Below are 72,089 nucleotides of genomic sequence, written 5' to 3' on the forward strand. Positions count from 1 at the left end.
TTTCTAAATAAATAAATAAATAAATAAATAAATATTAGTCAAGTTTATGAAAATCTCGTATGCCCTTCTTCTGCTACAACACTTCTACATTGAAAAATTGCAAGCTTAATGGTAACATCTAAATTAAATTACTTATTCAAGTAAAAAAATATTAATTACACTGAATCAATCTAAATGTATCAATTCATACAAGCAAAAGTTTTATGCATTAAATCAGGTGCAATGAGCTTAAGGTAACACTACTTTTTACTGTATGTGTCATTTACATTTAATTATATATATATATATATATTTTAGGGTTAGCATTAGCGTAAAAAGCTAATCAAAATAATAATTGAAATAATATAAGTATGTTAGTATGTTGCTAAGCTAATATCACAACACATTAATAAAAATAAAAGTGCATAGTGTAACCCCTCAGATCCTACTTGCCCCGCTCCAAACGGGACTCGAAACGGCGTCTCCGGCATGGGAGACGGGCGTACAAACAAGGACCCTAAAGATTGCAGTCTCTATAGCGTCAGTCGCTAAAGTGCCTCTTGAGGCCAGGGGAGTGAGGTTTACTCGCATGGCTAATAATGTGAAACTATTTTATAAATATTTTTTCAGTTTTCAATGTTATATTTATAGTCAACACTCCTCTTACAGCATCCACCATCTTGTTTTCATTTTGCCCACTGAGCTGGATGCAATGGATATGTGAACATGGGAAGTTGCTTTGGAATCCAACCAAAATCAGGTATGTAATGTCAAGGCAGCATAATTATGCTTTATAATTATGCTGCCCACATTTTTGGAACAGTCTCCACATCAGGTGTGTGCCTGTGAGGAGGCAGCTCACTAGATTTTCGAACAGTGCGACAATGCCAAAGCAGTTTTCAAGGAATCGTGCCAGCGAGCAAGCCTAGGGTGATAAAGGCAAAAAGAAACTAACTATGAGGGTTACATTGGATAATCATGTCATTAAATCATATGACTGTAATATTAGACATATAAACTAATTTTTAAAAATATACACAACTCAGACATGTAAGACTTTTGGCTAGTCTTACAATATGCCTACTAATTAGGAAAAGAAATCACTGGAAAAATAGCTGTGCTGGGAGACTGGCAAAATGGCTCACTGCTGTCTCTCAAGACAAATTTGTCTCAATTTCTCCATCAAAGCCTCAAAGCGTCCTGACAGTCCTATTAGGGGACCGCCCTCAATATCAATGACTGTGCATGTGGAGCGAGAAAGAGCACCAGAAGAAGACTTGCGAACACCTGAATTAAGAGTAATGAGGACAGAACCAGATGGAGACATTTTTTTCGTCTCAAAACTCCATCAGTGTAGGCAAACTCCACTTTAGATAAAAGACCATATTACACACATTAACCTATATGGCTACCTTAGGTCTATTCTTCAACATGTAACCCTGTGTCTCACATCAAGATTTCAGTTAAACGAGGTGTCATACTGATTTTGTCTGAGATGGTATTGGGGGAGATTTATCCTTTGGCAGACACCATGGTTCATTCAACCAAATTTCTAAGTGAATTAACAGTGACAGACTGGCAGCAGACATGATCGATTTTGTCGTTCATTTGATCCAGAGCTTGGTGAGGGCATTCTCGCTTTCATCTGAAGACTGCGAGGCTTTGAGCCCAGGCAACATTTGAGAGCGACTCTGCCCTTTTCAACAACCAAATCTGTAATTCATTCAAAATGTCTTTGCTACCCTTGTGAAAACAAAGTGCACTTAACTGTATTTAAAGGGATAGTTCACCCAAAAATGAAAATTCTGTCAGTAATTACTCACCCTAGTGTTCCAACCCCGTAAGACTTTTGTTCATCTTCGGAACACAATTTAAGATATTTTTGATGAAATCTGTTAAAATAGTCCAAGTGACTAAAGTGGCTCAACCTTAAGTTTATCAAGCGACGAGAATACTTTTTGGGCTATTGGACACTTGGGCTTTTCTGGGCTGGCAGATATCGATTACCAAGCAGCCTATGAAGGAGTGAGACAGCTCTCAGATTTCATCAAAAATATCTTAATTTGTGTTCCGAAGATGAACGAAAGTCTTACGGGGTTGGAACAACATGAGGGTGAGTGATTACTGACAGAATTTTTGGGTGAACTAACCCTTGTGGTGGATTTTTAATAGATAAAATAGTAAACTGAATATTAAACTAACCATGTTTCTAACATCTAACCATACTTCTCTTTTTAGGCCTAACATGATAACACTTTGAAACACAATGTACTAAAACGTTCTGTCCTGTGTTTTTGGATGTTGTATGTTGTGTTGCCATACGCCTTTTACTTTGGTTGTGTGAGTGTAAAAATAACAAATATGGGAATTGAAACTAGACAGATGACTAAGTTTGAACCTAAGTTTGATTAACAATGAAGTAATCATTAAAACAAAGTTTGCTTTAGCTAGTAACAGAAGGGTTTGTCTTTGAAGAACCAATCAAATTCATATCATTTTGCCATACCTCCGTATTCTATAAAAACTGTTGTATTTGTGTTAGCTGGTGGGATTCTCAATGGAATTTGTCTGAGATCCTCCGGCCTTGCTTCTTGCTTCTAGCATTTAGAGGATATTTGCAGAAGTCAGTTTGTCGATTATTCCTGCGCAGGAAGTAAGCTAGTTAGGGGAACAGGTATTAGCACCCAACCGATGTCGATGTGTAGACGCGCTAGAGTATAGGATTAGCACCCAGCCGACGTCGATGTGTAGATGCGCTAGGGTATAGGGTTATACTCAGCCGACGTCGATGTGTAGACGTACTAGAGTATAAATATTATAGGCCCAGGTAGACTTAGGTCAGATGAGATAGGACTTAGTTAGGTTTAGGGAAAAATCTACGACACCCTTTAATACTGAATCATTTAGAAGACATCACTTAGATGATGGAGTTTAAGTATGCAAAGCGACTTAAAGGCCCACTGAAATCAAAATTGAAGTTTTTTAGCTTTTAGTATGAATATGTTAGCCTTAAGGTTATGAATAAGTTATTATGAATATGTTAGCCTATATTAGCCTTAAGGTTATATATAAATAAGTTAGTATGAATATGTTAGCCTTAAGGTTATGAATAAGCTGGTGTGTTCCAAAACAATGCAAAATTCGCATTTAGGAGATATTAGCATTAAGAACTTACAGTCTCTCAGTTCCGCTAAAATGGATCACAGATTTCTATGACGTCACCGCAGACGTCACCTTCTTATCACATCTTCTGTCCAATCAAATGCTTTCTAGAATCTAAAGCATCCAGCCCCCTATGCTATAAATACTACCTGGCTAAAGCAACCGTTGAAACGTCACAGAGCAATATGGGTTGGAGATGTGAGTTCGGTTGCTCAAACCCTCAAGTTTTATTCCGTTTTCCAACTGTATGTTGGTTAAGAATGAAATGGCTAGAATTTATTCACACCTCTACTATTGAATCCAACGTATCATCTGTTCTCGGATTCGCTTCCAATGGCGCTGTCAAGTACGACTTGCAGTCTGTGAGGTAAACTAAACACTATTGGCTATTTGAAAAGGGGGCGGAGCCATTCAATATGTCCCGCCTTAGCTTCCTGTTTCAGTGGAAATTACGCATACAAAGCTGCGTGTTCCAAGGCACTTCACTGCGCCTTTAAAAATGAGGAGAACAATAGAAGCATCAAACCAACTATATAGGACAACAATATGAAAGTGCTGTGACTAGTCTAGGGTTGGGTATTGGTTAGGTTTTATCCGATACCAGTACCTACTCGGTATTTTTCAAACGGTTCCGGTGCTTAAACGGTTCTTGAAACGGTACTTAAGAAAACTAAACCGCACACACTTTATCAAAAAAATAATACCTCTGTGTGTGTGTGTGTGTGTGTGTGATTTTCTGAAAAAGATTTTCTGATTTCTGATTAAATGAAAAATTGTGCCCTTTAAAAGGCTACTGATGTAGCACAAAACACTTGAGTTAAGATCAAAATTTTGTCTTCTCATATTATGACTTTTACAAAACAGAGAAATATCTGACACTGAGCAGAAATATTTAACACACAGTATAGCCATATAAATATACTTGATATTGATATACTTCATACTTGATATTCAAGATTTGCAGTTGGCATTAAAATACTAGACTTACCCGAAGAGGAACACTGGCAGCTGAACTTGAACTTTAGTCAAGCGTGTCAGATTTTGGGTTCTAATCTGCATTCGTAGTTTTTTATTTATTTATTTATTTATTTATTTTAAACCGATTATGCTCATCAGTGGTTGTATATCAAGCAGGGACACTTTGTGTCCATTATATTTTGAGATTTCACCAGAACGAATAGGAGATATGAGGCGCCGTCTAGGGCTTAAATCAAACTTCATTCATGCACATATGAAACCCTTGCATACACGTGTACTAGGTAGTCACACATACTGTACATGTATACTACTGAATGCTCAAACTAATGAAATGCACAACTTCTAAAGTCGCTCACGCACACACACGCAAACTCTACACACACGAGACGCGCAGAACTCTCCGCGCACATACTCATCTGAGACGCGAGCACACACACACACACACACACACACAAACTCTCCGCGCACATACTCATCTGAGACGCGAGCACGCACACACAAACTCTCCGCGCACATAATCATATAGACGGCGCCTCATAAATAGATCGATCTCCGCAACGTATTGAAGCGCGCGTCCAAGTGAAGACAGTGCGGGAGCCAAGAGAAAACACTGTATCCGCGCCACTGATCGCAGCGGCAACGAGCACTTTGATCACTTGATTTAAAAAACACATTTCAGCGCTAGATCTCTTATTTAATAAACGAACTAAATGAATGCTGGATCATTCGTGCCGCGAGATGTTTTATAGGGGGCGGTAAAAAACGTCAGGCACCGAAATCAGGCACCGAAAGTTTCGTTCTTATTCGGTCTGGTTACTACCGTTTACGTCGGAACCGGTTCCCTATGAACCGAGTTTCGGTACCCAACCCTAGACTAGTCCCAGTTAGTCTAGCACAGTTTTTTTTTAAATGAATAAAAAGTAAATAAATAGATAGAAAAGAATAGTAAGTGTTATTATTAAATAATCCTATGAATGCACTTAAAAAATGCAGAACTGAATAGTTAATCGAACCGCATTGAATTTTAATGTGAATCGTCTCCAATCGAATCAGTCAGAATTTGCAAAAAACGTTCTTGAATCGAATCGAAATCTTATTAATTGTGAAACGAATCAATTCGCTGTCAACCAAAAGATTCTCAGCCTTAAAATATATCCAATGCACCATTAAATTATCATAAATAATCAAATATTAAAAAAAGATTAGTAAAATTGAGTACACAAATACTGTTTTAGATGCTGTAAATACGTCCATATTGTATTTGCATTTGAACGTTTTCCCCAGAAGAGTGCAAAAATGTCTGTGTAAATGCTATGTACACATTTTTTGGAGATCAGGCTTCCAAGTTTGAAAGCAATTTGTGAGCTTCATTGGCTGGGAAGATTATAATAAGAACTGATAAAAAAAATTCGGTTTCACACAAAACTACTTTATGGTTTCAATAGCGAATATATTGCACCAGTGATTTTGACCACTTTTACAATACTTTTGAAGAAAGTATCTATTGGCTGTTCAGACTTTAAAACCCTGAGGATTCTTTCGTTGAGAGTTGATTTGATGGAAAGCTCAGTGTTTTTTTCTCATCTGCTAGAGCCCAGCACACCTCATGCCCCATGCCCAAGCTGCTCTTGACCTGTCTGACCCCTCCGGCCTTTCAATCAGACATGTAGCTTTCAAGCAGCAATGGAGCAAAACAAGAGTTTTCAGCCACTTTTATGATGGATTCATGTTTGAATCAGATTGCAAACTGTTTTGTTTGTGTACCAGTGTAAATAGAACAGAACAAAAACTAGTATAATCTGAAGCAGCAGGTTCTCTATTATTCAACAGATAAGTATTATACAAACAATCTACGGCAGACTACACATATCATGGCTGACCAGATAGGGAAAGTTGTAACGTACAATAAAACATGGTATATGTTTTATTATTATTATTATTATTTTTATTATAATTTTGTAATAATAATACAAAATTAAAATTAAATTGTATTTATTTCATATTATTTCAATTAAAATATAAATAATTTAAGAATAATTTATCTAATAATAATTGTAATTTTTTTTGTGATTATGATTTTTTTATTTTCAATCAATAAACAACACATATCATACAGAGAGAGCATTCAGATGAGAATAGAAATAAAATTAAAATAAAGTCAAATAAAAAAACACACATACGCACAGAACAAAACACACTTAAACACTGGCAGCAAACTCATATTGACTGTAGAATATTCAAAGAAGCTCTTTAAGGGCAGAGGCTATATTCATCCAGGTGTTTACAGCGGTTGTCTTTGCCTTATTGATCTTTGCAGTTGTACACTCAAGGCAAACTATGTAATGAAATGAGACTATCCAAAATTGCTTCAAGTTTGTATCTGGGGTTATCCACTGCTGTAAAATAGCTTTTTTTTGCAGCTGTGAACCCTGCCATCAACACTTTTTTGTCACGTAAAGAAAATTGGTACTTTGAATCATCATTCAATAATAGTAAACAGGGGTCCAAATCCAAATATAGACCTGTAAGATCATGAACTATAACAATCACATACTTCCAGAATAGCTGAATCATTGGACAGTCCCAAAACATATGTAGAAATGTACCAGTGGCGTCAGTGTTACAGAAACTGCAGTATGGATTGGGTATAAGTTTCATGCGATATCGCTTGTAAGGTGTGTAGTAGAAACGATGGATAGTCTTAAAATGAATAAGTACATGACTAAGGTTTTTAGAAGTAAGGCCAAGGTTTGACCACACTGTTTCCCAGTCTGGGTGGAATCCTAACCAAGAAAGTTCCAAATCCCATGTTCATAGTATCTTTAAAGGCTTATGAACACTACTGAGTAAAGAATTATAGATTACTGTGACCGCCCCTCTAGGATCTTTGACAGGATCAATCCAGCTAAACATTGGGTGGTCAGTCAAAACAGAATTCCATGGCACGCAATAAGCTTTCATAGCAGATCGCAACCTCAGGTACAAGAAAAAAGAAAAGCCAGGTAGGCTGCATTCTGCTTGGATATCCTGGAATGTGAGCAAACCAGTCCCGTCAAAAATATTGGAAAAAGTAAAAACTCCTTTAGACGACCACAAAGGGTAAACAAAAGGTTGTTGATCAGATAAGAAGTGAGCATTGTTCCATAGAGGAGATTGCTGAGAGAATTTCTTTGAATGGCCTATTTCCTTTTCAGCACTGTACCATGCAGCTAAAGTGGATGAAATAACATTACCAAATGTATGGTGCGAGTTGCGACGTCCTATACCTGTGAAGGGCAGATCTTGAAGTCTATGGGGATGTACAATAGCTGATTCTATGCTTCTCCATGGCACTTTACTGTCTTTGTCCGTCCATGTTCGCATGTTCGCTCTAATCTGGAATGCCCAGTAATAAATCAGAAAATTAGGGAGGGCAAGGCCACCGTCTAATTTTGTGCACTGCAAAACAGAAAAACTTATTCTGGGTTGTCTGCCATTCCAGACAAATCTAGATACTGCAGAGTTTAACTCTTTAAAATATTTGGGAGGTGGTGTGAATGGGATCATAAAGAACAAGAAGTTCAGGCGTGGTAGAATATTCATCTTGACTGTACTTATTCTGGCTTGCATTGAGATCTGAAGGTTAGTCCATCTTTGAAGATCAAGTTTTATTTTCTGGCTGAATTCACTGAAATTTAATTGGATGATTCTTGACAGAGAATCCGTTATTTTGATTCCTAGGTGTGTGAATGATTTAGTGAACACAATATTGTTAGGAAGGGAAATGTGAGAAATATTGTTAAAGGCCATTAAGGAGGATTTATCCCAATTTATCATGTATCCAGACATGCTGCTGAAGTGGTGGAATAACTTTAAGACATTAGGTATAGAGTTTTTTAAAGGTGGTATCAGCGATTTCAGGCCCAATCACCGACAGGGGTGGGTGTTGTGAGGTTTTGCGCTCGTGCACGGCTGCCTATGACGGCTGCCTATGACGGCTGCGCGCGAAAACTTCACAACACCCACCCCTGTCGGTGATTGGTTGGAACACTATTTATTTTGGTTTTGAGTTGTTGTGAAACCATTTGTTTTTGTGTGCAGATCTCAGAGCCTAGGCTGCCTACAGAGACGCGTTTTTTTTGACGGCATGCTTATGGGGCGGGCAGCTAGCGGATCGTTAGGTAAGATTAGATGAATGTGAACATTTATGTTTGGGCCTGAAATCGCTGAGACCACCTTTAAGTCTGAAAGGTACAAAATGTCATCCGCATACAACGATATATAACGCTGAGAACCAAGTAAAGTAATTGGTGCAATAACTTGGCTTTGTCTGAGAGCTTGGGCTAAGGGTTCCAGTGAAAGTGCAAAAAGAAGTGGTGATAGGGGACAGCCTTGACGACAACCCCTCTGTAATGGAAAGGGTAGAGACTGATAAGTGCCTATTGAGATAGAAGCTGTTGGGTAGGGCTGGACCCGAATATTCGAATATTCGAATAATCGTTTGGTGGGTTGGTATTCGATTTGAAAATTTGACATTCGAATATTCTTTTTTTTTTTCTTTTTTTGCACACCTGGGATCCCCCGCGAAACGGTTCTCATTCGCGCTTGAATAAGGCTGGCGACACACTGGCTGCATGGCGTGTCCGTTTTTATTTCGGCTCCATGTTAACAGGTTGGAGTTTGCACACTGCCTGCAAGACACGTGTCTCAAGCGCGGCTCGAGCCAGGCGGAAAACGCGTGCATGCTAGAAATAGAACCGACGCCTTAGTTCCAGCAACGGGAGTGTTCTCTGGCTAGAGCGAAGAACAGCGGAGTTTGTATGGACCGAAGTGCATGCCTGAGCTTGTGTTTTGGGTTAAGCTGCGTTGCTTTGACATTGTGGAAAATAGAATAATAGAAACAAAATGTATTAGCCTTTTACCTGTTATTATCCATCTAAATTAATCTCGTTTTTAATTTAACTTAATTTCGTTTTTCTTTATTTAAATTTCGTTTTTCTTTATTTAAATTTCGTTTTTTTTTTTTTTTTAAATCTACCCTTTACTGTATCAGTAATTTGTTAGTCAGAAAAATATTAGACTACATTAAAAGTATTGCTTAATTTAACAGACCTGTGTGTGTGCGTTTTATATCACTAGTGCAGTGTCCGTTTTCAAAGAATATAAGCCCTGCCCGCGTGAGGCGCGCCGCTTCCCGCTCACACTAGCCGCGTTTCCATTACCCTTCAAATTGCGCAAATTGAAATTGCGAATTGAAAATACGCTTAATGGAAACACGTCAATTTCGCAAAAACTCCCATTTATCGCAAAAAAGTTTTTACGCTCTCATGAGGTGGTTTTTCAGGCAATTCGAAAAAGGAATATTTCGCAAAACTGCAATGGAAACAGTTTTTGCGCATTTACAGTCACCTGACTTAGAAGACGCAGTGTGTTTGAAGTCCATGTATAGCTACGCAAATAATAATAATTTTATATTATTTTATTATAACATTTAATAGGCTATATTTAGAAGACGCTTTTATGCAAAAAAGGAACAAAGCTGAGCGTGGAGCGCGCACTGCATGACACGGAGGCGCGGCCGCGAACACTTGCATTTTCCTATCAACAGCTAGTGGAAACAACTTAAAATAGGCTACTCTATCATTTCTGGTCAGACAGAAAATAATAATACATTATTCTCAACCACTTTTATTTGTGTCAACTCACAATAACAAGAAAACGCTGTGCTTTTGTAAAATAAAAGAAACAATCAGAGGCACTTTCATGATCTCCGTAAACTGGAGCGCGAGAACTGAAACAAAATATAGCCTATGTAGGCTAAAGCTTGAAATGTCCACTTTAAAACGAACAAATTCGAATCGAAAGCTAATACCTTCTGATTATGTAGGCTAATCCGTATGAAAGCATTTCTCTCTAAAAGCGCATCTGCTTAACAGCGGAGATGGAGATGTGATTTTAGCCGACACTTAGAAAACAATAGTTTATTAATTATATTAATGGCTCTTCTCATTCAGCACTGCGGGAAAGACATCAATTCCAGTTTCTAATTTGGCCTTAGAAAACCAGTAAAATCGACATGTTTTCCATATTAATTTGTGAATATTTTAAATGTTTAATAAAGGGGCAAAAAGTCATAAAGCACAGCAGTTGTGTGTAGCCAGTTCAAATTAAAATTTTGGTGTTCAACTTTACGTTTTAAAAAGACAACAACCGTTCATTTTTCGTTTTTCAATTAGGGGTTAAAAAAGGAAAAAACAAATAGACACAAAAGTAGCCTACATGGATCGTTTGGACAGAATACGAGACAGAATTCTTTATTAAATTCATAAAAGAAACAATAATTAGCCTATAGGAATACTGGATTCTAAATCTCAAAGAAATGCCACAATCGGAGCAGAAATGAGGGCGAAACACCCAGAAACTCCGTATATGTGTCGTTCGGGGGTCTTTCCCTGCCATTAATGCTTGGATAACACGCCACGTCTCCTTCCATTAATAATAATAATAATAATAATGTCTAATGCGGTGGCTGTGATATTATAACCAACGTCCGTTGCGTGATTTTTGGAATGACTTATCGCGAGAGAAAAAAATACGTTTTAGTCGCATAACATCGGTTAATGGAAACGCCGTCATTTCGCAATAGTTTTTTATCGATATTAGATAATAGCGCAAAACATTTGCGCAAATCTGTAATGGAAACGCGGCTACTGTTCTGTAGTTTACTAAAAGTTTAAATTCTGAATGTGTCGCGTCTCGCGTGTCCATTTATATTGCACCAAATGCAACACTGCACTCCCGTGTTAAGTCGATTGGATGAACGGTTCTCGAAATAATAATAATGCAAACGGGCAGACAGACACATAGAGATTCCTGCGGCTGCCTTTATTAGAGAGAAGAATATGTTCAGCCCCCTCTCTCCGAAGCTTCGAATATTCGATGTTCATTACTACCGAAGCTTCGAAGCTCAAAAAATGGTATTCGGACCAGCCCTACTGTTGGGTTACTACAGGGGTGCCCAACCCTGCTCCTGCCGATCGACTGTCCTGCACAGTTCATCTCCAACCCTAATCAAACACACCTGCCTTTAATTTTCAAGTGATCCTGAAGACCTTAATTGGTTGCTTCAGGTGTGTTTGATTAGGGTTGGAGATGAACTGTGCAAGACAGTCGATCGGCAGGAGCAGGATTGGGCACCCCAGGGTTACTATATAAAGAGTTTGAATGGCATATATGAATTTAGGACCGAAACCAAAATGTTCCAGAACTGTTCATAGAAAGTCCCACCCAAGTCTGTCAAAAGCTTTGAGCGCGTCAAGGGAAAAAACTGCGCAAGTGTCAGTATATGTGTGAGAATGTTCATTGATGTGCAATAAACGTCGCATATTGTCTGCGGCCAGCCGCCCTCTAAGAAATCCAGTTTGATCAAAATGAATCAAAGTATACATGATGGGCTCAATCCGGGAAACCAAGGCTTTTGCCAGAATTTTGACATCACTATTAATTAAAGATATTGGACGGTAACTAGAACAATTCAATGGATCTTTATTTTTCTTATGTAACAAAATGATAAGCGCTGTGTACTGGTCCCTATGAAGCATACCATGTTTAATAGCATAATTCATAGAATTCAAGATTAAGGGCCCAACAACATCCCAAACAGCCAGGTAGAGCTCCGGGGGAATTCCATCGGGACCGGGGGATTTCCCTTTTTTAAGAGATTTGGCCGCATTATGAAATTCCTCCAACATTAGAGGTTCTTCTAGAAGGTCTCTGTCCTCTTCTGGTAAGATAGGCAGGTTCAAGTTCTCTAAAAATGTTTTGCATGTATGTCTGTCAAGAACCAACTCTGAAGAATACAGTGTGGAATAAAATGATTTAAAGGTGTTATTAATAGCCCTAGGATCTGTAACTATTTTGCCACCACTGTTTCGTAACATATCAATATTTGCTTTGGACTCGGTTTCCTTTACAATTGTAATAATTTTGAAGTGAATTTGATTACTTAAATTATTGTATAAAAATGGTTTCTAGTGTTACAAACTGTTACCGCCCACCTGGGGTAGGTTGTAAGAATGGAATGCCAAAATTTGAGACAAAGCGTTACAGACGTTGAAAGAAAATGTGTTCCTGTCTCGGCTCGACTGACTCCCGATCCCTCACCTTGTTGCATTGTTTGTTTCCACAGTGCGATCGGCCATGGTGCAGTAAATTGCGTGATTATTTATCACCAGGTTTTGAAAGCTATGACTTCCAATGTCTCGGTGGACTGCACAGATGCTGACGTGAACATTTTTTTACATGTTCCTTAATTGCAAATCTGTCCCCTCTTGTTTCCTTGGTGCAATTGTGTGGATGTCTGATTTATGTAGTGGTGTTTGTGTGTTGTTATTTTTTAATGAGTTTTTCTTAAACTAAAATTCCCTGAGGCTACAGTTGGTGAGCATTTGAATCCCCTACAGCTTATAACAGATAACATGCTGCTGCTGTTTTACTTCTTTCAAATTATTTTTAATAAGATTATTAAATATAGTGTTTTCTTGGTTTTTGACCACTGCTCAAAAGCAATGCTTATTTTGCATTCCATTGTAAGCTTGTCTTTTATCTGTTGTTGTATTCAGTGTTACTGTTGAATGTTGAGTAATAACTGCACAAGTCTGAGGAAGCTGCATAATTCCTCTAGTGGAGGTTCTAATAATATGCTGTTTGATGGGGCGTGAGCGAGCATTTGCATAATGCTCTGTTGGTGTGAGTAATGCGTAAATAACAGCCTTTTGCTTGGTTTTTTCATTACTTTCAGTATTGTAGCCTATCACTCCAAAAAAGAAAGACTTCTGCTGGACTGAATTCTCTTAAGGGAGTTTGTACAATTGTTCTGAATTCACATGCATACATGATAAAGGAGCAGATGGATTTTCAAACCGACTGGTTGTCACTGCAACTGTCTGGACAAACTTTGATAAAAGTTTCTCATGACCTTAAAAACCTTTGTTAACTGCTTGAAATTAGCTTAATTCAAGAAATTGAGATCTATGCATCAGATGTCACTCCTGGGAAGTAAAAAGGTCACACGATTTTGCGAGTGTGATACAGCTTTCAATTACAGTTCAATAAAAAAAAAAAAAAAAAACGTTAGCGTTGATCATCGAAATGTCGCGGGTGGAATTCAGTCATTTCAAATAAGTCATTTTGAGTTTTGTTTTCATTGTCTCTATTTTGCCTTAGTTCCAGTTCATTCATTGTCATGGTTTGTAGTTAGTTCCACACCTGTTTATAGTTATGCTAATTATTCCCTGTGTATTTAAACCCTGAGTTCTGTCAGTTCTTTGTTCAGTTTTATTAGATTGCGTTGTGTGCTTCATCACAGCCACATTACAATTAAAGATGTATTTATTCCTGCAAATATGTTTTTATCAAAATCTTTCACAGTTTCCCTCTTCAAGGTTGTTGAAGATTAGTTATTCCTCTAATTTTTCAACATCTATGGTGGGTGCACCTCACCCGACAAACTACATCACTAGCATACAATGCCAGAGGAACGTTCATTCAAACATAACAATAGCACTAGTCTATTTCACTTCAAGGACTCCAATTCTTGGCCATTATGTTTTGCACTGTGCCCCATTAATGTGCCAGAACTCACTGAATATGTAGTTCACAGCAAGGGAGCTACTAAAACACCCCAGGTTTCGCTGCCCGTCTGCTGCATACAGTGTTTGTATATGTTTGTGAGTGTGAATGCCTGCTGATTCTTACATTTTCTTTTCTCCATTTGTGTGACAATTGCAGGGCATCGCTGACAATCCTTTAAGAAATGGTGTTATTCAGGATAAGGCAGACTGACTCGGGACCTTGTGGTGAAAAGCCAGGCAAGACACTTTTCCTGTTTTTGCACCTATCCTTTGTATTGATCATTCAGGCTTTTAGCTCGTTTACAGCTCAACTGTTCATTAACACCAGCCGGCGAGTGATAAAAAGGTGGCTAATTCGTACGAATTCGTACGACCTCACTCTAAACCCACGATTTGTCTAAACCCACGTGATGGGTAGGTTTAGGGGCGGGGTCAGGGGTAGGTCAAATATTGGGCAATTCGTAAAATATGTACGATTTACCAAAAATCTTACTAATTCGTACGAGTGAGGTCGTATGAATTCGTACGAATTAGCCACCTTGTAGAATTGCCGTGAGATAGCGTTGCACCAGCACATACCTCCTGCCCCCATGCAGCATTGAAACCCCAGCAACAGGGAGAAAGCCCACGGATTAGATTTATTGTTTCAGCCCCTCCGTGTCAAAGCAAGCACTGATGCATCTTTCAAAACGTAAAAACAATGTGGAAGAATGTTTTTGGCCTTTTTACATTTTATTTTTGATGTCCTCCACCTCCATCTGCTTTTTTCTTTGAGTGAAGATACAGCCTTTTAAGAGGGCTGAGATTCAGATCTCCAGATATTTCAACTCTTATCAAAAACATCATTGTGACATTCCATATTTCATAGATGAGTTTTTGTACTTTACCAGGCTCTAGGGAGAATATAAGAGATCGACTATACATTTTAATGCAAACTGTGTTTGGTCGAAGCTCACTAAACCTGTCAAGATGATGGTCAGGCTACTATTTCACCCCAAAATCAAAAGACATTATATTTCTTTTTTAATGAAAATGTATTTTGGTTTTCATTGTGACTTTATGCAAGCACATTTTGATTACCGTAATTTGGACAAATCACGCACTCATTACCTGCAAAAAAATTGGTGATACATTTTTTGGTGAAATGCTTTTCGTGCTATACTGCTACATTGCCCACCTCAGAAGGGAAAGAGAAAGCTAAAATGCATATTTTCTATACTTTTCTTTTCAAATAAGAGTTTTTTATTAAGATGTAGTGAATTAAGTAATGCTTTTGACTTGAATGAGTCAACAACAGTGCCGTTTGTCATGAACGCGAGTACAGATCTGAGAGCCCTGAATGGGATTTTTGTTTTGTCTCCGCAAATATTGTCTGAGATTTTCTGTCTGATCACTATGCATATTTGATTGCATTGTGATATTAGCATATTAGGTCTGTTTTGAAGTCTTTTATCTTTATGACTAATTGGTATACTTGTTTGTTATTTTCTCTGTACAGTTTTCCGGAGTTCTAATCCCCATAGTCTGCATTTTATTATGCTGTGGGTTTTGCTGATGTTGTTATTCAGCAGAACCTGTGTCCATCTGCATTTATACTGTCATTGTGAATTTCAGAACTGTCAGTTTTGGTCCACTTAATCTCAGTGACTTGCAGTCTTATCACTGTATTTTCTTTTCACTGTCTGAAAAGTAGAAAATTCTCACTCCCGTACAAAAGATATGAGGTTTGCTTGTTTTGAAATATTTCAAGCAGGTTTCATCAGAATAATGCACATCTCCATTGAGCCCTTGAGCAGTGGTTCTAAAATTATTTGCTCCCAGATTTTACTTTGGAAATCAAGATGACCCAATTTACAAATAAAATTGTTCATAATAAAAAAGTAAATAAAAATGCCTTAAGATAAAATCAATATTATTACTTTATATTTAATTGTACAGTACAATTGTGTCGGCCATCATTGATATCCTGTTATAGTGCTTCAATCTCCAGTCCAGTGGGTGGCAGAATGGCACATTTTACCTACTAATGCCAAACAGTATGGCTATGTTTGGAATGGCACACTAACTTACTGTTTACTGCCCAGTACACAGTGCATACTGCCTTTTTAAGAATAGTGTTTGAAATAGTATACAATATGCAACAAATAATGTTTCAGAGTAGTTTGCTACAGTGTTGTGAAATGACAAACATTGAACATTAACTCAAATGTACTAACCATTCTTTTTTATGTGCAACCCTGAGTGAAAATGTAATCCTTCCTTTCGACTGTCCTCACCAACGGTCTTGAGTTGACCGATAAAAATTCAGTTTGTTGGTGTAGTCAAGTTGATTTGGTGAAATGATGAGGTTTTTCACTTAAAAATCAATTGATTACATTTTATTTTGCTCGACAAATAAATGTAAACTGAAAAAATGTACTGGTTTGATTCAAGTCAAACATATAACTATCATGTTTGAATCAAATTGTCTACATTAGGCTAGCTAATTTTAAGTGTTCAGGTATAGCTCCTTACATGAACACCTATAACACGTTTTACTGTGTAGAATACTTCAATTATACATAGGTAAAATAACTCAGTATAGCTGGGGTTTTTCACATCATCACAAATAAATCTACTGATAGATTATGTCCCCACACATTTGTTAAATAGGCTATATAAAAAGCATAAAAAGTTATTGATATGTAGCCAAGTCAATAGGGGGCGCTGTTGTGGGTATCCGCGGAAGGTGCAATTTGCCTTTATTTACACCACTTTCCATGAGTAGAATGGTTGCAATGCCTGAATCGTTTGGCATGCAGGTGGTTGTTGGTCGTTGGAAGATCTGCTTTAAATGCGATCATGCTGGTTATGTTGAGCTGGATGAGCAGTGGATGCTGAATGGTCGGTACAGCATAGCATAGGCAAATCGCACCTTCCACGGATACCCACAACAGCGCCCCCTATTGACTAATATTTGGTTTAACCTGTAAGCGGTGCGGGAACTTATCATTATAACGGGTTCTGTTTCAAGCCAAAATGTGCATCTTAAAACTTATGGCCATGATCGCATCATGCTGCAAATGAACTACTATACGGATACACTTGGTGCATAGATCATAAACCATTACTATAGTTTATTTTGGTGCAGTTTTGTCTCTGGTTAACTCGGGATGAGAACGCAAAAATTAGAAAAATCCGTTTATATTGAACGTAATGGTCTAAAACTCTTGTTAATTTATACAGGGTTCTACTAAACACTGATGCCTTCTAGCCGAATTGAACTTATTTGGACTTCAAACTCTGTTTGCATCACAGAATCATTATTTTCCTATTTATCACTGTGAAGCTGCTTTGAAATCTATTGTACAAAGCGTTAAACAGGCTAAAGACGACTTGATTGGAAACGTGCCAAAAGTAGCCTACAATTTATGTGCTACTAACGCTAGTGTTTACAGAAACACTGCTTGTTCTACAGTAACATGTATATGTGTACTTATAAAAGGGTTGGATTTATAATTATTCCCCACCTCCAGTTCACTGATGCCACACTCTTTACGAAGATGACACGTCACATGGAGCTCATTGCGTTGTGGGAAAATTCACATACAATTCACAGTACAAATATTGCATACTGCAATATAGGAGTTGTGTGGCAGTATGCCATTCCGAACATAGCTTCCATATCGATTTCAGTGTTCTTGAGTTGTGTGTAGCAGATGCTGGCAAATATAGATGATCATCCGGGTATTCCATGCATACAAAAAATCTGCATACTACACACAGTATACATACTGGATACTGCAGAAATAGTAATATGACAGTATATGCCATTTCAAACAATAAATTCACAGTATTCATAAAACAGTATGTTAAAAGTACCCAGATGACCTACTATTTCTGGCATGAGGCCGTGAGAGAGGATTTGTGAATGGCAGTGAAGCATGCAACTGACACTGGTAGGTCACATGGCAATGGCAACATGGCGGATTTAGTACTTCCAGATTACATTCGTACTACACATGACTATAGTGATCTATTGTCCATGGGCAAAGATGTTGACATTTCAGTATCAGAGGAGCAAGCAAAGGCAGTTGAGGCCGCTACAAGGGATCAAGCTTCCTCTAAACTTGGTTTCGATTTCGTGCTGGTCGAATTACAGCATCTAAAATGAAAACTGCATGTTGCACTGATCCAAAACAACCATCACAGAGCTTCATCAAAAGTGTGTGCTATCCTGAGTCATACAAATTCCCATCAAAAGCCACTACATGGGGATGTAATCATGAGAAATTTGCACGACACAGGTTTCCAAGTGTGCCATTCTTGGGTGCTTCTCCCGATGGCTTTGTTTCTTGTGATTGTTGTGGTGTCAGTTTAATTGAAGTGAAATGTCCATTCTGTGTGAAAAGTGACAAGTTAGACTGTGTACTTACTTGGCAGAAGGACAGTGAAGGGAAACTGACACTTAACCGAAACCACCAGTATTTCTACCAGGTGCAAACTCAACTTGGGGTGTGCAAACTGGAATCTGCCCATTTTGTTGTTTGGACAGAAAAGGATTTGCATGTTGAGCAAATTTTATTTGATGAAGAATTCTGGGGTATGATATGCCAGAAAAACAAGAACATTTTCGACACAGCCATTATGCCAGAGTTAGTTGGCAAGTTTTACACAAGGCTTTCATCTACCATGGCCACCGTGTCCTCACAACCTGGAATATTTGCCTCAGCTGAATCACATGGCTCTGATTGTGCTGCAAGTGCCAGTGACCAAGAAAAAACCTGGTGTTTCTGTGGCCAGGTTGAGTTTGGAAAGATGATTCTATGTGAAAATGCAAAATGTCATATTAAGTGGTTTCACTACTCATGCATTAATGTAAAGATTGCACCAAAGGGAAAATGGTATTGCCCACAGTGCCAAAAGCTACCTCAGTCTCTGCCAAAAAAAAGGAAAGAAACCTCCAAAGCAATAAAACAATGTTTAGTTGGCTGCTGTGAAGATTTGCACTTCAGGCACTTTGTTTTAATGTAGGTTAAATTATATTTAAATCATTTAGAATTGTGACAACAAAAAAAGTTATACTCAAGTTACATACAAAATTGTGTTTACATTTAGTGTATTGCACTGTAGTATAATGTATAATTTATAGTAGTGTATAGTTTATAAGTGTTCTGATAAAAGTGTGTTTTTCCTTTAATAAATCTGTGCTCTGATGATAGTGATATGCTGTGTGTTGTCTTCCACAACAATACAATAACAATGACTTAATGACTGTAAATTGACAATAATTTATAGATAATTTTAGGCTATATAGACACAGTCCAGACATGGATTCATTGATATTTTTATTGCCAAAGTGCATATAAAAATATACTTTAGTCAAATTCAACTACTGGTGGACAAAAGTTCACCAGAGCACAACAGACAAGTCCAATCTTATCTCTGGTACAATACCCATCACTATCTTTGCACATCAAGAAATCAATTGGCAATATCCACCCCCAACATAGTATATTTCTGGCGCACACAACCAATCACACGCTCAACATGAATCCTGATGTGGGCAATTTTCCTTGTGGTTTCTAAGTCAACAGGAGCTAACTGTGACTTTCCACGAGTGAAGGCTGGAATTTGTACATGAGCCGTTCTACAACCTAAAGTGGCCTGAATATTAAAGCCACGGTCAGCAAGAACTAGATCACCAGGAAGTATGTTGTCCAAAAAGCCAGTTTTCAGTTACGGATTTGTCACTTACTCTTCCTCCCCATGCAATTTGAAATGTAGGAGACTGTGCCCTGGGGTGTAATACCAATCAAGAATTTAACTGGTGCTTGTAGGAAGACCATGTTTCGGCTCTGGCTATAAGGTTAGACGGACGTTCTATAAAAACCTCAAAACAGTCAATAATAGGTCATCCTTTTGGTAAAGGTCAGACTTTTTACCTGGAATACAATGAGAAATACAGCACATTTTAAGAACGATAAGAATAACATATTAAGTCATTAATGCCACATGCGGTAGCTTGATATGAATTATTTTATGTAGCACATTTAAAATAGCCAGTGTCCTACCAAAGTGCTTTACAGTAAAATAAGCAAACAGTAAAAGCAATAATTGTTTTTACTATTAAAAATATTATTATCATTACACTAGAAAATTTGTTATGAGCCGCTGCAATCGACATTTCACTTACCTGACAAGAAATGTGCCGAACAAATCCGGATGTTGTCCAGATTTTTCCCTCGTAGATCCTGGTTGAGCTCTGCCAACCACAAGCGCCTCCTTTCCTCTGATAACTTCTGGCATTCCTCTTGTAACGAGTGGAAATAAGTGTGGCCCCTTTAAGAGCTGCGCGCTCCCTGTAAAACGGTCTGCACTCTGTATGGTATTGTATACAACCGCGCCTCGAATCCCCCATGTATGCGGGTAATTTCTGTTTGGAGATCATTTTGTTTTAATCTTGTTTTGTTTGTTTGGTAACGCTGTGGACGGTGGAGCCTGGTACGGACAATTGGCCGAGTTCGATTGGAGAAATAAAACGCGAGTTGTTGTTAAATGTCAATCGCCTCCGTGAGTCTGTCTGGCCTAACGTTAATAACTTTGTGAGCTATCCATATTTTCTTCCCCTCCTGACACAACGCGTTACACTCTCCCTGGTTTTTAATAACTTTTGGAAGTCGATAATATTCAAAATGTTTTACTCTAACTGTCCTAACCTAAAACACAGCAATAATTAACCATTTTCCTTGACGACGTTCGGGATATACTTCAGTGCCTGTGCTTTGTTGTGATGCGGAGTGCCTCCAAAATGGCGACTTCCGGTCTGATGATGCATCGTGAAAATCCTCTATTTTCCAAAGAAAGTTTCAGTTTAATAACAATGTAAATGTGGTGTAACAATCAAGTAAAAAAAAAAAAAAAAAGATATTCTTATACATCTTAATCATTATTTTCAGAAAGGTTCAAATATATTTTCAAGGTAAAAGCTATTTTCACAAATAGCATGAATTATTAAGTTTTTGGGAAGTCACATCACATTTTACTACCTGTACTAAACTTGTCATCCTAAAAAAGTCAAATGATCTGATATTCGGAATTAGAGCTGATAGTCAGAATGAAACTGAAGTAGCAACATATCATTCATGACATACATACGAGTTTAACAGATTATCGAAAAAGAAAAAATGTAGGTCGGGAGTGTTTGGATTTTGAGATGTGGCCATTGCTCTTAAAAGTGAAGGCAGATGAACACGAGCTTGCAGGCCTTCACCAAAAAAAATCCAGTTATGACATTTAGATTAAACATTATGATGTTAAACATTTTTAATAAACGACCCTTATGAATGGATCATTTGTATACAATACTATCTATAGCATACATTTAGAAAATAGATGAATGTTCATTTCCTGCTGACTTTAAAAGAGGTATTGATCACACTTTTTAAGATTTGTTGACTTTCAAATATTAATATGCAGTGACGCAGTTTCTAGAAACAACTTTTTCTCCTCAAAGAATTTCATCCTTTGATGAGCCTTTTTCTTTTATTTATATCAGGGCAGATACTGTATATCACCCTGACATTTCTGACTTAAAATACGAAAATTTAAATTCAGAAATTAAAAACATATTGTATAAATTGCATTCGTAATGTATTTTGAAGAAACTGATAGATGAGCATCTCACCATTGATCCTTATGTTATATAAAAATAATAAGCCAGTAAATTGCAACAAAACATATCACTTTAATTTCCTGAACTTCCACTCTATGAAAGTCGATGGGAACCTATATTTGTTTGGTTATGGACGAGATTTTCTTTTGTGTTCAGCAGAAGAAAGAAAGTCATATAAGCTTGGAACGACACGAGGGTGAGAACATGGGTGAACTATCTCTTTAAATAACGGTTTCTGATGATAAGTGCATGTCACACAACCTGTCCATGTTGACATCTGCCGAATTGACTATAGCTTCGACCAAATGATAGATGAATGTGCGGCCAAATACCATAGAGTTTGATTGGATGCATGGCCTTTGACATCAGCAAAAAGATACTTTGCATTTTAATTATTTGCATTCAGTGTTGTTTCTTCCCTGCTGTCTGTGATCCAATCAGATCAGACTTGCGACCCCTTGCACTTTTATGTTTTCTTCCAGCATTTTAGCATGCCATCACTATGGTTGAATTTCCGCGTGTACCCATAGTGAACCACACTGACACACTGGAAATCTGGTCACCTTATGTGGCGAGTCACGCTTGTCTGCGAGATAGAAACATGGGGACATTTACTTCACAATGCTGCTGTCAATCACGACCACGCAGCACTCTGGAGCAGCAGATGGTTTCGCAGAACCAAAAACAAATTCATCTGAACCCCAGCAACCGAGGTAAATAGCTCACACGCTTTGAACAGACTCCTGCTGCCGTGGAGAAGGATGTTTGATAATGGGCTCTGTCCAGGGTGCCAGCCTTTCGAGCGCCGCATGTCTCCATCTCCTCAGTGCTCATCCATCACACTGGGAGCGATGACGGAGTGGAGGACTGAGGGAGGTCACTCTCCTCATCGTTATTCGCCTGCTGATAAGTGCCAGCGCTCGTCTCTGGAGGACCGTGCATTTAGGGCACTAAATTTGCCACAAAGAAAGTAGGAGGAGACCATACGTCGTCCGTCTTTAGGGGTTGTTAAGAACCTCTTCACACACTAAGGTGTGATGGAACGTTGAAGGATGAGTTGGAATATGCCATGTGAATCAGGCAGGAAATAATGTTTATTAATGACCATGTGATTGATGTTTCAGAACGCAAATCTGATTTTGGCGTGAATTTTAAAATGAATCTCAGGAATGGAAATTGCTCTCCATTGACAGATCAATACATATTTATGTATTTCAGCAAATTAATTCATTACTAGCTTGTTCGCTTCACCTGATGTCTTTATGCTGTAGATCTGGATTTCAACTGGAATGACACATTTGAAGGAATAGCAGCACCTCTGCTTTCAGTGCCAATATAACTTTTAATGGTGTACTTCAGTATTCTCTTTCAAAACTTACAGGACTGGATTTAAAATACATTCCCTACATTCATATTTTATATATATATATATATAAAAGTAGGGGATGAATTATTACTTTGTCTTGGTGTAATTGTAATTGAAAGCAATAAAAAAGGGATGTAACATGCATGACTAGAAGTGTAAGTGTGACCAAACATGTTCAGGTCGCGTTTCACCCCAAAATGAAGGGGACAAAAATGTACAGTCATATTGTGAGATATATATATATAATTTAACGAGAATCATTAGGTGTCGGTAAGATGTTTTAATATTTTTGAAAGAAGTCTCTTATGCTCACCATGGCATTTTGATAAAAACAGTAATATTGTGAAATATCATTACAATTTAAAATAACTATTTTCTTTTTAAATACTTTAAAATGAAATTTATTCCTGTGATGCAAATCTGAATTTTCAGCATCATTACTCCAGTCTTCAGTGTCACATTATCCTTCAGAAATCATTCTTATATTGCTGCATTATCAATGCTGAAAACAGTTGCTTAAATAGTACAAATTAAAGATAATTGCAGCTTTTTATCTCACAATTCTGACTTTTTTCCCGCTCAGAATTCCATGATATAAAGTAGCAAATGCGTGTCATAATGTCAGGATTGCATGATATATCATGCAGTTCTGACCTCATAACTCACAATTGTGACTTTATATCATGGAATTCTGAGGAAAAAAAGTCAGAATTGTGAGATAAAAAGTTGCAATTATCTTTCATTTTTATTGACGGAAACAAGCTTCCATATCTTGATGTGTTGTTGAGGAGTTTTTGTTAACTTTTTGTTAAAAATACATTCTTAACATTTTCTATTGCAGAGTTGGGATCCAGCCAACCATAATCAGTGTGCTACAAAAACAAAACAAAATGTTAGATCTTTTTAACTAGGTCTTTTTTGCCTATTTTATTTAATTCAAATATGGCAGAATTGATAAAATTGTGCAAAACTTTGTTTAATCTGAACTACCATTTGAACCAAAGACATCAAATATATACCATGTCTATGAACAGTAATGACTTCATATCAAACAGCAACAGTTAAATTAACTTCTCAGCGAGTAAAGCAAAACATCAATGGCAAAAATAAATTGGTTTGCTTTCTAACTACAAAGTTTCGCAGCTTCGTACTCTTTGTTGAACGGCTGTTTGGCACTAAAAGTCTGCAGTGTGGTGAGTATTCTCTGTACCTCGGAGCTGGACAGTTTGAGCCTATGTCGGAGTAGGCAGGAGAACAGATCTAATGGCAGTGGTCCAGGAGGAGACAGTCTATTGACCCGGTATCGGATCTCCATTAGCTGCAGCAGGGCAGAGTCTTGAGATCCCTGAGTGTACGGATAGTCCAACTGTAGGATCAGGTCCTGGATAGCCTCGGGGTCAAAGTGCATACTGTAACCAAACAGCTGCATGCTGTTGATCTTCATGTATCCAAAGTTCTGGGAGGAACCCATAGCTTCTAGAGGCTCGAAGTAGGCCGTATCGTTCCCGTGAGAGGACTCGGTCCGAATGCGGCTCCTCAGGTAAAAGTGAACAGTCTCAAAAAAGCTCTTCCACCGGTTGCCTAAAGTCAAGGTCCAATTGAAGCAATCCAAAGGAATGTCCAGCTTGGTTTTCTCCCAGTCCGGGTAGCTGTTTTGATTGATGGGCATAGTCCAGCTTTCTGAATGGCTACCGCCAAAAGGGTTGACGTAGACGGACAGCGCAGGCTCTAAGGTGGAGTTCTTGGTCATGCAGATCTGCAGCGAGATGCCCAGGAGCATGTGGACACGGTTGGATTTGAACTTGTTGCTCTTTAGCGTAAGCAGCATCCTCTTTCTCCAAGACGGGTCGAACCAAACGTTGAGGCGCACGTCGTTGCTGACGAAGATTGCATGTGTGGTGATGCGGCCGTCTCTGTGTTGCAGGAGGTAGCGCAGCTCCAGGTCTTGTAGGTCCGTCTCAAAGCCCAGGTAGTGGTCTGTGGGGTTGGGGACGGCGTATTTACAAACTCCATGACTGAGAACGTAACCTGGGTTGCAGCTGGAGCAGCGGGTGCGGTTGTCCACGGAGCAGGAAGCGCAACGGTGGCCATCACCCACTTCGCATGGGACGACACCCTGGCACGAGGGGTTCTCGTACGGACAGGCACAAGTCCGTAATTCCTCTGTGTAAAATCCCAGTTGGTTATTCTCACTGCAGTACAGGATGGACAGGGTGAACTGTAGCCAGTAGCCCAAGGGTCTGGGAAAACCAACAGTAAACAAACAACCAAAAATGTGAGGAAATAATTGTATAGCTTGTAATGTATTCAAATAATTGCAAAGATCATAAGGCAATGATTCGCAACAAACGGTGACTGCCAATAGACAGTTTTGTTTAGCAACAGCACTAATTGGTTTCTAACCTTCAGCTCTGCTAATATCTGCCTTTGAAAGCACTGGTAGGACAAAAGTAATCCATTAGTGCAGCAGTAGCCTCAGAGGCTGTAGTGGGTGGTTAAACAATAGATTAGTCATTAGTCTTTTATACTCGCTTGGAGATCGGGCTTGGCCAAACAATTGCGCTTTCAAATCAAAATCCAGTAGTGTAATACTCATTCAAAGTGTTTTCACAATCTCAGAGGTAAATTAAATTGCTCAGAGGTTACCCTTTCAAAGCTCTATAGACTTGATCGAGATTTTACTTATGTTTAATTTATGTATCATCGACACATTACATAACAAAATAGACACAAAAGAAACCATTGTTGGTTTTAAAACTTTTTGATGCATATGGACCCCAAATATTGATTTACTCACTCCCATTTTTGGGGGTGTATTATCCCTTAAAGCAAAAGTCTCCATTGGCTGTCCTTTTCATTACTGTCTAGGAGAAGCAACTGAGATATTGCAGGGATCATATTTGTGATTCCCTATGGGATGGGATAGAAAAACATACAATTTCAGCTAAAACTAAATAAATCTGGAAGTTCTTCAGTTTAATGATGCACAAAAATTCTGAATTCCTTATAGACTAAAACTTTGCAGCTTTTCATGTAGCTTCATTTGCATAGCATGCATAATTATACAACAAAAAAATTAGGATTCATGGGTATAATGTGTGCCTATAAATACATTTTACCTCTCCCTTAGAGACACTATTTTGGGCTGAATGCGGCATCTCTTGCTGAGGTTGAAGAGCTTATTAGCAGTTCGTCGGGTCTTGGAGAGCAGGAGGCTAACGCGGCTTTCCAGCTGCCTGTAGCGTTGCTGTAGAGCGATGTCTGTCCTCCAAAACTGCTGGATTCTTGATGAATTTAGAGCGCTCTGTGTTGGTAATTTACCCATGAAGCTCTGGAACTCATCTGATGAAAATGGAAATGTGAATTAACAGCATTTTTGTGAAGATTTTCAAAATGTAGCTGTCAGCAAAATACTAGTCTCAGCCTCAGACGCCATGCCCATGGACCGTTGGCTGAACGTCTGATGCATATGGCACACAAAATTGGAAACACTTCAGGAGTTTCGAAGTCGTCATCTGATGACGTTGAATTCTACAGGATTTCTGGGAGACGTGTGTGTCACGTTCGCATGGAAACAAATATGTCGTGAAGCCAAACCCCCTCATCGAAGAAGAATTCCGTCATAATGAGCGCTTATCAGGCTCAACTAAACGCTGGGTTTTCAAAAGTATGCAAATTATGTAAAGTTTGCGGCATTAAAATACATCCAAGAGTTGTTTATTACTATAAAAAGTTATTTCAGTACTCTGGTGTCGGTCTGATACTGTGCTCATGTACTCGTACTTGTACTCGTAAAACTACCCCGATACAACCGCACCCGATACCACTTTAAGGGGCCGTTCACATGCGCGTCACTTCTATTATGAGCGTGATTGGAAATAACGAATTTGCATGCACAAAAAACACGATATGTGAACGACCCCTTATGGCAACGTGACAGTAGCCTAACCTCTCATCAGTTGAGCAGGTAGTCGGAGGAGGAGTAATGTCAGCCGTTTGGAGATATTTTAAGATAAGCGATGATGAAAAAAGTAGAGCAGACTGCAAACTGTGCTCTGCTAAATTTCAAGAGGAGGGGAGAGAAATAGCTCCTTTAACACAAGCAATTTGATTATACAAGTTGTATAGGCCTATTTACTTTGTTACAGTCAGAAAGTGAAAAACATCTGATGAAAATAAAACATTGTTAGAAGAACTGTAATGGTAGGCTATTATTTATCGGTACTTGGTATCGGCAAGTACATGTACTTGGTCTGAAAAAAAGTGGTATCGGTGCATCCCTAACTGTAATAGTGTTCATCTGGTTGCTATAGGCCGATTGTTTTGTATATTGTAACACAATGTTTTTCTTAGAGCAATCTTTAAGATATCCGAAAAAAAGAGAAATGATAAATAATTAATACAAATGTACATGTAATACAATGTAAATTTAAAAATTATTTTACTGAAATTAATCAAATCAAATTGTATATTTTCATGAGTAGCAATTCAGTGTTATTTTAGTATTATTTATAAACTATTGTAGGTTTCAGTTTTCATTTTAGTTTAATATTTTGTCATTTCTTTATATTTCTAAAATATAAGTTTTATATTTCTATTTTTTTTTTTTTTTCAGTTCAAGTTTTAGAAATAATATTACTAAAGATATATTACTAAATATTACTGATTATGATTATATTAATTATTTTTAATAGTTTAATAGCTTTGGTTGATAATAACTGCACTGGTATCAGGTAATAAGTGGGATAACGTACAGTCAGCCGGTCAGTTTTCCTTAAAATAAAAAAAAACCTTTTTGGTGAAGTTCCCAAGGAAGGGAGTCTTGCTGGTTAAGCAGTCTTGCGGCCTAATGGGGACACCAGCACCTCATGAATGGAGGGGACAAGAAATGCTCCACAGAGAAAAAGAGAAAATCAAGATGTAATGGCACCTGAGTCTTGAAATTCCTGGTTCTCCTGTCTCCAGGCCTCCCTCATGCGCTCCAGGTAGCTTTCCTGGGAGCGGATATCAGCCTCGGGGCAGTTACACTGGGGAAACTCCTTGCTGCATTGGCACCAGCAGTCATTGTCTTTGCACACAAACTGGCCTTCAGCATTGCAGCCTATGTAACCTAAGGCAGCCTGAACAAAGCTGCTACTTAAATAACTAGGCAGAATAGCCTGAAGTCCTGGAAGGAGAAATACAGAAGTGTGAGGTCGACCACACATGCCTTTGCTTTTCCATGGCTGAGAGTCAAAAGGGCCTCAGTCTCGTCAGTTGCTAAATCCTTTAATCTAATTAGCAAGCACAGTCATCTATCAACATTCAAGTTTTGTGTATAATTAGCAGGCTAATTAGACAACGGCGGCATCAACGCTTTGATCATGTTGCTACCATGGCTCATCACACAACCACAACCTCGGGAAAACACTTTAGAATTAACAGCAGAATGAGGGGAAGTGTTTTATGAGGAAGTGTGGGATTGTGTATATCCCTACCTTGCAACTGAACTTTGTTCTCCTGGCTGTGAACCAGAACGGAGCTGACAGAGTCGAGGTTGTCATAGTTACTGCACCCCAAAGGGCCGGTCCTGGTCTCAGTTACCTGGAGATAGAGAGAGAGAGAGAGAAAGAGAGGCAATTATTGGCTTTGTCTAATAAATTGATTAAAGCGGCTGATGAATTTCAAATACACCTGGACAAGTGGGTGAGCGATTTTCAATGTAACCATCTCAACAATCAACACTATTTACACTGGCTGATGGATTTCCCTTGATTTATTTATTTATTTATTTATACAACAGTTCTTTCTGGTTCTTGAATCTGATTGGCTGAGAGCCTTTTCCAGCCGTGCGATAATCCCCCAGTATCAGCATTGGAACCATTTCACCGTTTGTATCACTCAGCTTGCAACATTTCTCACAGAGAGAGTGTCATGGTGGACGAGCAAACCACCATAATTTTACAAATACTACTGTTATTGTGTCACGGAATGTAGTTTTAAGAGTTTTTTAGGTGAGAATGTAGTTATTTAGATCTCAAATATGCGACTTACACGTAAACATAGCGCATGTTTGACAATTTGTTTTGGCATTTCTGGAGATTGAGCTCCAGGCCGGCCATTTAGCGATCACGTACTCGCCAAAAACAGCTTCCTCTCGGCCAGTCCTACGTAGGGTGACCACCTGCTAATAAGCCCAAGGGGGGACAAGGGGTATGTTTCTGAGGGACAATGTGGGACACTGCCTGGTGTGCCGGTGCACCCACCCCACGGGCAGACTCACTGATAGTGGTTTACCCATTTCTAGCACATACCACCTTACATGGTAATAATGCCCTATTCCCCTAAACATGAGTAATTGCTGATGTATGCTCATGAATAGGCCAACCAATGTGTATTTTTTTCTAAATAAAGATTCATAATATTTTGAACATTCAATGAATTGACAGATGTACTTCCACTTAAGATTTACTATTTAATTTTATTTATTTTTCATTACAATTTATTCACTTTAAATAAATTATAATATAAAATTATAGGATTAACAGGAATTGTAGTTGCTCAACACCACAGGAACAGTAAAAAAAAAAAAAGTATTTAAAAAAAAATACGATTGACATCGTATTCCCCTCCATGTCCGATTGAGAAGGACGTTTTGCAAAGGTCACAAAAAGCCCTCTCGCTCTCGGTATCCCCCTCAACACCTTTCAGCCACAAATATTCATTTTCCCAGTCTTTCTTGTACCCACACCTTCTCTTTTTAATTGATGATGACGGTGCCTCTCAGACTCAGAATTTTTCGAATTGGAAAGCGCGCATCTAAAAGTTCCTTCCTTCCAAGTGTGTCTGGTATGCGCGTGCGTGCGCTGTCATGACAACAACGAAAAAGTTGACAACAACCTAGTCAGCAGTTCAACTGAGGGGTTTGTGTGGCAACAATAGCGTGCTGAAATTTCAAGTAATGTTCGTTTGTCTGCTTGGGGCTCGAGTATATAGAGCGACCAACTTTTTTTTGAGCAAGCATATGTAGATTATGCGTGACACGGTCTCAATTTGCGGGACGCATGAATTGGGCTTCAAACGCTGTGCGCGCACGCGCTACGCGGGACGGGTGGTCACCCTAGTCCTACGGGACTTTGCTGCTGGCTCTTATTTGCATAGTTTAAACTTGAGGTATTATTCATTTTGGGTATATCAAGCAGGCAATCTTTGGTCTTATTAATCTTTTAGGCCTACTTTTTCCAGAGCAAATTTATTTGGCCAAGGGCAAAGTTAAGTTTCATAACTTTATATTTAAATGAAATCCTGTACTAGCTGCTTTTGTACTTTTGACTTAACTGTTTATTTCCTATTGTACAAATGTCTTATACTTTTGTTTATTTAAATATTATTTTTCAATAAATAATATTTTTTAACATGCCGTATTTGGCATTGAGAAAGGGTCCGTTAGTGATTGTGATTTCGACTTCAGTGAAAGTTAGCTACGTTATTGCACCATTAGATGGCTGCAAAGACTGTCTTTAAGAGTGAGTCAAGAGCAAAGACTTTTACAGTATATTAAATGGGACTTAAGGTTGTAAACAATATGACGCAACTTGCATTGACTAGAGCTGTAATGTAAAATACTCTGACATTCAAACTGACATTATTTATTTACACTTGTGCCGTCACACTTTAAATAAGGGTGCAATTCTCTACTAACTATTAACTATGACTTAATTATAGTTTGTAAGGTAGTTGTTAAGTTTAGGTATTGAGTAGATGTAGAATATGGTCTTGCAGAATAAGGCATTAATATGTGCTTTAATAAATAATTGTGTTCTAATAAACAGCCAATATCCTAGTAATATTAATGCTAAAATAGTTAATAGTGAGAATTGGACCATGAAGTTTTACTAAAGTGTGTGTGTGTGCGTGTGTGTGTGTGTGTGTGCGCGTGCGTGCATGCGTGTGTGTTTGTAAAAATATTTATATTGCAAATAAATGCTTTCTAATTAATTTGCAATAGAAATATTGCAAAATATTTCTTTTCTTTTGATCTTTTTAATCATCAAAATTATTCTTTGGATCTTTTGATCTTTTTAATCATCAAAGAATCCTGAAAAACTGTTTCCACCATTTTTTTCAAAATCAGCACGACTGTTTTCATCATTGATAATAAATGTTTCTTGAGCAGCAAATCAGCATATTAGAATTATTTATGAAGGATCATGTGACACTGACTGAAACTTTTGAATATATTACTTTTTTTTTTTTAACTATATTTAATATTTTATATCTGAGCATAAATTGTATTAATTTTTAATTCATTGTTTTCAACTCAAATGTAAAAAAAACCCCTCAATATTCCCAGGTACTCCATGACTAGTTCTCATTTACTTCACTTTGTCTATTTTCTGTTCTTAAATATTATTTAAATCATTATCTTTTTAAAAGTTTAGTAACAAAAAAACAAAACAAAAAAACAGCACTTTTTGTACTTGCAAAAGCAACATACTATGTAGTTCTACTTCTGTTTGTGTAATGATGCAAGAGTTGGTTGCATCTGGTCCTAATTTATCATGAAACTAATTAGGTTAACATCACTGTATTTAATTAACATTTTTATTATCTTTGCGCAGCCCAGAGAGCACTGTTTGTCTCTTTATTCTGTGATGGCATAAAACTATGGATTTTATTTAGCAAAATAATGTAAAAGCTGTGATAGTTTATCATTTATGTAAAAAAAAAAAAGAAGCTATAAAAAGTATTCAAACGACATGAAGTCAAGGGCAGGAATCAGCGGAGTGTGAGAGAAACAGAGAGTGAAAAATCACAACTTCATTACACCCACAGCAGGCTCTTACGCTTCTGGAGGGAGATTCATTAAATCCTAAAAATTCTCTCTGAGGTCCGAGCCAGCTCATTGTCCCTGGAAAGGCCAAACACACAATAGGCCTGTTGTTGCACTCTGCATGTAATTGTACATCAAACAAATAAATGAGAAATCTCGTATTCTGAACGTGGTAAAATGACAAAAATATAAAGTTTGTTGTGAATTGTGAATATGGAGGAAGGGAAGATTTAACTTTTCTGTTTTTTTATTTAATGGCTTCAGAATATAGGGTGAATTTTATTATTATTACGTGTGGGGGGATTATTTGACATTTTACAACCTGAACTAACTATATGCTCATTAAAAAAGCGAATAAAAAGGTAAAATTATCTGATATTTCAGCCCGTTCTCATCCCAAGGCGTCATATACTGGCACATGGCACCCTTTAGCGTCAATATGAGACGCAGATAGATATGGGCCAGAAGGCGCCTCCTAGCGGTCTAACCCTAACCCTACCCCAGACCTAAACCTACCCATAACCGAACAAAGCTATCTGCGTGTCATATTGACGCTAAAGGGTGCCATGTGCGTTCGATGTAGACGAAATGTCAAAAGCGTCAGTATATGATGCCCTAGGATGAGAATGCGTTGGATATTTTTAAGGTCATATGATGCTCTTTTAAAATATTGAGTGTAATGGAATAGGTTAACATTGCAGTTCCTCTATTCAGTCTGTCTGAAACGTGCTGATTTCTACAAAGCCCCGCCTTCTGAAAAGCTCAGAGTGCTCTGATTGGCCAGATGACCCAGTGCGTTGTGATTGGCCACACCTCCAGCGTGTGTCAGAAATATGAAAGCACCATAATCGCAAGCTTCAGCTTCCAAGGCTTTAAGCAAATGTAAACACACAGTTAATAATGTCAGCGGTTTTACCTTATCAGTTCGAGCCCGATTTTGAAAATGCGGATGATCAAGCCGATTGATCGGATCCAAGTTTTCACACTGTTTCACAGTGGTAATTTGTCTTTGTAAATAGCCTGTTGTACTCTCCCAGGTTCAGGAAACTGTCCTCTGTAAAATGTGGGTTGTACTGATGCAGGAACAGGTTTATAAATACATCTTAACGTCTGATTCCTAATTTCATCCATTTTTGAAAGGCCAAACTTCACATCAGACCATAGACTGTAAAAAAATATGGACGTAGTGTCCGTGACGTCACCCGTAGGTTTCTGAAGAGCATTTTTGAAGCCTAAAGTGGGCGGAGTCGGCCGTCGCCAACTTGGCCTCGCGTCACCTTGCGTCACTCCCGGATAACAGAAAATGGGCAAAGAGGCGGGGCATGTGTGGAGCTGAGGAGCCTGGCTACCTGAAACCAAACTCACCGCTCGGCGTGATCGAGTTAGCTCAGGCTTGGGAGGTAATGCTATATGCTACTGAAAGTACCCTATGGAAAGTACCAAGTCTGCGACTGCACAGGGCCTCGCGCTAAAGTGACAGTTGATGATGTAAAGCCAATTAAAAGTTCCTGTTTTTGCCCTTCGAAATATTATAATAGTTAAAAGACATGGCTACAAGTGAGACTGTGTATTGTGATTCTGTACTATTCTGCTAGTTGAAAATGTATTATGCAGTAACTATTCTGAGAGAGTGTGTGTGACAGTGATTTATGTGCATAACAGTTATGTCAGTCACTCTTTTTTATAGTCTATGGTCCGTCAGCGCGGCATCGCTCGTCAAGTTCGTAGAGAGCTTATTCAGTCCATTTTAAATTCTGATTTTGTCCGCCTCTCAAATGGGTTAAACCATAGATATATTACCTATGAAATTCAAGTAAATGCGCTAGAAATCCGCGCTCATTCAAGGATTTATTGCATGGACGGAGAAAGCGCCGACACCTGCAGGATTTCATCTGACGGTACATAAGCATATTATAATCTGTTCCGTGAGAGCAGAACGAACGAGCCTTTATAGGCTATAGACCTTTTTAAATCTGAAAACTCCAAAAAGCAACGAAATTGTCAGACATCCATTAGGGCATGTTCACAGAGGAAAACAACTGAAATACAGCGCTGGTTGTTCTCTCGAACTATACTCGACAACAACGACGGAATCCTAAACCGTGTGCGAAGTAATGGGTGTATTAAATTGTATGAAATAATCCCGAAAAAAGCACAAACACTGCAGAAATGGCAAGTTCAGCAGCTAAAATTTGCTGAGGTGAAGTGACAGCTAGTAACAGCAGACAAACGGCTAGCATTGACATCAGCGGGAATCCACCTGTCACTCAAAAGTGGACACACCCTTAATTATGCAGAACTTTAAATATTAATCAACTAAACGGATGAGTTATAAAAAAAATCACCCCCCTCATAGTTGTCATGAAGGGCAAAATTAACTGTAAAGACCAAAAAAACATACAGACACCAGGCTGTAAACACGTTTTTTTCTGCTGTAAAATTTGGCATTTTAACATGGGGGAGATGCAGATTTGACTCACTTTTGACACCAGCCTCAAGCGGCCAGTCAACGAATTGCACTTCGTGTTGGTTTCAAGAGAGAGACGGGGAGGTTGCCGCTTGCATCAGACACACAGCATATCAGTGACATGAAGCCTCATCTTCTTTAGCGTATGCCTTCGGGCGAGCATTTTGCTTATTTACATTGTGACGTTTGAGGAAGACTTCGAGATTGAGGTGTTTTAGGCAGGTCTGTTTGATAGAATAAATCCCTTTGTGGGACACTGCTTTGTAACGTTGCAGATCTTATACATGCATAAACATCACACACTAAAGGAAAAGGAAAACATTAAAAGTTGCCAGCCACCGCCAGCATTTCTGATCATTTTCACAAAAGTTTCATGGATATCTGAACATGCAATATATCAAAAGAAAGAACAAAGCCTTTTAAACAATCAACAAAAAAAGTTTTATTCTAGCTTAATGAATTATTTTTTTTAATCAACACTTGAATTCAGACCGATGATCAAAACACAGATGGAGTACATCGAGTCCATCAACACCCACAAAACTTCCACAGTCCTATAGCTTGTCCTGGGTCGACATTTCATTCAGTAACATCGGGCAGTTTTGATATGCTGTTTAATGTTGATGATCACGTTATTTCACATATATGTAGAAGCAGAAAGCAAGAAGCAGAAACAAGCAATAGCTTATGTAATCATATGCATATGCCGGTTCACTTATCGAACTGAATCAAACTTTTGTTTCCGGGTTGATGACGCAAGACACACACCTGTAGCACGTCAGACTCAAAAAGAACCCAATAAGCCGGTTCAACCAACTGTGAAAGTTTGCCGAGGATTACTGTGGAGTCTGAGTGAGGGAGCTGATGATAATATGCAAGCCTGTGGCAATAAAGTTTAATTAAAACCTGCAAAAACCTTTCTGTCGAGAGATGTAAATACATTTTACTTCAGATTATATTTTAAGTTGTTAAGCAGAATTAAGGAGTTTATAAGACTGGTTTATTCTTTCTATATACTTAAGACATGTAGATCATTTCCACTTTTGTGCATCAATGTCTGTAATGTGTGCTGTAGGTGCGAAACTTTTAGAAATCTTATCCAAGATGTCAGCTACTCAAGTCGTATCCGACATAAAGGATTTGCTAATGAAACTGTGACCGCAAACACCATTAACTTAAGTGAGTGAAAGGCAATAGTCAGCGATATGTGTTCCACAAATAACTTTTTATTGGAATGTTTCAAAATGCTTTAACACAAATGACTTTATTTGAATGTTTCCTTGATATACTTGAAAGTTGTTAGAAATGCGTAGTGCAATGTTAGGAACCGATGAATCTGTTTTTTTTTTTTTACTGGTTCATTCATTGAAACAAACTGTCCGAAAGCACCGGTTTGCGGAAATGAATCGGACTTTACATCACTAGTCTTTTGATCAGGAGATTCTGTACTCTTTCAGAAGATGTGTCATAGCGCCCCCTACCTTATAAAAGTGAAAACACGGAAAGCCGGAAATTTCTGTCAATGGCAGGGAAGTGTTGTATCATAAATGACGGAAGTTTCCGTCAATGGTGGGCAAAGGTGTCAAGTAACGAAGTACAAATACTTTGTAACCTTACTTAAGTAGAAATTTTGGGTATTTATTAGTGGTGGGCCGTTATCGGCGTTAACGTGCTGCGTTAATGTGAGACTCTTATCGGGCGATAAAAAAAATATCGCCGTTAATCTATTCTCAAAGTTGGGTTGGAAGCTGGGTCTATACTACGCAAGCTATGATGACTTTCACCTTGATATTTTAGCGCGGATGTATACCTAGCCGAATTCGGTTCGGTGTTCGGTACGCATTTTCAAACCGAACGAAATGTAGGCGGGTCGCGCGTGGCAAGCGCGCTCATAATGTAAGAGACGCTGGCGCGACCACAACATTGTCCGACATCAAATGGCAAACGTAATGCAAGCGGAACGAAACTGAGCTACTCGTTATTGTGTGGTTGACGGACCGTTGTTTATCAGTTTGGACCAAAGCAGCACTAATAAGAGATCCAGTAAAGAAATCATTTGAATTCGCCACAGAAGTAATAACATTGCTGCGAGATCTAGTGAGAAACATTCACATTTCTCCGTTATTAACGGATCAAACAGTGCGTGGAAGCCAGGATGAAACATAGTGCCATGAATGAACTATACAGTGTCCACAGATCTGCAACATTTACCATGGATTTACTGTAGTAACACTAACTGTAACCATGGAAGTTTGGCAGGAATAGTAGGTTATAATGCTTTCAAGTAACATTACGTTGGTTTTATTTTGACATTATGAATAAAATTGCTGCCCTCAAATGTTAATCTGAACTAAAAATAGACCTTTGTTATATTAGCCTACAATATTAGGCTACATTTATTTTTTTTTCCAAGGAGCTGTTTTGTTTTATATGCTCATAAGAAGAGTCTATTATAGCTCCATCATTGCTCAAAGTAAAAAAAGTAAAAAAAATAAAAATCATACTTTATTATGTTAGTTTAAAAAAAAAAAATCTCTGCCATTTCTTCACAAGTTCTTTTAAATGTCACTTTGTATTTAAGAAACACGTGCCCTTTAGTCATTATTTGGGTAGCACACATATTCTGAATGCCTTCGGCAAAATTCAAATGAGCCATTTTAATCTAGATTAATCTAGATTAATTCCAAGATTACAGTGAGATTCATCTAGATTAAAAACATTTATCTATGCCCACCACCACTAGTATTTATACTTTACTGGAGTAATTATTTTTCAGCCTACTTTTTACTCCTTACATTTTCACGCAATTATCTGTACTTTCTACTCCTTACATTTTAAAAGTAGCCTCGTTACTCCTATTTCATTTCGGCTTGTTTTCATTACGCTTATCATCGTTAAAATTTTTTTTAAAAAAAATCCAGATAAATCGCGGCATCCGGATAGAGTGAATTTGATTGTGGTTGGATGAGAAGTATAAACATATACCGTTCTGACACCCTTTTGGTTTGTAAGCGATCCATCGTGTACATCGTCTGCCTCTAAAGTTTGACTTTTTGCACCATTCAGTGTTGCCAGATTGGGCGGTTTTGAATTTGATTGTGCGGGTGGACAACATTTGGGCTGGTTTGGGGTCAGTTCGGCGGTTTTCAAACATCTACATTTTAAAGTCGAATTGGTTAAAAAAAACTAAAGTGTGCATGTTGTCCATAAAATCAGTCATCATGACATTACTAAACACACACGCCCATGCAGAGTCAGCTGGCGTTGGTGTTCACGTCACCGACGAACACGCACTTTTAGCCAATCAGCGATCAGCAGACAGACGCGATTTAGCGCGATAAGTTGTAGCTGTATATTCAAATGATCGCTAATGCCAAAGTAACATATACAGTAAGTTGTATCTACAGTAAAGAGTGAGATAGTGAGCAACTCTAAAAACGTACTACACATGAGGTGGGAGATGACTCGATGAATATAACTCTGAGAGGAGAGCACAGTTTAATGACTTGAATTGAAATCGAATATGGGACGACTCCTGTCCATGGTCATGTGCACACAAGCCTAACCAGACATCTGCAACTTTTACACCGTCCAGACTGCACTCTACTTGTCCCTGACAGCTGCTGAAAAAGGTTTGAACCAACGATGAATCAGTTTTTACTGCTGAATTCTGCGTTATGTTCTGCAATGTGTACTTCCGAGGGTTAAAGTCATCGGTTCATTTCTTGATTACCGTTTTGACAGTGTCCATCTGGAAATTTTTTGTCATATTTGCTAATTCTCCTTAATTATTGCCCTGTTTTGATCCGTTTTCCTGGAAAATTGAGTTATTTTTTATTTTATTTTATCATCGTTATTTTGTTTTAAGGAGATAAAAATGGTGCTTAACCTTGAATGACATGGTAATAAAATTATTAACATTATTTTTGGCAGTAAAATTTTGGGCTTGGAGTGGGCGGGTTTTGGTGAGCTTTTGGGCCGGAAATCACCGTCTCAATCTGGCAACACTGCACCATTACAATACTTATAGTCATCATATCTTCCGCTCCATGAAACATGTTAATGCTCAGTAGTACACATAAATGCTTCTTTAATGTATTTGCATTGTACTAAAATGCGTTAATTTTCAATGGGCATATAAGCGGCTTAAACAGTAGCCTAGAGCATCCCAAATTTTAACATTAACATTTTAATATAACATTATAGTCATTATGGCCTTTAGATGTTTTTTTGAGGAGGTGGGTTAGTGCACTTTAGGCCCCTGTGGCGCGGCCTAAGGTTTTGTCCTTAATGCCATTTTTTTCCTTGCATTACTTTTACTTTTATACTTTAAGTAGTTTTGAAACCAGTACTTTTACACTTTTACTTGAGTAAAAAGCTTGAGTTGATACTTCAACCTCTACAGAAGTCTTTTTAAACCCCTAGTATCTATACTTCTACTTGAGTAATGAATGTGAATACTTTTGATCATGTTTAATTTAGGAGCCAGAAAGCATCATGTGAAGGTTAATGTTATTTGGCCTTCTCTCTTCCGCTTTACTGAAGAGTAAAAAACTATGAATAATGTGACTGTGTTTAAAGCCTCTTTCCAAACACTCTGGATTTACAGCTTTGATTAATACAAAGCCAGAACGAGTATTTCACCCCTGCTTTCATTGTCTGTGTTAATATTAAAAATCTAATTCAAACAGCGAGAAATCATCACCTTATAAGAGAATCGATAACCTTAATGAATAACATATATCATTAAAAAAACTATTATTGCTCACAGACAAATCATTATTCTTCTGAACACACTTAATCCATTAATTAGTGTTAAGACAGACAATTGTTCAAAGCACCAATGAGGTCAGTTACCGATGCCATCTGTGACTATACCGAAGACCCAGCGAAACTAATGAGGCCAGTTGATTCAGCAGCGGTGCATCATAATCAAACCTCTAATTTATGCTCTCAAACACCTTTTGAATACCGTCCTCCCTCACCTGATCATCCATAAGAGAAACACTGAAGAATCATCCAGCTAGCTCCATTTAACACCTCGGCTAACCTTATAATGCATCTTCCATACATCTGTTTTCGTGCCTCAGAGCTCACTTCATGCTAGATGCAACTAATGAGTTGAATTAGTCAATGCAGAAAGAAATCTTAATGGAAGAGCCAGGCTGATCCATCACCGTGATGCATGTTGTGACTAACACCGACAGGCGCTTTGTCCTCATTAATAGCAATTTAGCCCGAGATCCTCTTAGCAAACAGGCTCAGACCCCAAAACAGTTTGCCTGACTGAGATTGCAAATGACTGAATGTGGCAGGACAGAGTTGGAAATGGCCTTTGAATTGAAAACTGCTGTATTGGATTAAGTTGCTGCTTTACTGATGACTGCTTGAGACTTTTTCAAAGGAAACCTTGGGTCATTCATATCTGAAGCACTTCAGTGGTTTAGGCACGGATTTATATTTAAAGGCTGTACTTGGCACGGGCACTTTAAACAAAGCCTGCGCAAATGAGATCAGTGTGGAGTCTATCACGAACGCCACAGGCGCAAGGTTACGCTGCTGATAACTGCGTATTGAATAATGAACTCACCTTCTAGGCAGTAATAATTGTATGCAAGTGGAAGACGTTTGCTCGCATGTATCGCCTGCGGTTGTATGCATGAATCCAACATAAATTCAGGTTGAACATCGTTCCAGGTTTTCCTGTGTTGGTACTGGTGAGATAAGTTTTAAGTTGCAAAGAAACTGACTTAAGGCTTCCAAACATAGAGACTTTTGCACAATACGAGTCTTCTCTGAATACTACTGTATAAAGATGAGAATCGTAAGGAATCAGTACTAGTTATGATTCCTTAATTGTTCCATTAATGATTATTTTTGTAATTACTTTTTAGCAGTTACTATTTTGAATGGAAAGTAGGTAAATCCTGCTCAAAAAGGCGTTCAATTTCACTAGATGATGACGTAATGCGCCAATTGCTGGAACTTTACATTTGTTTTCTCTCCTAATCTATGCTCACATTCTGTATCTTAATATAATATATGGCTGAATGTCCAATAAAGCTGTTCTCATTTGCATATTTTCTCAGATAATGGAACGAGTATGATATAGTGACTGACTAAATGTTAACCAGTAGTCTAAAAGTTGATTTGTCGCTGGTCGCTCTTTTGAAAAAGGAAAAAAAAAAGTCACTAAAGGAGTGTGAAAAGTTTGCTAAATTGGCAACTGCTTTTTATAAGCGTCAAGTGGCCTTAAAATGTGTATCGAATAGCAATACTAAACAAACAAAAAATCTATTAATATAAAAATAACATTGACAAAATCATAATGCTTCTCTATAACTAACATGTTGTCATATGCACAATCAGTCAATTACTAACCACTCAAGTTTTAAAGGAGACATATCATGCTTTTAAATCGTTCCTTTTTATATATAAATCATACATTTGTAGTCTATATAAAGCGGAACTGCAATGCTTGGGTCTGAATTCCTCATTATTATAGCTCCACAGGCCCCTTTTCTACCCCTTTTCTGATGTGCGTCTGAGAGCAACTCGTTTTGGTGCGGTCTCTTTAAATACAATTGAGACACTTCATACCCCGTCTCCTCTCCAGGATGCAGAGGTGACACTCGGTTCAACTCCACCCCGTTCGGCCATTTTTGTAGTTTGATAGCAGAGATACGATTATCTAGCCTTACATGTTCGAGCCAGAGTCGGAGCCGGAGCGAGATGAAAATGAAGACGACGAGCCTGCAGAACAACGTCTTCATATGGATGTATCGCAATGGTGTGTTACTGTATTTACACATGAAACTTTGGTCTTCCGACCTTTTACCACCGTGTCGATTTATTTTGATTAATATGTGCGAGGGAGAGAGAGCAAGACAGCGTCTAGTTTGGAGACGGTGTCTTGTTTACATTTTCGCCTGGCTCCGAAGAGAGAGAGAGTGCGTGCGCGCGACCGGGTCTCTCTCTCTCTGCTCGTTCTTTCAGTTAAACATGCGCCCTGTCACAAGCGCGGCAGTTCATCTACATTAGACGGTGTAATGAAGCGTGTGGGTTACTACATACAACAACCGAACATTTTAACTTACCCTCTCGTAACTTCTGCATCTTTTAGCTTGGACTACAAAATTGCAGCGAGAAATAAAAATGGCGGATTGCTCGAAGTGTTGGGCTGGAAGTCAATGTTCTTATTTGGCAGTTCCGCTGCAAATACTGTGACGTAATAGTTCACAAAACGTCATAGATAACAGAAAAATCGGAACAGGTTGAAAAATAAGGCCAAAACAGAATATAAAGATATCAACGAAGCACCTGAAGAGAATAATTTCAACTTTTCTCTACTTCTAAACACTCCAAATATACAACAAAATGCATTTAAGGGCTAAAAAAGTGGATTTAGCATGATATGTCCCCTTTAAGAACAACTAAATACAGTAAATTCAGCGGTATGTGTTTGATTCAGTAAAACAAAACTGGTTTGTGTATATATAACAGATATATATCGATTGTTCAAATATATGTCGATTCATTTCATTTGAGAAACAGACAATACTGGTTGTGTGGTATGTTTTTGATTCATTAAAAAGAACCAATTCAAATTCAAAAGAGTCATTGGTTCCTAAATCAGACTTCACTGGTTTTACTGAGATTTCATTCAGGAACGAGACTACAGTCAGTGATATTTAAAAAAAATAAATTGAACTGCAGAATAAGGTTCTCCAGGTGTGGCCATTTGCTCCACAGCAGCACTTCAATTCAATGGCCACAGCTGGCACAGCATCCTAAGGTTTAAAGAGACTAAAATACAGTGTAGAGAAAAACAGCAGACAACAATCATGTGGCTTCTTTTTCACTAATAGATTGGCCGGTCACCATTTAAAACATGCTAGAAATACAGAATAATTTGTGTCATTAAATGTATATCATTGATACAGTGCTATACTGGGGGGTTGGTTTGGCATGAGGGAAAACAAATCCCTGTTAACACAGTTATCCATTGAGATTTCCAAATCAGTGGCCATTCAAGGAAATAAAGGCATGCCTGAATGTTGTTCAGTGGATTTCCTTTTTAATTGCTCCCTTGCTGACTTGGATAATGAGTAATGAATAAACTTTCCATTTTAATAGTACATGGTATTAAGATAAAATGGTCTGTTGATTCAAGTTAAACCTCCAAGACTTACGTTTGGATAAGTATGGCTTAATGAACAAGGACATTTAGCAAAATAATACTCATTCTTTTTCTACAACAGAGTCCATAAAACTAACCTACAACATAGAGGAACTTATTACCAAAAGACTTGAGTCCTGCGACATGGGATTAAGCAAGAAGTTAACATGTCTGGTCCCAAATCCCCTATAAGAGTTAAGGGACCCTACAAGAATTAATTTCAGGCTCCCGTTTTTGGGGCTGGGGTGTGTGAAGTCCAAAATTGGTTCTTCCAGGAAGGTCTACATGTCCCGGTGCGGCACATGCAGTTTTGTGAGGCTATTACAAAATGGGACTGACACTGCAGGTTCTCTTCATCACATTAAAAATGAAGTTACGTCTTTAATTATTGACTGTGCTGATCAGACAGTTTTTTAAACATACAGTGTTGGGAGTAACTCATTACTAATTAATTACTGTAATTAAATTTTTTTTCCCTTGAAAAGGTAAAGTAAGGGATTACTCTTATTTTTTTCTGTACAGTTACTTCTGATGTAAGTGCATTAAATCCTGTTTAGACTATAGTATAACAATTCTAAAATAATATTTAATGTAACCTTCTTCCTTTAAATATTTTGGTCAGTTCAAGAATAATTTATACAATTTTATATTATTATGCGAAATAATTAAAAGAGTGGTTTCATGTCTATCCTTTAATTGTTCAACTGGTCGAGGTTGATGGGATTTAGGAAGTAATTAGTAACAAGTAATGCAATATTTTTTAGAGAGAGTAATTAGAACAGTAATTGAATTACTCTGTTAAAGATGTAATTAGTAGCTATAGTAATTCATTTTATTTTAGAGTAACTTACCCGACACTGATAACATACTAAATGCTGGGTTGTTTTAACCCAATTTTGGGTCAAATATGGACAAACCTAAACTTTGGGTTAAAAATTTAATTAAAAAATTTAACCCAACGGCTGGGTTTGTCCATATTTGACCCAAGTGTGTAGCAGTGTAGCAGGTTGATTAGGTTTAACGATTAGGTTTAATCAAAGCTGCCAAAAAGATAAGTCCACAAGTTATTTATACATCTTAATTGATTACAAAATGGTAATTTAATATGTAATGGGGATTTGAACCCAGAATGATTTGATCAGGAGAAAAATTCAACCTATGGCCCAATAAAACACATACTCCTCATGATCAACAAGAAAATTGTAATAAAAAAAGAAAAAGAAAAAAAAGAATTAGTATGTGAGTTCATACTCATCGATATTTTATTATTTAATATTAGTTGAGCAGGATTGTGTGTGTTGGATACGCTACTAAGGCTGGGCGATAGGGATGGGTCGTTAAGGTTTTAACAGTATTACTACTCTTACCGATACTCCTTATCGATCCGGTACTTTAACGGTATTCTTATCGGTTCTTTTTGTTATATTAAAAAAAAGGAAAAAAATAATTTAGAACATAATTAATATTGCTTTAAATTTTGAAATGTAAAATAAATATCTATAGCAAAAGAAAAAGCAATGCTTTAACAAAACAAATAAAACATGCATGTTATGCAGAAGGGTGCAGGCTTTTGTGTTTTATATTCAGAAGACATTGGACACCAAAAACAAAGTACAAACACATGGTCAAACAAACAAAAAAGTATACAATTAAACAAATATACAAATGATATACCCAGTGCTTTAATTTCAGTAATGTCTACTGACATTACTGTTCAGGAGTAATATGGGCTAAAAAGACATCTAATAAAGTCAGATGTAAAATAACACTGCATAGTTTATCATAGATAGATTAAAGCTTATAAAAGCCAAAATTATTCATTCAAGAGCTGTGACTGATTTTCTCTTTGCCTTTTGTTGTTTGATTCACATTAATGGAGCAACCGTCAGCAGGTTTATTAGACTGCTGCCTCTTTAAGACCAAATGCAGATCTAATCATTATTACGCATTATATTTTCTCCCAACTATTTACGCCCATTTAAGACATAAACTGTATTTAAGTGAATAAACTGTTTAAGTGAATCTGCAAGACGGCCATTTTGACATATTTGTGTGTATATTTGATCGTTTAGATGCGCACACGAAGCCCAAAATATACGTTGCTTGTCTCGTTGCGGTGTGTTTCGGAGCGCGCGCCGCATTTGGAACAGCGTCTATTGCTCAATTTTGGTACTTTTAATAGCCTTTTATTATCAAACGCGTCCCGCAGTTTAGCAACAGTATAGACTACATTTTACAACAATCACCGATCATGCAGATTCTGAAGTTACGTTTGGGATTTAGGGAGAAATGACAGCGCACCGCTGTGAAGGGAAGGAAGCTGCGCTGGAGAGAATGCGGCTTTAGTTTTTAATGGTTATACATCAAATATCTTTTTTATAATCATTGGAAGCCAAAATCTAAATCTAAAATAAAATTAGTTTAATATCAAAGATCTAAAGTGTAGCCTAACCGTTTGAATGTTTAGTTCTGTCCTCATCGTCACTCATTAAGCAGGGCTGTTGTGTTGTGCGCGCCGTCGCTCCACGTGAAAGATCGCTCTCTCGCTCTCTCTCTCTCTCTCTCTCTCTCTCTCTCTCTCTCTCTCTCTCTCTCTTTAGCAAAAATGCATCACAGTCAAATAGTTCAATATTATCATATATAGAAGTGGCTGGCGAGATTAAATTTGCAAGATAATAATTTCTTAATAGCAATAGCACTTTCTTAATTTCTCCAGTACCGACAGCAGAACCGATAACGTCCGAGCTTAACGATCCAGCGGTATTTCAAAATTCAGCACCAGGCCCGTTTAATACCGGGTTTCGGTACCCATCCCTACTGGGTGATATAGTTATTTTTTTAGATATTTTCCAAAATTTTAACAATAATCAGTACATAGATATTTTTTGCATTTGCTCTCAAAAAAATTAAAAATGTAAATTTTTTTGCCCCCCATTAAAAAGCATGATCTTCATAGAACAGCTATACAAATTAATACAATAGTCCAATACATGGCATGTATTATTATATTTTTGTCCCGTTTGTTACCATGTTTATCACTGTCAATCATAGCATTTTCGAATTCAATCCCAATCCCACTTAGAATTCAATAAATTGACAACCATCAATCTAGATATTTTGCAGTGTGTACCTTTTAGCATGAGAAATAAAAATTGGGTTTCAATTTATTTTGATGGTCCCTTTAACACATTCTGTTAAATATATATAATAAAGTTGCACCTACAGTACATGTCTACTAACTCTCATTAGAGTGTCAGTAGAGTATTAGTAGACTCCTAGGGTTAGGGTTAGAATAAATTGACATGTTGCAAAGTTACTTATAGTCTGTTGGAGGACCATCACAATAAAGAGTTAGCAGATCTTAAGCAGACAGTAATGAGAGTTAGTTGTCATGTAGTTGCAAAGTTGTAAAGGTTGCATGTAGTTGCAAAGTTACTTAGGGCCCTTTCACACCTACCTTGTTTGGTCTGGATGTTCGGACTTTTCAATTTGATCCAAATCCAAATTATAGGTGTGAAACCTCCTGCGGACCGCGGTCCGGACCAAACAGATGAAATTTGGTCAGACGAAAAGAGGTAGTCTCGGTCCGGATCAAACTGAACAAAGGTCTAGTGTGAAAGCATTTTCTGAATGGTTCGGACTTTCAGACCATTTACAGGAAGTTCCAGTGGTTCTCGCAGGATTGCTTGCAGTCTTCTCCTCCTTTCCTGCCGGCGACGATAACATTTTCGCACAAGGAGGACGTTCATTTGGCGAATTTGAACTAGCCTTGAGTATAGTTGGTGCTGCAGGTAGTAATGCCGTAATAATAACAGTATAGTGGCAACGATATGCGTCTGTTTATTCATTCTTGTCAAAGTTACCCGCCGAATTGACAACATGCTGATGTCAGACGCACGTCCGTTTACAAACCAATCAATGTCAAGATGCAGCCCACATATGATGACGTCAGGATGCAAAAATGTCATGTAAAGTTCTTTAGTGTGCTCGTATAACTGCAATGTGAAACCAAACCAAAACTCACCGAATGTATAAAATGTATCAAAACACGAACTTTGGTTCGGACCTTGGTGCGGACTTTCAGGTGTGAAAAAAAGTCAACAGAATGTTCAAAAGGGACCATCAAAATAAAGTGTTACCAAAAATTGTATTCAAATATTGAATGGGTTATAACAGAAAGTGAGCAAAGTGTGTTTGAAAACAGACGCCTATTAGCTGTGACATTCGTGAGATGAAAAAGGAGAGTGATATTGGCTTACTGTCTTTATACAGTAAGCAAAACTTTTAAGATTATTGTGATAAACAAAATATTCCCTAATTTTATACAATCAGCAAAGATATCACAATAATATATATGTAGCCCCCCGGCCCTATATTGAATCATAATTGATTTTTGCGTTTATTTAGCCCTGATCGAGTGCCACCACAGTTCAAACCCTGGTCGGTTCCATGGGGGTCGTACCTTAATGGCGGTGGAGGCGATCTGGAGGTGATGGAGCTTCCGGAGCGTGCTGTCTCTGTCGATGAAATAGGATGCAGCCAGTTGGTGGAGGGCTTCCAGGGTCAGCGAACCAGCTGTAGCGTTGGAGGCACCGCCATTCTGCTGACCTCTGCTAAGCTTGCTTTTGTCCACGAAAATGGTCAAGGACTCCTCGCCTAATCAAAAGCCAGACAGAAAAGATCATCTCAGCTGGAGAAGCTAATCAACCCTAATCATCTACAGCATGAGCTCGGCTCGCCTCGGCCCGTCGGGGGACCACAAAGCCATGGAGCTCTTCTCCATCTGATGCGTCAGCTCTCATTACACGCATGGTACAGATGAGAGTATCCTTTATCTTTGAGAGGGATCCAATGAAAATCAATTGACTCAGCTGGTGGGTTTGTTTGGAGAGAATAAACGCCTAAGAAAAAATGGTGGAGTAAAAATGTGCCCCGTGGAGCATTAGCCAGACCTTCAATGGATCCCCACTTTCAGCCTCAGTCATGGTATAAAAGCGGTTTATTTATGGAGCGAGATATTGACGAATGAGAATGTCTCTTTTGAAGAGGTGTGTACTGTAAACAATCTCTCGGTAGGCAAGCTATAAAAGACTATGCAGAACCAAAGGACTACAACTCTGCAGTATATCTACAATTGAAGATGAGTTAGAAGAGGGATGAACACCAGCTAAACAAACAGGGATGTACCTTTCCACACTCTTCATCTTGCTTCTGGAAACTGACAAGGCAGTAATACATTTTACTTTAGCAATAATGTATTTTTTTACAACAGAACATAAAACATTAAAAGAAAAAAAAGGAAGGTGCTTAGTTATACATAGGGGAACCGAATAGACATGGAAAAGTGGGAAATACTCCACCAGCACTTTTTGACTTTTTGAGGTTAAGTTACTCAAGAGCATCTCAACATACGCCAAGGGCAGTGGTGGACAGTAACAAAGTATTTTTACTGTACTACTTAAGTAAATTTTTCAAGTATATGTACTTTACCAGAGTATTTTTATTCTGAGGAACTTTTACTTTTCAAAGAATAAAATCGTACTTTTCTTGCTGATCAATATGATGTACGTACATACATATTATGTATCTGCATCCACTAATATTCCTTACTGACTAGTGTTGGCTACTTGACAATTCATAATAATTCATGATGTCAGGCCCAGTAACCCCACCACAGAGTTACAGAGTTACTGTACTCTGCCTTTGTATTGTCAGCAAAAAGTGAGAAGTCATGCCAAGGCAAAAGGCAGTAACTTCCACATTATCAATATTTAGTTGCTGATCACCATTAACAAAATCATTATAGTAACACCTGTATATCTAGTGATCATGGCATTTATTTTGTATGATTTACAATTATTTATAGCCATCTACTTATTGCTATCCTGTGCTTTGGTTGCATTCTGATGGCATTATTAATACATTTGACATGACAAAATACCTCCATAGATATATTAGTCCAGCGTTGACTCGACCGCGTTTAGGGCGGTGCTGAAGGCGAAGTTTTGGCACTCTGCCAGCTAGTTTGCCAAGCTTTAATTCTTGGTTGTATTCATCTGATACGGCAATGTGTAACGTTTTTCTAGTCAGTATCGCACGTTTGTCGATGGAGCGGGTTCAGACCATACTAAATGTTCTGACTGCTCTGAGGACATCAGAAGTTAGAGGGACTGATGGCAGCTGTACAAAGTACACAGGCTACACCGTAATTTAAATTTTAATGGACATTAAAACAAAGGCAGATAACCGTACAATCTGGTAGGTAGCATTATTTGATACAACACCGGCACAGTAACTTCATATTGACGCACGGCTAAACAAAGGCAGAGCACCGGAACTCAATTTGAGCGTTCCAAAACAAAGCCAAAGAGCGGTAACTGATGTTACGGTGTTCTGCCTTGGTTTCTCATGGGCTTTTGGAAGTTACTGTTAAGACAAATCATTATTTTCTCGAAAAAACAACGGAATTGATTCAAGATACTTATCCACATGATAAAGAAGGTCTTGAATGTGCCAAAAATATAAATAACTCATTTTCGACCAAAAACGAAGTTACGGTCTTTTGCCTTTGCACGGCAGAGTAGGATTATAGAAAATATTTACATATAAAATGATTAAATATCGATCAGTACTTTTTAGTTTTAAGTACTTTTGTACTTTTACTCAAGTAAAATTTAAATGGAGTACTTAGTGCTTTCACTGGAGTAATATTTTATGCGGGTAACTTTTACTCAAGTACTCAATTTGTGTACTTCATCCACCACTGGTCAAGGGTAATTTTTTTGTTGTTGTCAAATCTATGGTTCCATGCATACCTGACATTAATATGCATTTTCTGTGATTGAATCACAATCAGCAGACTTATCCATATCCACATCCAAAAGCCAGAGGAAAGACGGATTGTGATTGTGAACGCATCATTGTGAACGCATTTGGAGATCTTCTGGAATGGATTAATTTACTGAAAATGAAGGTGTAAACGCAAATGCATTTTCATTATTCTCATGCAGAGATGAAAGTACTATGTGATGAGGTCATGGTAAAAAAAAAAAAAATCATAAATCATTTTCACATTCAAGCACTGAGGTCTTGCTCTCACTTAATTTAATCAAAAATTTCCAATTATGTTGAATTATTTCACCGAATTACACCTGTAATCTTCTTTTTCTTCACTTCAAACCCCTAACATCAAACTTACTGAGAGATTTTGCAAAAAAGAAATGCAAAAAAGAAAAAGAAAATGAAAAAGGGTTATACTGTATGTCAATGTGTTAAAAACTTGGTAGACAAGTCTAAAAATTATGCAAATGATACAGTAAGAAACATTGTATTGCCAGGTGTAAAGGGTTTTACATTAATGTTTATTATAGATGTATATAGGTACATTAATGGTTATTATAGATGTAACTTCTATTACATTGCATTAAATGTATTGTGTTGCCTATTGTAACGGTGGCTGTTTGTTTCAGAGGAACGAGAGTGGGATCCAGATGCAGCAAACATTTATTCAAACAAACATAAAAGTAAATCCAGGCAAAACTGATAAATGCAGACACGGGCAAGGAAGGCAAACAAACCTGACAACAAGCGCACACATAACATCCATAGAAGGACAACACCAAGAACATGAGAAACACTTGGATATACACACACACTCAAGTGGAGATTGGCAAACAAGACACACCTGGGAACAATCATGAACTAATCAACAAGAAAAACTACAAAGGACTACAAAACATGGCACAGAACAGGAAATAACATAAAAGTCCACACAAGACAAGGGGAACACAAGACAGGAATCATGACACCTAGAATGGCTGAATTACCTATAACAGTAGCCTACAACATTTCCTAAATAGCTATTTGGGTAACTAAAAGCCTTTGTCAGAAGTTCTAAACCTTTTTGACTCAAAGGCCTCCATATGTACAACCCAATATTTAAAGGCCACCCATTCTACAACAATATTAACTATAATTGACAGAAACTGGGGGAGTCAATATAGGTAAATGTATAGTTTACATATTGTTTATATTAGACTGTTTTAATATGATAATAATAATATTTTTATTTAAATTATTTTACGCCATCCTGCAGCCTCCTTGGAAGTTTGCTGAGTGCCCCTTGTGGACCCCGGTCCCCTAGTTGAAAACCACTGGCCTAGGTAACATCAGCCAAAAACCAAAGCCATTTCAGAGGCAGAGAAAAGATTTAGCAAAATTACAAGGTTTCAAAGACAAGTATTTTTCTTAGGAATAGCATGCACTGATGAATCAAGACCAGAATTGTGCTTTAATAATAATTAAAAAAGAAAAACAGGGTGAATTTTGAGTTAATTGTCTGACCCATTACATTAATTCAGGAACTTGAGTTATGAGTGTCACATTCATTAGACAACACTAACTGTGTTCAATAATGCATATGTCATGTCAACCTCTACTGAGACTATATAAAGATGACCTTGCAAACTCAAGCACAAGACAGGAATGAAAATCTATTTCGCAGGGATAATAACTAGCTAACACATAATAGAGTTTTCTTACCTCCCAGAGTAGCAGAGAGCAGGAAATGAGTCCCGTATTTCTTAATGATGGTGTCAGTAATTTTCTGCAGGCTTGGCCTTCTCCCCAGAAGTCTGATGTTATGGATAAAGTCTGGGTCAAAGGGCACGGCCACCCCATTGCCTTCTTGTCTCTCCGCAGCAAGGCTGTTGACCTTCCATCGGCCAAACTCCCTGTGAGTTCATAATCATTCATTGAGATGTCGTATGAGCCGATATCGTAGCACAAGTAAACTGCACATCCCTCACATTAGTCATTACAGTCACATTCACGTCACCCTCTCAGCATGTTCGGCTTAATCTGGCTCTCCTCCACATCTGTTTGTTTGCTCTATTTCTATCCCATAAAGCTGTTTTGGGCTCAACAGTGAAGCCATGATGGTAGGTGGTATTTCATTGTTTAAGGCTTGAAGAGTCTCTGTGGGGAGCCAGGTGCACAATCTGAACACATTTTTTACAAAGCACTGAGGATGTAATCCCTTAAAATCCTCCTTTAAATTCTGTTTGGTGCCTCTGCATTTCGAATTGTGCATATTAGTACCTTGAACAATCCTTCTTGTTGTTCAAGGTAAAGCTGTACTTGTTCAACTGCTCTAACCAAATACCGAGGCGGCACAGTGTGTTATAATGTTGGTTCATTTCCTTTCGAAACCATTATCCCCTCACACGGGATAACAGCAATCGCTTCCTCGACTAAAGGATGCCAACTAAAATGCATTGTACACCCACTAAACTATGAAATAGGTGTTGGATGGAGAAGTGAATCTACTTTCTTTCCATTTAAATAAGTTGGCATCTATTATTACGGAGCAAGAGAGCTCTGTTTTCAAAGTTTAGTCATCTAATATTCTGTTCTAATCCGGTCGGACAGAATTTGTAGCGTTCCCTGAAGCTAACATTCAGATGGTAGATCTTCAAACAAAGCATCCCACTCATGTCTCCATAAAAGCTTTAGCAAAAATTGAGAGAGATTGTTAAACTTTTCTCTTTTTTTTGGGGAAATATTTCTTAGCTTTCTCTGTGTGTGAAAATGACACACTCATTTAAAGCATCACATTCCAACTTTGTGACATTTGATCTGTAAGAGATGCAGTAAAGAATTTCACAGAGAGTGTGTTCCCTTTCAAAAGCTACTCTCAATGCTGCGCGAAAGCGCTATGGGAAAACATCTTTGTTTGACTGGTTGTGAACATGTGTGACAAACACACCAAAAATTTGGCTTAAATAACCTCTGATGATGCCACACGGGTTCACAACCGGTCAAACAAAAATGTTTTCCAATAGCGCTTTCCCGCAGCATCTCGTTCCCCCTTTTTTAGGGAACAAGGTTTCAGTCAAGTAACCCGACACTTTTTGCCTCATGGGAACATATCATAATGTTTACATGCAGTTTAATATAATTAAGCAAGGGGTCAAGTTTTGTTAGCATTTGCCCCCAGTGGTAGATAAATGGCATTCAAAGTAGGGAAATTTTATATTGTAAAGGCATTTACATGTAGACTTAATTTATACTTGGCAAAAAATTCAAGCAATTCAGCATGAGCAAGATAAAAAATGGTTTAATAGTTTTAAGAAATATAACTTTTTGTATAAACTTGTAGCCTATGTAATTTTGACTGGCAAAGTTGGAATGTGAATGTATGTAAATATATATAAGTTTGTTTGTTTTTGACTTTTAGATCAAAAGGTATAATATCATGAGCAGCGTTCAGCAAGGATGCATTCAATTGATCAAACATGACACTAAAAACATGTTACAAAAGATTTATATTTCCTATAAATGCTGTTCTTTTGAATTTTATGTTAATCAAAGAATCTTGAAAACCACAAAACTATTAAGCAGTTTTCAACATTGATAATAATCAGAGAGCAGCAAATCATCATATCAGAATGATTTCTGAAGGATCATGTGACACTGAAGACGAGTAATGGTGCTGAAAATTCAGCTTTGCATCACAGGAAGAAATTACATTTGAAAATATATTCAAATACTAAACAGTTATATTCCTGTTTGTACTGTATTTTTGATCAGATGAATACATCCTTGCAGAGCATAAGAGACTTTTCATGCATCACATATTGTATTGTAAAAGATCATTTAATATCAGTGTGTCAAATAACAGCAAATTAGATTTGTATCCAGTAAGTTTTCCCTCATGGGAATGTATCTCATGATTTATATACAAATGAAGTCACTGTTATCCAAGCAGTGAACAAATTGCATAGCAAGCAAAAAACCATGCCTCTTCTTCTCAGGTTCTGCTAGACCACACCATGAGATCAATATTTATTATTTACTCTCGTCCTATTTCCCGCATTCCCTATCTCCATTACAAGGTTATTAGTCTCCACACCGGTGAAAACACAGGAGGTTCCCCAACCTTGGTTGAAGAAATCTCTCTTTGGAGATTAGCAATTAAACCACAGCCCTCTGCACCAGTGACAGAGTTTAAAACTCATGGGAACCAATCCAATCACTCACATGAAGAGCCCTATCCAGAGAACAATCATGAAGGGAATGGAGGACGTCATTATCACCAATCAGCCCGACGAGGGATGGTGTAAGTATCAGATGAGGTGCCTGATGAGCACTTGCGTTGAGCACCTAAGCCACTGATCACCACCGACAAACCAGAGAGGGCAAAACGCTCCTTTACTGGAGAGCTCTCTGAGAGCCTGCAGTGCAGACCTGAGGGCAACATGTAATCAAAAGCCACAAGCTATTTTGTAATCAGAAGCAGAAACCAGTGTTGCAAATGAAGATGAGATCAAAAGGAAAATGATGCTAATAATAATCTAGAGTTCTGCTGCAAGGCTTCCTGAAAGCTGTGGAGGTGTTTATGCATTATTACTCATTATTGTTTGAAGATGGTATTTATTAGTGATTTGGTGAGTTTATGGCGCTTGACATTTTTTTATTCAGCTGGGATGTTATAAAGGATTGTATTATGATTTGTTTGGCTATGTCTGAATTTAGTTTAAGCTAATATATGGGCCCATGAGAATAAATATACATTCGACAAACTGCGTAATAGTTTACGGTGCTTTTTCGTATCATGAGAGAGAAAAAATTGCAAGCACTTTCTCGATCAGGCAAGCTCAAATCTGATTGGTTGCATGGCTATACACAGTTTCCAGGAGTCTGTTGCACAGCAAGTCATGCTCGCAAGGTACAGGGTTGCTGAAATGAGCACTTTTGAGGAAGAGCATATCACTGCATTTATCAGAGTTTGCGAGGCTATGGCATCAAATCTTTTGAAAAATACACAAAGACTTTTTTTTGAGGCACGTATACAAGCAAATTAAATCGCTGAGCAGACTTGTACATTCCACATTATTTTCTGTGTTATATCTGTTAAATAATTATCATGTATTATGTATGATTGTAAAGTCTACACTCTTTTCTGATAAAGCTGCCTCTGAACAACTCGTAAAAAGGTGATTTGTGGTCGGTTGTTTTACATGTCAGACAGTTCTTGTTTAAGTGGGCAGTTTTTGGCCAGAATATCCTGCGTGGTTTGGTGTGGGGGAGCAAATCCCAGTTACTTAACCATGATGAATTAATAATATATTTAGTATTTTTAGAATGAAAAACACTCCATTGAAAATCCATATGTACAGATGTAATTTCATCAACAGAACACACTTTCATAAGGAAACATCACTCTAGCCACTTTTATCCAGCAATACCAAAATGTTACTCTGGTACTTTAAAATGTTCAATTTAAATTGAATGACAATCATTTAATTTACTAGGCAACACTTTACAAAAGGTTCCATTTGTTAACATTAGTTAACTGCATTAGCTAACATGAACTAACAATGAAAAATACTTCTAAAGCATGAATTAATCTTAGATGTTATTTTAAACATTTACTAATATATTATTAAAATCAAAAGTTGTATCTCTTAATATTATTTAACGTACCCGAGCTAGCATTAACTAACAAGGAACAGTTGTGTTTTTTTATCAACTAACGTTAAAAAAATAAATATAACAAATGTATTGCTCATTGTTAATGTTAGTTAATGCAGATTTTTTTAATCTCTGAGCTGCGGTTTGTCAAACACCACGTCAAAAATCACTATAAAAGTATTAGAAACGTAGTCCATTCAGAAGTCATGTAACAGCTTTGTTCGAGGAACAGAGTAATTGTGATGAATTGGATCAATTTAACTGATAATTTCCCCTTCTGGTATAACACTAAAATTTCCCAGATTTAAAGTGCCCCAATTATGCTATTTTAAAGGTTCCTGATTTTGTTTTGGAGGTCTCTTGCAATAGGTTTACAAGCCCCCAATGTCAAAAAACACTTTAATTTTCTCATAATATACACTGCAGCAGCATCTCTTTTCTCATAGTGTCTGAAACGATTCAATAAAGGATTTGGTCTTTCTAAACCCTTACTTTCTGAGAGCTTTCTCTGCTCTGATTGGTCAGATGGCCCAGTGTCGGAAAATAAACAGCCATTACCATATCTGAATTTCAGCTCCGGACGCTTCCTCAGCACTTGATACAGTGGCGGTTCGTCTGGGGAGGCGAGAGAGGCACAGCCTACCCAAAATCTTGCGGTGTAAATGGGAGAAGGACGATTTAATGTTAATAAAATTCCCAATTCATAACTCAGAATTTGTATTTCTTGTTTGTAATTTCACAACTGTAACTGTAACCACTAAAGCTCTTCCCCGAATGTGTTGATGTAATGACAGTCGTTTGGAAAACGCGACTCTAAAGGGATAGAGAAGGGGAGTGGGAGACAAATCCATAGCCAGAGACTTGTGCCTCCATTGGTAAAAAAAAAAAAAATAGCCAATCAACATCGAGGGTTTTTACTTTCAGCGATTAGGAGTGTTGAGAAAAGAAACATGGCAGAGGAGGCTAGCCTCCCTTGGTCGTCAGCCATCAGCTTCACTATAGTTTTAATACCTTGCTGTATGTGTCGTTCTTAAAATTTTCTGTCAAAACGTGACAAAAAAGCCATTTTAAAACAGGTGAGAAAAAAATCCTTTGGAGGGGATCTGACCGCTAAAATTTTGTGTGCCTCCTCTATTTTAAAACCCACCAGCCACCACTGCTTGATTTACAGTAATACGAACATAGTCGGTTTTACTGTATCAATTCAAGCCTCAGTCCTCATCATTTGGAAGTATACGCAAAGTTGATTTGCTTTTACAGCGCAGAAAACAGCGTCTCCTCGACATGTCGACAGCATGAACCAAACTCTTCCAGGCCTAAGCTACAACTACGGTTTGAGGGAGGGTCAAAATAGATGTTCATGGGCAACCAATGAAGACATATAGTGTGAAAGAATTTTAATTAAATAACATTTCTTTTTCTTGCAGGCTTAACATTTAAGAACAAAATGTACTAACACTTTAGCCAAAGTTGGTATGTTGAAATATTGGAAACATAGGGACATGGCTTGACAGCTATCTAAATATAATAACCCCATGACGTTGAGTAATCAAAGAACTAATATCTCCATGATTTGGGTAGAACTAAATTTGCTTTGCCAGTAACAGAGAAGGGAGGGGTTATGTACCAAAAAGCTATGACAGGATGTCTTATAATAGCACTTCGAATTTTTCTTTGGGTGAACAGGTTTGTTATTTAAAACAAACTGAAACTTGAAACAACGAAAAAAGAATGTTACAGTATGAATTACTGACTGTGAAAAACATTAACTAAGGTAGTAATAAAGCCTTCTTTACTCGTTATATTTTTTGAAGTACTTGCATTGTTAGATATCATCATCATCATCATCAGAGCCTTCTCTAATGTTACTTTACTCAATAGCTGCTATTCATCAAAGAGCCTGTTTAACTTTTACTATAAATGTTCTTCTGTCTATATAATAAAGTACTTCTCTATATAATAAAAAACTTATATAGTTTTTTTTTCTGTCTATATAATAAAAAACTTCTCTAATGTTACTTTACTCAATAGCTGCTATTCATCAAAGAGCCTGTTTAACTTTTAACTATAAATGTTCTACTGTCTATATAATAAAGTACACAACAAAGCAATGAAAAAAAAGCTTGTAATTAAGACCGTAACATTGACTTACCTGCCGAGAAGAAAGCAGGCAACTTCAGGGTCTCTTTTAAAATCTTTCTCCTGCATTAGCTATCCCGACATTAACCCTTGTTTTTGTAATCTCCGGTCACGTTTCCTTTTACGGTCTATTTTGGACTTTTTCGACGACGAGGACTCCTTATCCTGTGACTCATATGTATGTATGAATGAACGGTGTATAAATAACCGTACAGTGCAGCCTTTTAAACTTGCCGGGGCAGTGACAAGCGCCTCTCTCTGCTCCTCCGCTTCTGCTGGTTTCAGTCACGTGACGCCTGGCTCTGAACGAAACGCGTTGTTGAAACGCGTTGGCCTGGTACTTTTTGTCCCTCTCTGCTATTATAGTTTTTCAAGATGGCGGAACTACATGGAAGCCTCCGTGGACCTACCCGTCCCATGTATATAAAGATAATAAATTCTTCGTTTACGAGGATTAGTCTGATCATTGGCATAGGTATTTGTACATCATTGAGGGCATATTTATTAATAAAAATATTGATTTTAGATAATAAAATACCTAAAAAGTTACACACAGTCCCTTTAAAAGCACAAATGAGGGGCACTTTAAAATTCAAAAGGAAGTGTTATGACAGATTTGAGACAATGACATCAAATTCATTGGCTCACGCTCATCTTGTGACCCCTTGTGACATGCCAATGTGTCTTTTTGAATGATTGACTGGTTATGGATGGGATGATTATCAATGAAAAAAACAACCAACTTAGATTTTGCCCTGTTCCTCACACTAAGTTGTTGTATGCATTCACATCACTTGGATTTTGACTGGCAAATAAGAAATTTAGCTAAAAAAACAATAAAGTCCTCAATTAATTATTTAGACCTGAATATGAATAGGGTATGATACGAAGATGAACTAATCTTTTTTGGTGAACAGAATCAAGAAATTCGAGTCACTAGTGGTTACCTGTATCCTCGAGTATACGGCGAATCAGTCATGCTGATATTCAGTACAGAAGCACTCTTAGTCCGGGTTAAATAGACACTATAGGGGTTTAAAGGGCAAACCTTACGAGGTTAGAATCTGACCCTGGCTTCATACACTTCGACAGTTCACATAACCAAAGGAGAGTTACCTCAGAATTCATTCTTTCACATTACTGTATTTCAGAGCTGTCGTACCTGTATATTTTGTATCTGGTTGTGAAGCCGTGTTGGTATCGCTCGGTGAACTCAATGAATTCCTGAGAGCGGTGGAAAGGACCTTTATCGGACAGCAGCCACCCGAGCGGCTCCACGGAGCCCACATACACAGCCAGAGAGACGAGCACACAAGCCCAGCGGAGACAGATCACCATCCCCTCCCATAAGAGCATCAGGTCAGGCGGTCTAGGACCAACACTCCGAGCCCACATCCTTCAGCCATACATGCTTCCTCCTCTCAAATCCCCTTTGTGTCCTGCAACTCAGAATCACAGATGTTTTCAAACCGCGCTCTCAAGTTAACATCACCATCACACAGATTTCGGAAAGAGGGGCACTACCTGACATGAGTTACACTTGGGGTATCCGAGACACAGAACAACACTTGGAAATCCTCCGAGCAACTGTTCGAAATGGAAAACAATCCTTTCGGAAGATGTCTAAATTATCTCGATCAATTGTTTTCTCAAATCAGTTGAAAGCAGGTGCGCGTGCCTTCACAAATCCCCGCTCGCGCGCAATGGAAGAAGTTGACGCACGTCTGACAGAGGTAGAGAAAGAGAGAAAATGCTCAACTGAAGCCGCTTTTCGCAGGAATGAAAAGTGAAATGTCTTTAGATCCCTCTGTTCTCTCGGGGGTAGCAGGTTGGATGTTCTCTCTCTCTCGGGTCAGCTGTTAAATGGGATGGAGCATGAATGCTGGTTTCCCCACGAGTGCGTCTCCTGCCTTAACACTTTCACACTGAGCAATACATATAAAGCATAACTATTGTGCCCCCACCCTTTTTCTATTCCTCTCTCCCTGCATGCCCCTCCTTCTGCGCATTCATTTCTTTTTTTGTTGTTGTTGGAGAATGTGCCCTGAAAAAAAGATTATATTTCCTCCAAGTTACAGAATTTAAAAAGGTAAGTCACTTGCTTTGGGGCTTATTGTATGGGGCTTATTGTATCAGGTGTTACATAGTCTTTATGTTCTGTTTGAGGTTTGAGAGGCATCAGCTATTTAAATAGCTCAAAAGCATACTAAAAATTATTTCCATCCTTTCTTCACAGTATACTCTCTCAAGAGGGTTCCCTTTTCAGCACTGTGAGTATAAAGCATTCATTACAATTTCAAAATTTGGTTTGTTAAGATAGGAGGAAGAAGAACAGTTTCATATTCACAAAGAGACTAAATCAATCATGCATGGGATATCTGTAAAGTGCTGGAATATCTTCATCCTATTTTAGTGCTGATCTTTTGGATTTGTAATTGGAAATGTTTTGACTTCTGAAAGTGTTATGCACTTTAGATACAGAGTTACCACATATCTTCTGGTATTTAGTAATATTTTAAGTGATACCAAAAGTCTTATGCCAAAAGTCTAAGCCCAGTAGAAATATTCTATTTTGCATTTTTTTTCCTAATTTAATAGGCCTGAATATTTTTATTACAAATTATATTATCAGCATAACAAAGTTTAATTGAAAAATGTCAGAAATTGTATGCATGTCCCCTTTCGTTTTAATAACAGCAGCACTTAATTTGCAGGAACTCTACAAGTTGTAAAGCCTGATGATCATGTTCTCCAGCATGACTGAAAGAGCATCATGAGTGTTTGTATAATCGAGTCACATAAACGATGCTACAGAAAATGTGAGTGTTGACAGATAGAGCTGATAAAATACCACATTTTGCTTGTCACTCTTGCATTAAATATAGTATCCAATTAGGATGTTGCTGAACGTATAGCAATGTGACCCTGGACGACAAAACCTCACATGGGTCTTGATTTCACTTTGAAATTGAGATTTATACATCATCTGAAAGCTGAATAAATAAGTTTTCCAATGACGTATGGAATTCGATAGGGCAATATTTGGCTGAAATACAACTATTTGAAAATCTGGAATCTGAGGGTGCAAAAAAATAGAAACATTGAGAAAATCACCTTTAAAGTTGTCCATTTATGTTCGCGATTGTGCTGCATTCACTCACAAAAATAAATGTTTTATATATTTACGGTATGAAATTTACTAAATATCTTCATGGAGCATGATCTTAACTTAATACCCTAATGATTTTTAGCATAAAAGAAAAATCATTCATTTTGACCCATACAATGTATTGTTGGCTATTGCCACAAATATACCCGTGTGACTTATGACTGGGTTTTGTGATGCATGGTCACATATGGAAAGAGCACTTAAATGTCTGATGTTATTATCAATTTTGACACAGTTGTGCTGCCTAATGTTTTTTTTTTTAAAAAAACATGATACTTTTTTTCTAGGATTCTTTGATGAATATAGAAACAGGATTTATTTAAGAAAATTAATATTCGGTAACATTATAAATGACTGTCACTTTTTGATAATTGATTGCATTTTGCTGATCTGACCCCAACTTTCAACGGTAGTGCTCAGAAATGATGGTTTGAGGTGGTTCAGATGGAATGTGCTCATGTAATGTCATCATTTAAACTAAATATTGCATGTATGTGGAAATGTGGAAAATATGCTTTTCCAAAAATTAATTGGAGGTAAAGTTGTGGGTCATGTTTTTGTCCATTTTCTGAAGAATCAGTGAACTATTAGCTGTGTGTGACCTAAATCTCCAACCAATTACAAAAGCAATTACAACATTAATTAAAGTGAAATGAAAAATACTCTAGACACTTCTCCACTAACACCTTTAAAGTGACCTCTGCTTTTGGGAAAGTTGCTTGCATTTAATCTTTACGGGCAATTCATTACCCCCAAGCTTTCGAAGATAATTTCAGATGTAATAAAAGTCTGTCAGCAGAGACAGAACATCAAATGTTTGCTGTGTGTCTCTGACATTATTTCTGTGAGGAGCAGAGTTGAGGAGGGGAAATGAGTTTCCCCTGAGGCTAAAGACTGTTATAGTTTCTAGTGTTCCAGGCCTTTGTTGTCTGTTTACACAGTAATTGAAATGTTCCTAAACCTTTGCCCTGCCTTACTCTTCCCCTTTTCCCTGTTTCCCATTCCCTCTGTCTGTTCATTTCACTCTCTGTTGCTCACTTTACCCTCTACTCCCCGTTCCTTCCCGACTCTTTGTTGCTCCGCTTTCTTTGGTTGTTTTCCTCGTGCTTCCAGCAGAGCTGAGGGATTCAGGCACTGTAGCTTATTTGTGTGGTAATCATCTCCTGCACCTCAGTAGCACAGCTGGCACAGATGAACCAGTCAGAGGTATATGTCCTCCATTATGGAAGGAAGGAAGTATTCCTTTTTAAACCAAACCAAAAGAATGTGGAGATGTGTGTATCTATCTCCAGGAAATAGGTTTGTTGGTTTGGGTCGCTGCAGGACTTTGGCTGGATGCATGACATTAAATTGAGTTCTTGAAGAGTCATGGCAAGTTAAGAATTTTATGCAGCAATACTTCATGAATTAAAAAAACAGTGTTTGTTTGTTAATGCAAAATATATCTCAAGCCTGTGCGGAGCAGGATCGTAATCAAGTCCCCCCCCCCCCCCCCCCCAAAAAAAAAAAATTATATGATGTTCTTATTTTGTTATGGAATATTGTAGTATTTATTATAAATTATTTATCTGTGCACATCATTCTTTTTTTTAATTCAAGTGCCCTTGTAATCTTTAATAAAAAAAAACATCCCCTCCCACGTCCCTGGTCAAAAATGACCGGCCTTTTTAAAATCGCTTGTGTGTGTGTGTCTCTGTGTGTGTGTGGCACGAGTGTGCATATATCCACAGGTTCGAGGCCTTAATTTTTGCAATGTGCACATGCTCCTGAACATTAATGTTTCTCTTATTTTCGATCTCCCCCATTCATTTTTAATGGATGGTCATTTTTGACTAATATAAACTCAGATCAATGAGGTCTACAATCAGTCAGTTTCAAAAAGAAATATAAAACCTGCCCTAATTGAAAGAAAACAAGTTGACCAAAAGATTCAATCCAATATTTGGTGATAATAGCATAACGAGAGATTTATAAGCAATTTTTTTGTAAATAATCACACATTTTTTTGGGAAGTAGTTATAACCTGTGTGAGCAAAGTCAGTAAGTTTAGTCTAATGCGATAACACTAACATTTTTCAGGAAAAAGAAAATCCTCTCCAGGTCAAAATGACCCGAACACACAAGGGTTAAGAAGCCTTTTCACTTAAATTGAATAAATTGATTTCATGCTGACTTTATATGGTCAGAAAGGAATTTGCTGTTTGTAAAATGGAATGTAGAGACAGTTAAAGGAAGTACTTCAAGTAAAAATTAACATTCAGTCATCATTTACTAACCCATTTACTTATCGTTTCAAATGCCTTTATTTTATACTTTATAGAATGTCTTTGTAGAATGTTTCAGTTGTTTTTGTCCCTATGAAGCTGGAAAATCAGTGGGGACCAAAAACACCAAAAAGGACGTGAAGGGTAATCCAAACAACTTTTTGGGTTAATCCAAGTGTTCTGAAGCAATACAATCACTTTTGATGATGACCAGAAATTCAAGTGGTTATTCATTTGTGAAATAAAATTCATCAGTTCATGTATACACAGAGCCCAAATCAAATATGCCTACACGTCAATAACATCTTGGCTTATTGATGTTGGTGTCGTAACGTCACACAACACACAAGAACTAAGTTTGATGTTATTGACGTTGAATTGGGCTCTGTAAACGTGGGTTTATAAATGTTTTCATTTTCATATTTTTGGGTGAAGTATTCCTTTAAGCAGTGGTTTATTGCTGAGTCATGATACATCGAGAATTCTTACATTGATACATTGATCTCTGTATATTAGTATCAATATCACCCCAACCTCTCTTGTTTTATTTGATTTTAAGGCCTTTTGCTACACTGTAAAAAATTTCTAACCCTCCCAAATCAAAAATTTCAAGTGACCGATAACATCTAAATTTTTCAATTGGCCCAAGTGAAATTCTCTAAATTTCAATTGGCCCAAGTGAAAATCTGTCAATTTAATTGTATAATTTACAGAATTTCACTTGGGCCAATTGAAAAATTTAGATGTTATCGGTCACTTGAAATTTTTGATTTGGGAGGGTTATAATTTTTTTACAGTGTACCCAGCCTCATGGGAAAACGTAACTATTTTACGAGGTGGTGATTTCGTGTGGATTTTTATATTTAAACACAATTTTTGAAAGAAATTAAGTAAGCATGAAGAGCACGAAGATCCACTCCTAACGTAACACATAAGAATATCAGACGAAAACAAACAAATTATTTGTATTTCAGTTCTAGTGTTTTTCTGTCAGTTTGTTAATTAGTTCAGTTTTCGGTCTCTCCCTGTTTGTTACTGATTGAGTTAGTTCTATTCAGGTATGTCTCGTTAATTAGTCTCATTAGTTCCTCTGTCTGCTGTGTATTTAAATCCTCTGTGTCTTGCAGATCATTGTTGGTTCTATGCTAGGTTAAGTTGGTTGTTCTGTTCGTGATCGAGTTTTGAGTGTGTTCTTGTAATTAAAATTAAAACTACTGCATTTAGATTCTGCTTTAATCAACCAGTGACACAAATGAGATCATACAAATATATCAAAAATATAAATATGAATTGCCATGAGATTGTGTTGGTGGTTTGGCTTTAAGATGTTTGCTCAGAGAATATAATGAAGACAGTGCCTCAAATTCAGAAAGGGAAATAACAGTAAAAAAAGAAACTAAACCAAATATCATGAAAATTTTGAAGAAATAGTGTGTAAATGATTCATTTTCTAAAGAAACTCTGCAGAAGACAAAAGATCAGATTGAGGCAAGCATCTCTTTGGAGCTCATCGGGTTCCCAATGAGCTACAGAAATGTTGCTTGAATGTGCTAAAAATGACAATAATAATAATAATTGAAGAACAGTTAGTTACAAATGAAAGAACAATCCATCTCAACGGATGTGACATTTGCAGTGAAAATGTTAAATGTAATTTTAATGAGAAAGAAATAGTATATGGAACCATTATAATAATCTGTCAAGATTTCTCCATTTTAAATTGAGAAATACACGTGCCTTACTGATAGAAATGGCCATTATTTATTGAGACATGAGACACTTTGTAGGAAGTTTGTGAACTGAAATGCACAATTTAGAAACAATAAGGCTTAGCTCTCAGAACTCATATTAATGAGAAAAAACAGGGAAACCATCTACAGTAAAATGCTTTGAAACCAGCAGACTTTGATTTAAGCAGCACAGTTGATCTTATTTACTATGAAATGGCCCTGCATGATTATTAAACCGCAGATTATAGTTGGCTTTCACTGCTTCTATATGAGTGAAGGAGCAGCAAAGTTAGAGGTTGAACAGAAATAGTTACTTCTCATTCCCTCCCCAAATCCTGTTATAAATGTAGTAAGCTTTAGTTACAACACAGGCTTGACTACAGGGCTAGTAAGAGATCTGTGTGAATCATCACAGTCAGCTGCGGTTTTAGGCACCAAGTAAAGTTTGGCTTTTGGATGTTTTGCATCGGCGTCGGTCTGTTGGTGAGAGAGAGAACTCTGATTGGCCGATCAACTTAGCGAACGAGTGCACAAGAATAAAAGTGAAAGTGAAAGCCAGCAATGAAGTCAAGACGGTACAGACAGAAGGCTATTATCATTTTTTATCACACAGCTCTGTGGAATACTTGCTTCTAATTGGTCAATTGCGCCATCCAAATAATGCACCTGCTTCGTGTCGGGGTCCTGATCACCCTGTCAGAGTTTATTCTGTGATGGCAACATGTCTGGATGTACATTATCTCTTGCACATCATCTTACCTGAGCATTCGAATGCACAAATTTTCATAATAGCATGAGCCGACTGGAATGAAGAAAGTGATCAGGAATGATATTCAAAATGATAAGCAAGTGCTGCTTTGTTTACGGTTTGTATATCTGCAGTCTTAGATTCGGTTTCCATTTTGATTGACAAAAATAGACTATTGATACCTGCTGATATAGACAGATATTAACTTACACGCAGGCGCAAAATGCACATGCTAGTTGACAGCCGCCTTTAGTCTTTTTTTGTGTGTGTTTAACGCTAGTTCTTTGACGTCGGCTTGGTGTGTCCGGGGCTTGACTTGGAAGCTATGCAATAAATTGCAACTGGAATTTATATTTACACTGAAAAAAACAACAACAACAACATGCCACTGATGTACACATATTATAGTTGGTAGAATGTCTAATGTGGCCCATCAAAATAAAGTGTAACCCTTTTTTCTGTAATCATGTTAACATGCAGTACGTAATTGGCATTCACTTTACTAACATATACATGTGGTTCATTCATTCAGCATCTTTCTCCACTACGTAATCTCTCAGAGTGTATGCTGTTGTAATGAACATCTTCACTTTTTTTGTTCTCAGTCATTTTACTTTATTTGACGTTTCATTTATCACAGTTCCCCCTTATGCATTTATTCAAAAACGCTGCTAATTGTTGACATGCAAAAATATATAGAATGGAATGGAAGCTGTAGAATTTACTGCATGTTTGCTTGCTAATTGTAGTCAAGAGTGTGATTAAAATCCAAGTCATGCTGACAAGAAACTGTTTCTAACCACAGGTTGAGGGCTGTAGTTCCAGCCACACAAGTTTGCGAATCTTCGTTGGAACTTTGTTTTCAGGAAATGCCAAAATGTTGAACTATGTTGGTAACGACGTATCTTGCGACCACAGATAGCTAACAATGCTTTCGGAAAAACTGAAACAGTGGATGTTAGTCTGTGAACATCTTTCCCCTTAAAATGAAAATACTCTCCTTCTTTTCCACACGAGCTTTGTCCTCATAAATGCTGGACAATCAAAGGGAAAGGAAATCATTTTCCAGCCCTCTGTCTTGACTTGGCTCATTAGCGGTACTGAACGGAAACATCACAATATGTATCAAAGCTCTGACACCGCACTGTTTCTCGGTTACCGCTTCTGCACTGCATGTCTACATGCCCTTTGTGTCTTGAGTCACATTTCCACAGCAAAGGACCTAGAGCAAAACACAAGAGCACTCACAATCACCCCTTTTCTCTTCTGTTACATCACTTGACAAACGTTCTTTGAAGCATTTCAATGTGCAGCATTCAAAATCGGAGTTAAATGCTCTTTGTAGTGGAGTCCGGTATTGCTGATCTGTTACGAGATCTGATGCAATCCTTTCAGGTAGACATGTGGCTTGCGGTATTCGTGAAGTACAGTACTGTAGGGTCTTTCTATTTTAAGTGTGAATGGATTTGGTCCTTTGCCTTGAATAGTTTTCTCTAGATTCTTCGATTACTTACATCTGCACAGCAAATTAAACCCCAGACAACATGCTGGGCTACCGCATCGATTTGCTTACTCAGCCTCCGTTCGAAGGGCAAAATGAACACAGCAAAGCCTGGAGGAAAGAAAATTAAGTAACAAAAAGTAATACCTTGAAACAGAATCATCCTTGTGGAATACAACGGATTTCGATCGAATTCTGCGCGTCGCCTTTCGCACATGAAATCACCGGTGACTCCTGACCTCTGATGTGGTGAGGTGAGAGAACTGCCATCTTACAAAATGAGCCATGTAATTTAACACGTAATCCTGTAATACAAAACTGAACAGTGCTTCTGGTTATATTGAGTCACAGGGCTGTGCAGAAGATCAGCTATTGTCATTACATGTTAGAGTAAATATCAAGAGTCTGCACTACATGGCATTAATAGCAAGATATTTAGAAAATATTAGTAAAGCGGTTCGCCTTAGGCTGCTTGTGGGTCAGCATTCAGCTATGGTGTTTAATCATGCCTCACGGCAATATGAGTCAGTCACCCACACCATTACTAATGTATGAAGTTTATTATATAATGCAGTTGAATCCAAACTAAAATCTAGGGGAGGCCAAGGCTACAACTTTTACTCCAATTAATATTTTTTCAGGGTAATTTTTTTAATCATTTCTCTGAATACATATACCTTAAAGTCTTAAAACATTTCCACTGTTATTGCTCAGAAAAAAAAGATACAGTGGCAGCTTCCCTATTTATTTATCCTTGCAAAATTCAGAATTGAAGAAAGTGGCTCCATATTGATTCATAAAGGTGATTTAAACAGGAAGAGGAATTTACATTTACAAAAAAAATTAACACAGGTAAAGCATTCAGTTAATTTATTAAATATGACATACTATATAGTAAATACATGACATACTGTATAATTTTTTTTTTTTTTTTTTTGTTCTATCACAATTTCTGTTTAAGGACACATTTCAGACCTTTTTTTCCAAAACAATTTTGCTGCCTGTTTGAAACTCAATTCAAATTCGCAAATATAATAATTGAATTTAAAGGGCATTATCAATAGAATGCATTTTAGTATTCAAAAGACATTCACAATTTAATTCAGAATGGCACACAAAAAAATTATTATTGAAAAAAGCGAGGATTTCCTGTTCTTAAAAAGATATAGCTGATATGCATCCATTTTTGTCCATGTACAATGGTTGAAAATAAGCTAATTTAACATATAACCATATATTTTAAGGATGTATTTGATATTAAATCCAACAGTGAGTTTTAATCTAAGATGAAACTAATCTCACAATGTGTGATTTGAATTAAATCACAGCTCATATGCTGCATTGCTTAGTATTCAACACACACACAGTCATATTCTTCTTCATATCAGCGCTGACCACATTGTAGAACGGCCGCTGACTTTCCCAAGGGACGTGTCTATCTGAAGATAACAACTTCATGTAAATGCAGTTATGTCAAAATAGAGGTCAACATGTAACATGAGAATGATTTACAACTCAATGTCACTAGAGGGAATAGTAATCTGAAATTCTCTAGGCAATGGTCCTTGGACAGACTCACAGCCCGTTCTAACCGCTGCTGCGGGATAAAGAAGAGGAGGTTTTTGTACAGTAAGTTATGCTTTGCAAAAAGATGAGGACAACCTGTTAGATGACCATCATTGTTTTGCCTTTGCCTCAGGGTGTTTCTCAAATAATTTGGCTTCTGCATGCTGGATAATTATTGGAAATAGTAGTTTTCTCTTCAGGTTCATAATGTTTTGCACTGGAATACTGCCAAGTCCCAGTTCTTTAATTATATCCCATGTAGTTCCATGGGTTGTTATTAACCTTTGGCAGGGCAAGCATCACTGTCGCAGCGTGTGCATGACTGAAAATGAGCACTTTACTATTAACATCTCACATATTCCTTAGTCTGCATTGTAAAAGATACATATGGGATTTCTTACATTAATTTACCTTTATTATACTGTACGCTCTTTTTGAAACATCTGGAATCTGATGTGATTGTATCACATAATCATGTACTTCACAGAGCTTGACCCATTAATTTCAGCCATGAATGATCTTTGGAGGCAACTAGAAAAGAAATGAAAAATGCATGCTGAGCCTGAAATCTGTTACTTGATTTCTTTAAATTCAGAATAGGCTTTTTATTATCAGCAACATACTGTAGAGTGATTGAGAGACCGGCCCCCTGGAGAAGGCTGAGATTAAGTGCCCAAGTGAGGGCTGCAAAATAAAAAAATAAAAACCTCTAAGTTTGGTCCTGTTTTTTCAGTGGCCGGTGCCATATCCAAGATAAAGTATTGTGGGGTTTGACAAGAGGTTTTAAACAATATGAGCATAAATTCTTATTTTGTGGTGAAAAAAACCTATGAAACATTTAACACAGGGCTCGCCAGTGTACGCATTTCAGTCGCTTTTGTGATTAAAATAGGTAGGGGGAGAGTGGGGTAAGATGAGCCAGTGGGTAAGTTGACCCACCCCCCTTTATCTTGACAACCGTACACTTCTATTGCCATGTGACCATATATTTTGGAACCACCCATCATTTCTGCCAAAGTGTGAAAAGCAAAAACACATGGGAGGAGTGAAAGGCACCCATTTATTTTAAAAACTGTTTTTGGCTTGTCAAATACATTTTTTGCATAACAGAATTAATGGCTGTTACATCAAAATTTGTCCAGGTCTAAAAATATTTATGATCCATATTGGTGATTTAGCAATGTATTGACTGATTGGTGGCCATGTCAGGGAGAGCGCCATCTCTGTGACGGCCTCCGTGGCCTTGTCACAGGAGAAAGGAGCATAGGAGTTTTTTTTTTATGGCCGCCGTGGCTGGAACACAGGAGACAGGAGTTTCTAATGGTTGCAATGGCTGTGACGAGGATGCTCATGATGGTCACCATGACCGCAACGTAGGAGCAGGGATGACAGGAGACTAGGCTGGCCTACGGCGCCGAGACGAGGGACCCAGAAGCATGGGGAACAGGAACGGCCAGTTCAGCCTTGACGGGTACTGGGCTGAGCTCTGCGAAGGGACTGGCTCTAGGGGCTGGAGCCGACGCTGGAGCCGACTCTTGACTGAGCTCGGGAACATGAACGGGCTCATCAGCTGACTCATGGTTTAGAGTAGAAGTCTTGGTCTGGGGAAATTCTTGAACTGATTCTAGGACTGGAGCACATTTTGGAGTTACCTCACAGGAAAGAGCGGGCTCTGGAGCAGACTCATTAGCCGCTTTCCGACCAAGTAGTTACAGGAACTTAGTTATAGGAACTGTCCACTTCTAAACAGTTGAACTACTCTCCCCCAAACTCGGTTTTGCTGTTTGCGTTCGCACTGGCCAAGTGGCCATAGGAACTGGTAGGAGGGGTAAGGGAGTGACGCAAGCACGGTGACTTTTATTTTGACGGAGCGACAGACCTTTATTTTGACGGGGCTGAGAACGCCAGAGCAAACAATGCTCGCATTCTCTGTGTTCATTAGTTAGCGATCTGTCTAACATGTTATTAGATAGAATTGTTATAGAAAGTACACAGTATATGAAAAAAAAGTTATTAGCCTATGCCGTGTGGTTGATGTCCAGTGTTGCTAGCTGAGCAGAAATACATAATCATGATTGACTTGGTCCCCTCAAAGTTGCGTTGGATTTTCTCTTCAGCATAAAGGTTTAGAGGCCCATCTATCACTGTTTTCCATGTTTGTATCTAGTTTCTGGAGTAAATATATAGGCTATAATCTGTGTGTTTACATATAGCTGTTTTAAAAATGGCAGGTGCTGGTGTTTTGCGTGCGTTCGGTCATCAGCGTACACTAACGTCACGGGTAGTTCCTATAGTGCTGGTTTAGACCCTACTCTGAAGTAGGAGCTACATTAGTTCCTCCAAATGGAGTTCCTAGAACTAAAGTCGTTCCTAGTCGTCGTGTTCGCACCGCAGGAACATACGGGTACTTTAGCCAATAGTTCTAGGAACTGTGAAAAGGTTCCTCCGGTTGGAAAGCGGCTATAGATTGGAGTGAATTCCTGGACAGACTCATGGATCTGAGCAAACTCTGGAGTAGACTCCAGATTGGCTTAGACTGGGGTGGACTCTGATTTGGCTTGGACTCAGGGATCACAGGAAGAATGAGCAGCCTTTCAGGAGTGGTTCTGCTGAGTAGGAGAGCATAGAGAATGTATTCCCACATCATCCTAGAACGCAAAGGTTCGTCTAAACCTCCATGGAAAATAAACAAGCATATCATCATCATCCAGGTAAATTGTAGCAGCCAGCTCCAGGAAATACTCAGCATACTCAACTGGACGGACATTTTGAGTAAGGGAGTACAATAGATCTATCAGGCAGAGAAGTATGCTCATGCTGCAGTCGTTTGTGGTCTGATCTTGATCTCCATCAGACTGGAGAGATCAGTAAGTGCTGTATAAACAATCAAACTCTTTATTGAACAATAAAGTGAAGCTGGCAGAGTGAAAGCAACAGGCAGCAATGACAGTGAATGTAGATGGGGAACAAGCAGGTGAAGATCCACACACACATTAACAGTCACTGAGTAGCAATGGTAACTTTCCTTTGTCTTGCAAATTTTCAATGTGGGAACCAGGGAACGAGGAATTAGGAGACTGAAGAGGAGACAGGAACGAGGAGCTGGACACAGAGGTGAGTATACTTCAGGCAAGTCACTTTCCCATGTGCTGATGATTAATGATGTTAGCTGGTCATTTTGTGCCAGGGCCAACATAAGTTTGTTTGTTTTTTGTTTTTGCCAATAAAGCTGTTTGCAATTATTTAAAATGCATCTGATCACACTGCACAATTATCTAGAAACAATGTGAATTCATATCTCAACCACTGAAGCAGCATACTTTGCAAAACACAAAATTTATGTCACTGCCAAAACTTTTGGCTATGGCTGCATACTGCATTATTATGCAATTAAAAAAATATTATTGCTTTATTTCAGTGATAATTGCAAGTTACTTTATTACATTTATGCTAATAAATGATAAGGATTTAAGCTGATATTATGTCCAAACACCCATTCTGAAAACTGGAGAATTTCCAAATGTTTAGAGGGTACAGTATATATATATATATGGAAAATTACAAATGGGACTCTTTTAACAGTCGTCATAGATGGGCAAAGTTCTATAGTGGTTAGTTAAAAACTTTTGGATCTACTACAATAGCAAAAGAAAAAAATCAATGGCTTTCAATAGGAGGAAAAAATACAGCCATACCTAAATAGTAAAGTCTTAGGCCGATGTTTTAGCTAAGTGGTTGATTCACAGGTAAGTAGCTGGTCTTTCGCGGTTGCCCTGGCCTGGATACATAAGCATCTACAAAAAAAATGCATTGTGCTCACATGTGTTTTTACCTATAAATGTGATTGAGGATCACAAAACATTTACTCCTGTATTTATTGTAGCACTGATCTGATCACCGACCGATGTACGAGACGTAAAGGGGTCTTTGTGTTAGCAATCCAGATGCCTTAACCATTAAGCTACATGCCCTTTATGTTTCAATGGGTTCTGAGCAAACCCCCTCTAGCAAATTGACATGTGCAGCTTTGATTTCCCTCCATTTGTTTGAGGCGTTATTATGAATGAGAGCTGTTTAGCTGTGCTTTCATTTATTTATCATGGGTGGGATGGTTTGCAACACATGGCAGAGGATCCATTGAGTCCCATTTGATAATGGACTAAGTAGGATTTTTTCACTGCTAATGCATTTTTAATGGAAGCAAATTTAAGAATGGGTGGAGAGGTTAGCCTGAACCTTTCAAAACTATGGACCAAACACAGTAATAGAGAATCAGCAGTGCTAAATGAC

General features: G+C 37.9%; 1 protein-coding gene across 1 annotated transcript; it reads right to left on the bottom strand.

The window, feature by feature from the left end:
- Positions 1-23,602: 23,602 nt before the first annotated feature.
- brinp3b (bone morphogenetic protein/retinoic acid inducible neural-specific 3b) lies at positions 23,603-58,748 on the bottom strand. Its single transcript, XM_079877201.1, has 8 exons — positions 58,346-58,748; positions 57,984-58,260; positions 50,750-50,940; positions 46,671-46,864; positions 28,228-28,333; positions 27,681-27,917; positions 25,870-26,092; positions 23,603-24,990 (listed from the first exon to the last, which is right to left on the bottom strand). Exons 2-8 carry the CDS (start codon positions 58,214-58,216, stop codon positions 23,874-23,876), a joined length of 2,301 nt encoding a protein of 766 aa, XP_079733327.1. The 5' UTR covers positions 58,217-58,260; positions 58,346-58,748; the 3' UTR covers positions 23,603-23,873.
- Between the last annotated feature and the right edge of the window lie 13,341 nt (positions 58,749-72,089).

This window comes from Squalius cephalus (genome assembly GCF_949319135.1).
Source record: "Squalius cephalus genome assembly, chromosome: 7".
NCBI classification, from domain to species: Eukaryota; Metazoa; Chordata; class Actinopteri; order Cypriniformes; family Leuciscidae; genus Squalius; species Squalius cephalus.

What these genes read in the sequence shown, in the direction of transcription:
- brinp3b (XM_079877201.1), bottom strand. Translation starts at nt 58,216, where the DNA reads ATGTGGGCTCGGAGTGTTGGTCCTAGACCGCCTGACCTGATGCTCTTA. An exon ending in ACCAGATACAAAATATACAG is followed by an intron (nt 50,941 to 57,983) that starts GTACGACAGCTC and finishes ATGAACTCACAG; the next exon opens with GGAGTTTGGCCGATGGAAGG. An exon ending in GCTCTCTGCTACTCTGGGAG is followed by an intron (nt 46,865 to 50,749) that starts GTAAGAAAACTC and finishes GCTTTTGATTAG; the next exon opens with GCGAGGAGTCCTTGACCATT.